Source organism: Pinus tabuliformis, chromosome 3_1 (genome assembly GCF_031772625.1).
Source record: "Pinus tabuliformis cultivar Carrire ecotype Pingquan chromosome 3_1, CPIR1, whole genome shotgun sequence".
NCBI lineage: Eukaryota > Viridiplantae > Streptophyta > Pinopsida > Pinales > Pinaceae > Pinus > Pinus tabuliformis.
The window spans coordinates 872,156,486-872,228,574 of NC_142301.1; positions in this window are offsets into that span (position 1 = coordinate 872,156,486).

Here is a 72,089-nt window from a genome sequence, read left to right on the forward strand (position 1 = left end):
TAAGTAAAGGAATATCTATGTTTATTTCTTAGAGTCATCTACATGCCTATCAATGGACAAAGATTATCAAACGTTGCACTTCAAAGAATTGAAGTCTCCCGGGATAGAATAGTTATTTATATTTTCGTTGATAGATTAGGTTATCCATTCATTATCATTTATTAGAAATCAATCACTCATCCATCCCCTTTTATTCATTATTGGGAAACTGGTCCCATTATATCCAGTCGGAGCCACCATTCCAAACGGAAAAGGAGCTGTATTAAGGTCCGAACCGAGTGGTTATCCCCCAATGTTGATACAACAATTTTCGGGGAATCAACACCTGGGTAACTTCTTCTTCCCCCCTCTCTTCTTCATAGACTTCTTCTAGTGTATTCTGACTTGGAACAAATTGTTTCTCTTCTTCATCTTCATCATTTTTCTCACCAGATGCACTTTCATCATGGCTGGAGTGATTCTCTTCTTCTTCCTCGTCGCATAACTCTTCAGATGCACTCTTATCATGAACAAAGTGCTCTTGTGGCTCTTCCTCAGTGTGGAGGTTTAGTGGGCTGAGAGGTTGAGTATATTCTCCCATGTTGGCCAAAATGTGGGCCAATTCATCCTCTCACAGCGGATTTTGCAACGGGCTTTCCTCACATTGCTATGTTTCTTCTTCAGCCTAACCAAATTGTTCAGTCTCTTCCTCTATTTCTACCTCATCGTTCAATTCTCTTTCATTCTCTTCTCCTTCCAATTGTGGGGGTTTCTCATCCCCTGAATCAACTATTTCCACCAGTTGACTGATGTTCCCTTGGGAATTTTCTAGCCTGCCTCTGGTCCATGCCAATCTGATGGATTTCCTCCGTTTCAATGGTCTATTTGATGTACTTGTAGTATGCTTTCATTTGGGGGCTGGTAAAGCTAATCTCCTGTCTATTGTAAAAATTAGTTGTTCCTAGCTGCTCTGTTGTTGAGCAAGACTGTATCTAACTATCAGTCATATCATCGCATGGTGACTCACTACCAATTCTATGTGTCGTGATTTTTTCATGCTTCGGGCAACATCATGTAGTAAAGAATTTAAAAATGCAGGCAAATTCATAGAGCATTTCTATTTTAATACGGCTAAAAGTTTAAGGTGTCATGGTATTACCACATCTTTCCTGCCTTTACAGGTGATGTAGTTCTAGATGACTCTTGCCAATTCTGCCCATGGTTCTCCCAAGCCTACTGGTAGAACTCCCTTTCCACTTTGAGTCAGGTTTTGACCTTCATCTTGGAAGATTTTGATGGCGTCTCACAGCCTTACTTTCTTTAGAGTCCACACAGATCCAGTGGTTGGCAGTCCCAAAACTTCTGCAATTATGTCTTCGGTGACTACTATCTATCTCCCTCTTACCTTGGAGTGATATTCTTGCAGTTTCTACAAAAATTCAATTGCCATGGTCTCATTGGACTGTTGCAGACAATCGAGATAAACTATCCATCCTGCCCTTGTTATAATTTCCCGTGCGGCACCAGAGACTGTCAACACTTGTGGTTCTCTACAAATTGATCTTCTTCCCATGCTTAGCAAACTGTAAAAACACAAAGACGGCAATGGAACAGCAGGCTGTTCAAGCTGTTAGCAACCACAAAGAAAATGACGGAACAACAAGCTTGTTTAGAGTTCAAATTATTGCTAATTGTTACAGAGCATAACACGGAAATAATTTTAAAACAACAAGCCATGGAAATTGGAAAACGATATACCGTTAAGCCTTACTATTCCCAAGTAAAAGTTCTCCAAATGAAAAACTGACACGTATGCCAGTGAATTATGAGGTCACCTGCTCCCCCCCTGTAATGTGATAGGCCGTCCTCAGCCGTCAAATGAGGGAGTGATGTGCTAGACTGACATGATACAGAGTCAGAAAGGAGCAGCGTATACTGAGATGCCATTTTTACAAGAACGAGCAGATTACCAAATTCGAGGTATATCATAGAATCGCTTAATAAATAAGAGAATACCATGATATGATGCGAGATTTGGAGGATAGGACAGCTAACGTGCACCAAAAGTTCAATGTCGTCACGATCAACTTTTTCCGTCATGATTGATTATAATAGATTTCATGTATTAAAGGTTCGAAAGAATTATGTTCATAATCTTATTTGACCCCTTACAAAGGTAGAAGAAAGGATTCATAAGTACTATTGGTGTATAAAGAATGTGACCTCAATACCATCAACAGAGCTCTGTTGCCGACAGGTGTCCATAACCTTGAAAGAGTTGTTTATTTCACCCATGGAACCATGATCCTTTGTGTATGCTTCGGAAAGTGGTGTGAAATGTCAGAATGGAGGCCATTATGCTGGCTTGGTAACCAAATAAATAATAATGCCATTCACTAGGAAGGAGTGAAAGGTGGGCAGACTGGCTCGTGATGAGACCTCCTATTCCAAGGACTTTTTTTTTTTTTCCTAATGTACCTCTTGGATCATATCCCTAGTGTGGTGGCCATAGTGGGAATGCCACTTCACTTTCTTCCTTATGATCATGGTAGGCTGGCTCCCAATGAGACCCCCTATCCTTCATTGATACACCATGTTAGCAAATTATATAAACATTTTTCTTTTTATTAATTTTTCTTTTTATAGATTACTTTCCTATTTATACACAAAGGGTGGTTCAGCACTCCTTAAGAGTAGGTATGGTGGAAGAAGTCTTAACATCTCAATATAAAAATATGCCCTTCATTCTTATTCTTAATAGTGATCAAAGAGGATTATGAGATTTTAGAAGGAACTATCATGATAAAGATAACCAACCATATCGGTATTAGTAGAACAGTGACAACAAGATAATCAATAGTTGTGTCCTTTCCTCTTTTCTCTTATCAATTCAGAGCAAATTCTTGTAAAGATAGTGACTTTTTATGTAATTTGGTGATTTCAACATCTTCTAGTTCTCATATTCATTGCATAAGTGTATAGCTATGTTTCAGAAGTGATCCAAATGATAGAACACACACAAAAAGAAAAAGATAAAACAAGTGTTATGTACAAAATCGCAAGAAAAAAGGAAGAAAAACTCTTAACTGTTGTGCACTAAGAAGAATATCAGCAAAGAAAACAAGCACAAGTGAAATAATGAAAAAATGTTGTGTTTTTCGAAAAAGGAACAGCGGAAATTGCAAGTGTTGTCCCTCCACAAAAAAGAACAGCAGAAAACAAAACGCGTCGTTCAAAACAAAAATGTTGTTCCTTCGGGAAAAGGAACAGCAAAAAATGAGAATGTTGTTCCTTCGGAAAAAGGAACAGTAGAAAATGAGAATGCTGTTCTTTCGGGAAAAAGGAATAGCAGAAACAAAAATACGTCATTCGTTCGGAAAAAGGAATAGTAGAAACAAAAATGTGCCTTGCAGAACAAAAAAGTTGTTCTTTTGAGAAAAGGAACAACAGAAAACGAGAATGTTGTTCCTTCGGAAAAAGGAACAGTAGAAAATGAGAATGTGTCATTCCTTCAGAAAAGGGAACAGAAAAAACGAAAATGTTGTTCCTTCGGAACAATAATGACAAAAATGTGTTGTTCCTTCGGGAAGAGGAACAGCAGAAACGAAAATGTTGTTCCTTCAGAAAAAGGAACAACAGAAACAAGAATGTGTCGCTCCCTCAGAAAAAGGAACAACAGAGACGAAAATGTTGTTCCTTCAGGAAAAGGAATAGTAGGAAATGAAAATGTTGTTCCTTTGGGAAAAGGAACAACAAAAAAATGCAAGTGTTGTTCCTTCCGAAGAGGAACAGCAAAACGGTGGAAATGTTGTTCCTTTTGAAAGGAATAACAGTAGTGAAAAAGTGTTGTTCCTTAAAAAAGGAACAACAGAATGGTGAAAACACTATTCCTTTCGTAAGGAATAGCAAAGTGCAGAAGTGTCGTTCCTTGAAAAAGGAATAGCAAAATGGTGAAAATGTTGTTCCTTTCGGAAGGAACAACAAAGTGCAAATTTTATACAACTGCAAGAGAAAAAAAATATATATACAAAACAAAAGAATTATGTATAGTGTGTAAGAGTAGTCAAATTACTTAACCAAAGGTGAGGAAGATTTCTCTTCCTTAACCAGAATCTGCATGTCGGAGTCTTCACGGAGTTTCTGGTAGAACGATTCCCAAGTAAGTGGTTTGTGGTATAATCGAACTCGGTGGCCGTTTTCCTTAAAGGTATGTCCAGATCCATCAATGGTGGTTAGAGTAATGGTGCCATTATCATGTACCTTCTGAATTTCATATGGTTCGAACCAGCGAGTCTGAAGTTTCCCAGGAAAATCCTGGAACCCAGAGTCATATAGGAGCACCCAATCTCCTTTGCAGAAAACTTTCTTTTTAATGAGGGTGTCGTGCCATTTGGCTCCTTGTTGTTGTATTAACGCAGTATGTTGAAGGGCAGAGAGCCTGATTTCATCTAGCTCATTGATCCACTGTAATCTATTAGTCTGAGCCTCATCTAAATGTAGACCGACCTCTTGTGCTATTCGTAATGTCTGTATTTCAAATTCTATCGAAAAGATGGGTTCCTTTCCAAATAATAGCTGGTATGGTGAATAACCAGTAGTACTTCTCCATGTTGTTCTGTATGCCCACAATGCTTCTAGCAATCTTGCAGCCCAATCACGTCTGTGTGACGTAATGGTTTTTGTCAGTATTGCTTCTATTATTTTGTTCATGCTTTCTACTTGACCATTTGCCTGTGGGTGGTATGGAGTAGTAATTTTATGCTGGATATGATAGTTTTTTAGTGTTGCAGCAATATTGTTACTGGCAAACTGTGGTCCACCATCTGTAATTATATCTCTTGGGAGGTCATATCGTGCAAATATGTGGAACAGGAACTGAATGACAGAATCCTCTATAGCTCTCGGCAATGCCTCTGCTTCAACCCATTTGGTGACATATTCTGTTGCTACCAGAATGTATGTTTTCTGATTTGATGATGGGTTGATTGGACCAACAAAATCAAGTGCCCATCATTCAAATGGTTCAATAACTAGTTGTGGGTTCAGGGGCATTTCGTCAACCTGTCCAGGGCGTCCTACTCTTTGGCAGCTGTCACAAGCTTGAACGAACTTCTTTGCATCTTTGAAGATCGTGGGCCAATAATACCCTATTTGCAGCACCTTGCGTCCAGTTGTTCGATCGATGAAATGCCCGCCACACGGTCCATCGTGACAAGCTTTCAAAATGTCGAAAATTTCGTCTTTGCGGACGCATCTCTTGATGTGCATATGCCCCTGTATGAAATAGGTAGTCCCCAATCCAAGAAAATCGAGTACTACACTGGACAATCTGCTTTCGTTCATTGGGGGTCAGATGTTTTGGTAATTTTCCTACTGCTAAATAATTTGCAACATCAGCATACCAAGGTGTTTTAACAGTAACAGCGAACAAATGTTGATCTGGGAATTGATCTTCAACCGCTATTGCATCTACTGGTTTTGGCATTCACGAGAGAAAATCAGCTACAGGATTTTCCTTTCTTGGTTGGTCCTTTATTGTGATATCAAACTCATGCAATAAAATCAGCCATCTGGTTACTATACCATTTGTGATTGGTTTATTTGCTAAATATTTTATGGCAGAGTGATCTGTATACAAGATAACAGGATATCCAGTAATGTAATGCTTGAATTTATTGACAGCATGTATTACAACTAAAAATTCATTTTCAGTAACAGTATAGTTCAACTCAGCAGGAGATAAATTCTTGCTAATATAACAAATTGCATATGGTTTTTTATCTTCTTCCTGCCCAAGGACTGCTCCAATAGCTGTATCCGATGTGTCTGATGAAATTTGAAATGGCAGGTCCCAATTTGGACCTCTAAGGACTGGGGTTGTTAAATTCTCAAAATCACAGTCGCATTTTTCTGTCCAAACAATGTCAACATTCCCTGTTAGTGCATATAAAGGTGCAGCAATATGAGAAAATTTTTCTATAAATATTCTATAATAACCAGAGAATCCAAGAAACTTGCGTACCTCTGTCTAAGTGGTAGGAGTGGGTATTAAAAAAATTATTTGAATTTTTTCCAGATCTACCTGTATTCCAGCTGGTGAAATATAATGGCCTAGAATAAGTCCTTCAGTCATCATCATATAGCATTTTTCATGGCTCAGACAAAGCCTAGTGGTAATGCATCACTGCAGCACTTTTTCTACTGTGTCCAACACTGGGTCAAAATCATCCTCGTATGGTGTAAAATCATCCATGTATACTTCGAGCCCTTCATTTATTAAATCTAAAAAGATGTTGAGGATAGCCCTTTGAAATGTGGCAGGGGAATTGCATAGGCCAAAAGGTAAAACTCTGTAGGCAAATGTTCCCCAAGGACAAGTAAAAGTAGTTTTGTCTTGGTCTTCAGGGGCAATCTAAATCTGATTGTATCTACTGAAGCCATCTAAGAAAGAAAAGAATTTCTTTCCTGCCAAAGTGTCTAATACTTGGTCAATGAATGGAAGGGGAAAGTGGTATTTTTGTGTTGCTTTATTTAGCTCTCTATAATCTACACAAATCCTCCACTTTCCATTCTTCTTTGGCACCACAACAAGTGGAGAGACCCATTTACTATCGGAGATAGGGTAGATGAAGTTGACATCTAAAAGTTTTTGAAGTTCAACTTTTACAATGTATTTTAGATGAGGGTTAAGTCTTATTTGTGGTTGGTGAACGGGTCTTGCATCCTTCTCTATGTAAATGTGGTGTGTACATAACTGGGGATCAATTCCTTTCATGTCAAGGATTGTCCCATGCAAATTCTTCTTTGTATTTCTTTAGTACTTGGATCAGCTTCTCTTCTTGTTCAGAAGTCAGGTTGGCATTGATGTTTAAAGTCTTTCCTGGCTCAATTTCTACAATTTTGCTATTTGAGATAGAGGTAGTAGGTATTGTTTGGTCGTGAGTATCTTTAAGAGGATCTTCTTCTAATTCATTATCAAATGCTACTTCTATCATGTGACATTGTATGTGGAATCTGGATTCATCTTGGCTAATGAAATTGTTAATGGCATCATCTTCTATTTTATCTTTAAAATCGAGGGCATATTCTATCGTTAGTGGAGACCTAATATTTTCGGTGAGGTATGATACACGATGTTTGTTAGTTTTTGTTATTGTGACACTTGGCTGGACTGGAGGATATAAAGCTAGATTCTTGATATTAGCCCGCCTAGTTATAGTCATACTGCCTTGTTGGCAGCCAATATAAGCGTCAGCAGTTGCAAGCCAAGGTCTGCCTAAAATCAATGGATGTCCATCAAGTCGGTTATTGCGGTTTATTATTAGAAAGTCGGCAGGATTCTCCCAGGAGTCAATGGATATCATGACATTATGTAATGTACCCTCTGGCCTAACCACGGATCGGTCAACCAGTTCTAATAAAGTGGAAGTCGGTTCTACTGATGTAATGCCCAGTTTTTGACAAGTTGTGGTTGTTGAGATATTAATTGCAGCCCCTAAATCAACTAAGGCATTTGCAAAATTTTGTCCATTGATTTGTACTGTTACTATTGGATTTCCTGGGTCTTCATATTTAACGGGTGTTTCTTTTCCTGATAATAGATCAAATAGGGTACCAACTACTTGGACTGTTGCGTTATTTGCTATTCTGCTCCTTGGCCTTTTATACATAGCTCTTTAATGGTCTTTGCATATATTGGGATGTCTTGGATGGCTTGGAGGAGTGGAATTTTTATGTACATATTTTTAAGTTCTCCCAAAATGTCAAAATCAGGATGTTGTAGAGGTCAAGGTATAGTTAATCACTCTGGGAATGGAGGGGAAGATGTGATTACTTGATTATGAATTTATTGTCTGATCACATCATCTTCTTGTAGTGGTTGTTCTATAGGTAACTGATTTTCAACTTGAGTGGTTTTATCTCTCGTTGTTTCAATGATGCACCCAAATCTTAATTGAAGATCATTACAGTCCCTTAGATCGGTTCCTATCTCTGGTGTTTCAATTATTTGAATAGATTGGACCGATCTATTATTCAGATTAGGGTTGGGTTGGGCTGGGAGTTGCGGTCTTAAATTAGACTGGGGATTTTGTTGCAATGCTAGCAGTGTAGGTTGAGAGAGTGGAATGGTTCCTACTGGTTGATTCATCGGTATTTGCCAGTTTGTCTGCCAGGCTTGACTTTGTGAAGTAGGAGGGGACCATTGTGATGGATATACATTGTTTTGCCAATATGGTGGGGTATAGGGAAAATTTGGCCAATTGGGTTGGCTTGTTTGATTTGGCCATGGTGATGATGAAGGAAATGGTTGTTGTGACCAATTCGAGAAGGGAGGTTGATTCTGCCACATTGTATTATATTGTTGCACATGATATTGTGGAGGCTGAAAAGAACAAGCTGGGTTTGGGAACATACCTAATTGTCGCGACTGCCATTGACGACACTGATTGAGTAGGTACACTGGTTCTGGCTCTTCTTCTGCTTCCTTGTATACTATTTTCAATCCAAGAAGTGAGGGATAGCTCTCTGTAGAATGGTCTTTTGTACAAATGGCGCAAACTTGGACTACATCTAATGGACACTCCTTGTGGTTGTGTTTCTTTCTTCATCTGGGATAGAAGATTGCCAAATTTTGTTCTACCTCTGCTTGCTTTTGTTTGGCCTACATAATATCAAGTTGTGTTGTCAGTGTCCCCAATATGTCAGTTTTAAAATTTTCTAATAAATTTCGAATTTCTACACGAGTTACTCCCTCTACATAGATCTTGTTGTCTCTTGAAAACCTGTCATGTTCTGCTGGTTTTAGTCTTGTGCTGCCTCTCGAGCTCCTGATACATAAATCAATAATGTCAGCAAAATTTTCCTAATAAATATCTCCTTTGCCCATAATATTTAGTGTTTCAATCCATTGTTCCTTCATTCCTCTAATTAATGTTGTTTTTAATACATTATCAGGTAAGGGTAATGATGCATAAGGAGATCTTTAAAGATTATACTGAAAACGCTCAGCATATTCTTCTAATGTTTCATTCGGTCTAGCTACCATATGAAATATTTCATCTTTTAACTCTCTATACCTGCAATAATCCTGATATTTTTTTAGAAAAGACTCTTTCATTTGATCCCAATTATTTATAACACCACCACCCAATCCCATAAACCATCTTAAAGCAACCCCTTTTAATGTAGAGGGGATCAATGGTATAGTCATATACTCTACATAGCACATCAAATTCAAATAGGAATGCATCTGGATCTTCTGATGTAAGGCCATGGAATGTAGGGATATATTGGAGAGGGAATGCTTTCATAGGTGCATTAGCTGTAGTATCCACAATGGGGTATTGCAGTGTAGAGGTTTGGGTGTTTGGCTAGTTCTGGGCCATTTGGTCAAATATATGCTAATAACCTTCTGGGATATCTAGGAGGATATTCCTAGGCTGTCGAGGGGGAATGGATTTAACAGAAATGGCCTTAACAGCACTTCCTTTATCTGGGACGATGAGAGTGCCTAATGTCTGGGGGGGTTCTGGCTCTTGAGGTTCTTCAACTTCATTATGAATGATTTTTGTAGCACTTCCCTTATCTAGGCTACTTAATGGCAGAATTATCCCAAGAGGAGATCTTGGTTCTTTAGTTTCCCCAGTTTCTCCTCTCCCTTCATAGAGCTTCATAGAGGTTGCTAAGGTTCCCTTCTTGCAATGATTTTGGGCTAGAATTCTCAATTTCTTGAAAATATTGCTCTTCGGTGTGACTATGCACCTCAGCAAAGGCTATAGATGGTGATCCTGTGGCCTGAAGGGAACTAGTAGGTTGTCTAGAAGCAACTTTTCTAGGTCCTACTGAAGGCTGAGATTCTGCTTTATTAAGGATTTCGTCTATAAAGGTCGATCGACCAAGGGTCACTGGCCCCTTAGCTTTATTAGGCTTGGGTAGAGGTTTAGGATTTTTTTCAGGATTTTTCTACTTAGTCATGCACACAAATCAATTGCTAATTTCTACCCAAAGAAAACAACAACAAATCTGCAGGAAAGCAGGCAGGGGAGCAGGGCTATTACATACTCCGTACGCAGGTTCTTACCTTTCGTTTTTAAAACCCAATTCTCTCCTAGCAGGTTCTTACATCACTCTGGAAAAGAAACAAATGGCTACACTCTTCCCCGGAAATGGCGCCAAAATGTCGAGCAGTAAAAAGGGTCTTTTTTACCTCTATTTACCCTACATTAATTGTCAATCCAGGAACGATTTGTTATTTCAAAGAGTGTACTCAGTTTGAGGCGGTCATTTGTCAGAGTAATGCTAGTAGTATAGTGCTCTCAATACAAGAGTAAACAGATGCTTGGAATGAAATCTATTTGCAAAAAGAAACCTAGGACTCAAATCATGCATTCAGAAAGCTCCAACAATTTATCAGTCGAGGGTACAGTAATAGTAACTCTTCCCTCTATAAACTGATGCAATCAAAAAGGCACTCAAAGGAAGGATCATCAAACTTGGAACTAGACAGTGTATGCCAATGTTCACTACAGTCTTAGACCTTCTGCACACCAAAGCAATGACAATCTTCAATTGACATGAAATAGAACAGAAAACCCTTAATCTACGAAAATGAATGCAACAATAATTGTAATCTATAGGAATTAAGTAACAGCTTTCGAATTGAACAACAAACAGAAATGGAACAGCAGACTATTAGAAATAAAGTATAGAACAGCAACTCAGATCTGAATGTACAGCAACCCAAGTTAAAAACATGACACACTTAACATCAAAAGGAATAGTAATATGAGCTGTGATACAATACGCATGAATAATAGCTGTAAGGTAACAACAATTATAATGGAACGACAGTTGTAACAGAACAGCAATTCCAAATGAACAGCAGTCACAATTTAAGAACAAATCATACAGTGGTACTGATTTAGGAAAATACAACGCAGTTGAATTGTAATCGAATGGCAATCTGTAAGGAACAACAGTGTTATATCAATTGTCAAAAAGGAACAACAATGTGATACAATGTTAGAATGATAACATAGCATTCATGTTGCAGATAATAATAGTATTTAACCAAGGATATATAACAGAGTTGATATGTAAAACAATAAAGTGCATCAGGTTATTGAACAGAGTAAATGAAAGAAATCAAACCACCCATGAATCAAAAATATGATACAGGAGCGAGTGATCAACCAGGGTCGGGTCCTTAGCCTTCAAGGACACACTGCTTGAGATTACTCCAGAATCAAAGATTGAACGACAACCAGATTTATATTAAAACATCAAAACAGAGTTACAGTGGATTGATCTTCAATGAGAGTCGATGATCAAAGTTTCAAATACAAAGGAGAATTACATAAAAATAACAACCAGTCGTCCCCGGGGCTAGCAATGTTGTCCCTTCTTATAACAGCCGAGCAGTGATACCAACAATACAGAGGATTTTTAAGATAGTGATCCCTCAGAATCGAAGGATCCTGAGGGATTCGCCAAGCTGTTAATTTGTAGCTATCCTTCTGTTCTCTTGCAGCGATTGGAGATTTCCTTTTCCTTTTTTTGGCTATTACGCTCCAATTTGGATCGCCTTGTTTGAACGCAGTTCCCTGCCGAAGGGACAACAGTTAACTTGGTCTTGTTCTTTCTGTAGAAATTTTGAAAAATTTAACACATATTCAACAGAGATTATCCTGATCATGTACTATTGCGGAATACATACACAATACATAAGCTCCTCTACGTTGATCATCAATATAGCAGCATCAATAACAATAAAACATCAAGAGCATTCACACATTAACACAGTATGTAACCCGGGGAAAGCATCTCGCTAAAAACCCCACACTATCTGTATATTAATGATTGAGACCATGTAACATTACAAAGTACAATGCTTATCACAAGCAATCCAGTACCAGCTCCACCTGTTACACACAATACAGCTAAGATCTGATCTCCAAATCTATTCCACTGCTTGCCTGCCTACACTGCTCAATACTTGCTCAAGAATGAATGAGAATGGTCTACCAAACTCGTATTTCACCTCCAAAGAATCACTCACAATGTGTAAGACGTGAGAAGAAGCTACAAACTGGGCAAATACATGAGAAAACTCATTGGCATACTCAATCCCTTGATTGTGCAAGATCTGATGCACAACTATAGTCACAACTGATAGCAATCTGATTCTCTAACACCTGTCCCTACTGAACTGAACATGCACTGACATGCAACTGAGTTAACTGATGTATTCTATAGTTGTATTATGAGTTAATAATTAGTTTAACAACTCATCATTAGTCTATTTGCAGTTAGACTAACTACAACTAGTTTAACCAAGTCAAACTGAACACAACTCCATCAACTCCACAATCAACTCCACCAAACTCAACTGATTGAGTTCTAACTGAAGTCATGCATGCAACAACTCAACTGACTCATAATAAAAGTGTACTTCCTTCTGACAGCTGCATGGGCCATATCTGTAGCTCAAACTGAAGTGCTCCAAGAGAATAAGATCAAGTTTATAGTCCAAATATTATTATGAGACAATAATATTTGACTTTTCTATTTTCAACAGCCAGTCTAAAAATAGACTTTGATCACCCACACTGTGATCACTCACACTGTGGTCACCCACACTGTGATCACTCACACTGTGATCACCCACACTGTGATCACCCACACTATGATCATCCACACTGTGATAAAAAATAGAACTTGCGCCATAATTTGCCTACGGGCCCACTTAGTGAAGGCGACTCTTTTCACTAAGCTCCATCATCTTGTTGCAATCTCAACACTCCCTCTCGACAAGATATGGATTATCAGCAACCCCTATCTTGCCTCGGTGGTACTCAAATTTGCTCCTGGTGAGAGCCTTCATCAGAATATCAGCATCCTGATCCTCCGTTGGAATGTATGAAAGCAACATGATCCTCCGCTGCACACAATCTCTGATATGATGGTACCTGATGTCAATATGCTTAGATCTATCATGAAATACAGGATTAGCCGAGAGTTTAATGCAACTCTAGTTATCACAGTAAATCAAAGTAGGATCCAAATGAGAACCGAACAAACCAACCAAGATCTTCCTCATCCATATAGCCTCGCATGCAGCCAAACTTGCTGACAGTATCAACAGTATCAACATACAGTACAATGATAAGCAACTTACCCTCCACCACAATCTGGTATAGGTTAGGATCCGCCTCACTCTTGGAGAATCCAAGTCCTATGAAATAGCTGTCTATCCGTGTGTACCAAGCACGTGGTGCTTGCTTCAACCCATACAGCGCTCTCTTGAGCCTGCACACATGCGACTCGCTGCTGAAGACCTCAAAGCCTTCGGGCTACTCAATGTACACCTCCTCCTCAATGACTCCATTGAGGAACGCAGTCTTCACATCCATTTGATGAATGTGACATCCCATCTGTGCTGAGAGAGCAAGAATCGTCTGTATGGAAGAATGCCTTGCGACAGGTGCAAAGGTCTCCTCATAATCAATCCCCTCTATCTGTGAAAAGCCTCGGGCAACAAATCTTGCCTTGTACTTCTCCACACTCCCGTCAGCTGCCTGCTTGACCTTGTAGATCCATCTCGAACCCACCACTGATTTCCCTTCCGGTCTAGGAACAATCTCCCATGCACTGTTTCTGACAATAGAATCATACTCTTCCACCATGGCGTCTACCCATACGGGATCCTCCACAGCTTCCTCGAAAGAGGATGGCTCAGTCACAACACACTTGCTCATAAGAGCCATGTATCCAGTGTACCGATCAGGTGACTGTCTCTGCCTGCGTTGGGTTGTAGGTGGTCCTACAACATTCTCTGCATCTTGAGCCAGTCGCTCAGCTTCTGTCAAGTGCTTTCACCCTCTGATGGTTGGCGCTGCATGAGTGGTCTCTTCCACTCCATGAACCTCGTCCTGTGGCTGATCCACGTCCTGAAGCTCATCCTTAGGAACTAATAGCTCCTCATCTGCATGCAAGTGTAGCTCCCTCTCAAGCAAACACTTCATGGCTTTCTCCTCCTGAAATTTTATATCCCGTCGCACAACAGTTTTACCACTGTCTGGAAAATACACACGATAGTTGTGGGGCATATCAGTGTACCCCACAAATATTCCAACCTCTGCTGTCGGCTCCAACTTCTTCCAGGCATCCTTCGTCACATGCATGTAAATGTTAGCACCAAAAATCCTCAAATGAGAAAGATCAGGCTTCTTACCAGAATAAGTCTCCTCAGGTGTACTCATGCTAAGTATCCTATGAGGACAACGGTTCTGCACATAAACTGCTATATTGCATGCTTTCGCCCACAAGTGAAGGGGTAGGCCCTGATCATGCAACATTGCCCGTGCAGCACCCACAATCGTTCTGTTCTTCCACTTAGCTACCCCGTTCTGCTGTGGGTTATGGGGAGCTATGAGCTCTCTACGAATCCCTTCTGCCTTGCAGAAATCCTTGAACTCATCCAAGATGTATTCACCACCATTATCGCTCCTAAGAGCCTTCACCTTCTTCCCTGACTCCTTCTCGACCAGTGCTTTGAATTCACAGAACTTTGAATATGTCTCGCTCTTCTTCTGCATGAAGAAGATCCAGCACTTACGAGAGAAACCATCAACAAAAATCACATAATACCTATGTTTTGCTGTCGAAGCAACTGAGAAAGGTCCACACACGTCTGTGTGAATTCTCTCAAGGATCGTCGTGGCACGACTATCCTTCTCGTGAAAGGTGGCTTTCCCAAACTTCCCCAAAGTACACCCCTTGCACTGATCTAATTGCGCAAGTGTGCCTTTAGGAAGCCCTGTAGTGATCTGCTACAGTATCTTCAAGGCTCCATGGTGAAGGTGACCCAATCTCCTGTGCCACAACTCGCCATCATCCCGGCTCACCAATCCTTCTACCTTGCCCGCCATTGCTGCGCATCCATCTACATGCAACTGATAAAGGTTCCTCACTCGAACCCCTATCTTCCGGGTCTCACCAGTTGTCTTGCTACGCAGGAAAGCCTTTCCCTCGCTGAAAACAACATCATACCCCTTGTCTTCTAACATCGCCACTGAGATGAGATTCTTCGTCAATCCTGGAACATGCATGACTTCCTTCAATACGAAGGGTTTACCAGAATCCCTCTCAAAGGAAATGGTACCGATACCGGTCGCACTGTATCTACCATCATCACCCATCTCGATGTGCACTCCAAGATCTTTGTCCTCCAGATCAGAGAACAAATCTCTATCTCCCGTCATGTGAAAAGACGCACCACTGTCCAAGAACCACACTGATCCCATCACACTTGAAACCAAGCATGTGATCAATGAAAAATCAAGCTCAAACTGTGAGGCTAGAGCCTCTCCAGCAGCCTGCTTGTTCTTCTTCTTCTGCGGACAATTAGTGGCATAGTGTCCGTGCTGGTGACAGTGAAAACACTTCACCTTGAACATATCCTGCTTCTTGCCTTTCGCACCAGACTGAGAAGCTTTCTTTCTCTTCCCTTTCTTTGCTTTGGCAGCCAAAGAACAATTCTCTTCATCAGCTCCCTTTGACGAAGATCCGTCCCTGGTACTCCGCCTGATCTCCTCCTGCACAAGATCTGACCATAGTCTTTCCCATCCTGGCAATTTCTCCCGACCATTGACAGAGTCCTGATAGGAATGCCAAATCTTCGGAAGACCAAGGAGAGCCAAGCTCACCAAGTCCTCATCATTGACAGTAATCTCCACACTTCCCAGCTCATCTCGACACTGAGTGAACTTCGTGAGATACTTGGGAATACTGTCACCCTTCTCGCATTTGATGTTTCTGAGTTTATCTTTGAGCGCCAGCTTCCTTTGATCGCTCTTGCTCTGGAATAATTCTGTTAATGATTTCCACATCAAATATGGAGTAGCCTTTCCATGGAGGCTGGACACAATGTGATCCTTCACGCCCTCCAACAGAATCCTTCGACATTTTGCAGTCTTCTTTTGCCAAACTTCCGCCTCAGCAGCATCAGTAGGCTTTGGGATATCTGTATCTATGAACTCCTTCAGCTCGTTATCATCCAATACTGCCTCCATCCTGTCCTTCCATGCAATAGAGTTTGAGCTGCCCTCCAGGGCATACTCCAATCATAATCCGTTGAAAGACATTGCCACGTTGTCACCAAGAAAACACTGCTGCAAATTCGAATTCCACCAGCAACCAACTCAACCGCCTCGGATCTAAGATTCGTGAGAACACAATATTTCTCGTACAGAGATTGACTGTATGGGCATTCACCGGATATCTCACCTTCCAAAGGAAGGATGAATCCAGAGGCTACCTGGCCCGATTACAGACTCTGCCTGAAGAAATAGAATGTAAACACTTCCTGAATAGTAGATCTGATGATCAACAGCTCTGATACCATGTAGAAACTTTTTCTACAATTATCTAGCTCGCTCTGATACCATGTAGAAATTTTGAATAATTTAACACATATTCAACAGAGATTATCCTGATCATGAACTATTGCAGAATACATACACAATACATAAGCTCCTCTACGTTGATCATCAATATAGCAACATCAATAACAATAAAACATCAAGAGCATTCACACATTAACACAGTATGTAACCCGGGGAAAGCATCTCGCTAAAAACCCCACACTATCTGTATATTAATGATTGAGACCATGTAACATTACAAAGTACAATGCTTATCACAAGAAATCCAGTACCAGCTCCACATATTACACACAATACAGCTAAGATCTGATCTCCAAATCTATTCCACTGCTTGCCTGCCTCCACTGCTCAATACCTGCTCAAGAATGAATGAGAATGGTCTACCAAACTTGTATTTCACCTCCAAAGAATCACTCACAATGTGTAAGACATGAGCAGAAGCTACAAACTGGGCAAATACATGAGAAAACTCATTGGCATACTCAATCCCTTGATTGTGCAAGATCTGATGCACAACTATAGTCACAACTGATAGCAATCTGATTCTCTAACACCTGTCCCTACTGAACTGAACATGCACTGACATGCAACTGAGTTAACTGATGTATTCTATAGTTATATTATGAGTTAATAATTAGTTTAGCAACTCATCATTAGTCTATTTGCAGTTAGACTAACTACAACTAGTTTAACCAAGTCAAACTGAACACAACTCCATCAACTCCACAATCAACTCCACCAAACTCAACTGATTGAGTTCTAACTGAAGTCATGCATGCAACAACTCAACTGACTCATAAGAAAAGCGTACTTCCTTCTGACAGCTGCATGGGACACATCTGTAGCTCAAACTAAAGTGCTCCAAGAGAATAAGATCAAGTTTATAGTCCAAATATTATTATGAGACAATAATATTTGACTTTTCTATTTTTGACAGCCAGTCTAAAAATAGACTTTGATCACCCACACTGTGATCACTCACACTGTGGTCACCCACACTGTGGTCACCCACACTGTGATCACTCACACTGTGATCACCCACACTGTGATCACCCACATTGTGATCATCCACACTGTGATCAAAAATAGAACTTGTGCCATAATTTGCCTGCGGGCCCACTTAGTGAAGGCGACTCTTTTCACTAAGCTCCATCATCTTGTTGCAATCTCAACACTTTCTTTTGGGATGACGGTCTTCTGTTTTCTCCTTTTTTTGCATAGAAAAAGGGTAATTATTCATATTACATATAAATATTCTAGATTCTATCATATTCTTGTGTCATATGCCTAGCTCATGATGTGAAAAGATTGTGAGTTTTGAAGAAAAGATAACAAAGTAAATGAAAATAACATACCTTCTCTAGTGCCCAACAATCATTTAAGTGTCATCGTCATTTTGTACTTAAAACTTTATTTACAATTCTGTATTTAAGCTGGCAGTCAACGATCAACAACTTCTTTTGGTGGAATAGTAAGTGGTTTATGGGATCTTTTGGCATATCATACACCGATATCCCTGTGGCTGAGGATAGAAAGTGGTTTTTCAAGTCAAATGTAGCCATTCAAAGTCTAATTGAGTCATGCTCAGCTGATTCAATATTGATCTTATGGGATATTATATAGCCCGTGATAGTCATCGATCAACAATTTGCTATGTTAAGAGATAGCTAGTTAGACCTAGTATCCATTGGCTACCTTATTAAAGAATTGATGAGTTTGAATTTGTTTTAATGCCGAGTAATGGTGGTGATGTAATATTCCAAACTCGTTGATTTCGAAAACTTATGTTATTTTTTAGAGTCCAGACTATGTATGTCAACATTTAAGCTTTGATCTAATTCAGTTCCAACATTTTTCTATTGTATGTAACTATGGTTGTGTTTTGAATTTCGTTTTTCTGAGTTAATTTAACTTGCTCCAAGCGTGGAAAGGGTCCACCACCTCTGGAACCAAGTTTATAGTTAGTCTATATCTAGGATTAGTTTATTGTGTTAATTTTACATAGTAGATCATGTGATTGTTTAGTTTTTCGAATGGTTTAATTGATTACATACCTAAGTTTTTATTTCAATCCTCTAGATTAAATTGACAAAATAAAATTTCCTGATTAATCCATAGACACTAAGCAACAGCTTAAATTGTTAACTATCTCTTCTGAATAGCCTCATCGTACAGATGCATTATGAATCGTTCTAATTTGAATTATTAATAGAATTTTGAATAGTATTCTGAACCTTATAGTTTGTAACCTGTTGAATTCAATAGTGTACATGGATACTTTGGCATTATGTTTCTCAATATATAATGTTGTATAATGAATATATGATTGTTTACATTGGAATTGCGTGGAGGGTTATGAAATTCCTGTGAGTTTTGTGAGAACAATGGTTCGGTTTCTCGAGCTATGTTCAGTAGTTTTATATCTATCAGATTTGTGTAACAATTTAGTTTCTTGAATTTTTCCAGTAGTCTCAGATTTACGAACTATGTGTGATCTTGTAGAAGTTTTTTTGCAATTTAAGCCTTCGAATTTGGTGTGTATGCAATCATTTTGACTTTGTTTCATTCACAAACAATAGTTAGGTTTCTTAAAATTGTTATCATAGATAGTAGTCAGATTTTCCTTTTAAACAATACTTAGGCTTCTTTCGATTTTGATTGTGAATAAGTAATAAAACTGTAGTCTCAATTAGGAACATAGGTTTTGGTTTGTTTAAATTGTCACTTAGATTTCCTTCGAGTTTGATTAGGGTATTCAATTTGATAAATATCTCAATAGTAGGATTCAGTTTCCTTAAATGTCATTTGTCTAGATTTCTTTGAGTATCATTTCAGTTGCTTTGAGATAGGTAGTCTTTGCATTTGAATGTTGAATGTATTTCTTTGATTGAGTTAAATTAGAGAACTCCGGAGCTTAATTTCAATTTCACATTCACTAGCTTAATTTTGATTTTGCATTCACTAGTTTAATTTAGATTTCGAGTTCATTAGCTTAGTTTAGATTTAATATTCATGCTCTTTGATCTAGTGATTCATGTTTTTTCTTGATCAGCATTAGAATAGTCGAATGAGTGTTTCCCATTAAACGTAATTTGAATTCTGTAATTAGCATTTCATAAGTTAGAGTGATTTTACTGTTAAGAGAAATAGTGTTTGAAATGATTTGTTTGAGTTTTGCATTATAGAAGTAATTTGTAGCAAGCCTGTCTTAGTTGTAATATTCTTGTTTAAACGAGTGACTGAATAGAGTTAAAATAGGAATGGATTCTATAGGATTTAATGAATGAGTTCTTCAATATTTAGTGAGTGAGTTTGTTGAGCATTGAGTCTTTTAAAACAAGTACGATTTCTTTGAAGCTTTGTTAGAAAAACACACTTTATTCATGGTTGAATTCTTTAAGTAGATAGAGGAGTTTGAGTAAATAGGTTTATGTACTTAAAAATTGATTATAAGATAAAATCACCTACTCTGTCATTAGATCTTGAATTTAAACCAATATGCAGTGTAACTCGGCGATTACAATCCCTAGTTGATGATTTAATATTACGATCTTTAAAATCACGAATTAAAACTCTCAACAATATGCATGTCCATGTAATGATTTTCATGGTGGGAAGATGAGAAATAGAAGTGTGATGTTTCAACATATGCTAAAATATGAGCATAGTTTTATAAGCACTTTCCCTCAAAATTGTTATCCAGATAGGATAGAATTGCATAGCATGAGAAATGTATAGGCACTAGACATAGATGAAGAGGCAACAAACAAAAATGAAAAAGTAAGAACCTTTGATGAAGGGATTGAATTTGATAGAATGTTGAATGAGGGTTTCAAGGATGAATGGAAGAAGTTGATGGAGGATGCTTTATAACATTTATATGGTACTTGCAATTTAAGTCACTTAACAACAATCCTTTCAATTCTTAACTTGCAAGTGGTGCATGGTTGTACAAAAATGAGAATTTTGATGATTTATTGACATTTTTACAATGGTTGTTACCACCCAACTCTACATTTACAACAAAACGAAGAGCATGTATAGTGAAAATAACTAAGCTAGGCTTAGGGTATGAAAACATCCACACATGTGTGAATGGTTGTGTATTATTCCACAAAAACCTTGAAAGTGAGACTGAATGTCAAAAATGTAAAGAAGGGAGGTATAGACTAGGGTCGAAATCAAATTCAAAGTCAAGAAGGGTTCTTCATCACCTTCTACTAATCCCACGGTTTCTTCAAATGTACAGATGTTGATACATGGACAAGCTAATGCAATGGCATGCCCAAAATAAGAGCACCGATGGAAAACAATGATTTGTGGTTGATTCTAAGATATGGAAGGAATTTAGCAACAAATCACTTGATTTTTCCCAAGATCGTCACAATATAAGGTTGGATTTAGCTCTAGATGTGGTCAGCGCTTTCTCATATCAGGGCACTAAATGGTCAACTTGGCCACTACTTTTAATAAATTGTAACTTGCCTACACGGTTAGAAACCAAGCCATTTTTCTTGATGTTATCATTGATTATAACAGGGGAAAAAAGTGTGAATTCAGATACAATTGATTTTTATTTAGAGCTATTATTTGATGAGCTAGTGGAATTATGGAAAGGAATTGAAGCAATTCAAATTTTAAGGGATGGTAATTCAATTCAATTCACTTTAAGATCTTCTTTATTGTTTACAATCCACGATATTCCTGCATATGGCACTTTGACTGGTCTCAATGTTCATGAATACCATGGATGTTAAAATTGCATCTTTAAGGGTTTTCTGAGGCACTCAAGTAGTTTGCACAAGTGTATTTATTGTGGACATCATGCTTACCCCAAAAATAAGCATCCATATCATCAACAAAAGTCATGTTTCAATGGCCAAGAAGAGAATTATGAAGCACCACTGGCAATATTAAGTGATTACATTATTAAGAATGGAGAAAAAAGAATGAATTTTATTCAAAATGGTGCCATTTGTGGTAGTAAAAATGATCCACTTAATGATAGTGGTGTAAAAGGAGTGTGCATATTCTATAAATTGTCATACTTTAAGCATATAACCATTAGGCATACTATTGACTTTATGCATACTGAGAAAAACATAGCTTTTTCTATTATAGAAACTCTTTTTGGTGCATATGATATAGTTTCATCACACCTAGACCTTCAATAACTAAAGATTCGTCGAAATATTTGGGTTGAAAAGTATGGTAATGCAAAATACAAAAACCTATTGGTCCTTTTCTATGGACAAAAGATCAACATGCACAATTCTTAAAGTTGATGTATTAGAATCTATTTCCCACTGGATATGTAAGTGGTAATATTAGAAGCCATATCAACAATAATGGCTTAAGAAGCCTCAAGACCCATGATTAGAATGTCATAATTGAGGATATTTTACATATTGCAGTGATATCAAGTTTGGAAAAGGGACCAAGACTAGCAATTATAAGTTTGAGCCTAATATTAAAAAGAATGAGTTTCCATGTGCTAGATCCTTCAAACTTTAATAATTTGAGCAGAGAGGTTGTTGAAGCCCTTAGCTTATTGGAATGAGAATTTCCACCAGCAATATTCAATATTTCTATGCATATTCTTATACATCTAGAACATGAAGTAGAGCATTGTGGCATAATAAGAATGAGATGGATGTATCCTATAGAACGATACATGGAAGTTCTAAAAACTTTTATTTGTAATAAGGAAAAATGAGAAGGTATCATTTATGAGGGATATTTAATGCAAGAGGCCATAGGATGTTGCACTGAATATATGAATGATTTTAGCCATGTCAATTGACGTGTATGGGATGATGATGAGGATCAAAGAGTTGTAGGTGAAGTATTAGAAGGAAATGGATGTTGCTGCAAGATATCAAATGAGGAAAGAATTTCCATACATGCTTATGTTCTTCAAAACACATTATCATTTGATAAGTGGCATAGCGAGAATATTATTTACATGATAATTATTTATTTAATTTCATTTAATGGCTAAATTATTATCACTCTTACTATTCATATTCTATGCACGAATGTAAAGAAGAGATTCAAACATGGATGCATCCATCGTAAAAGCGTAGACTTCAAGACTTGAATATTAGAGATCATTATTTTCCAAAATTTGATGATTGGATTGTTAATGCAATTAATGATGCAAAACAAGAAGGTCAAGATATAACGAATGAGGAAATTGAGCTTTCACTACCTCCAAGTATATGGGCTTCTTCTTTCAGTGGGATGTGGGCCTATGGTACTCATTTAAGAGTGGAAGAAAGGGACACAGGAAAGGAAAATTTTGATTGTATTGTTAGTGTTGAATTTCATCACAACATTGAAAAGAACTTGTATGTTGGATTCATACAAGAAATTATTCAAGTTGATTATGGTGAAACTAGTCCTATATTATTAAAATGTAAATGGATCAAGCCATTTGCAATGCAACGTGATGAGTATTGATTGGTATGTGCAAATAAATGCCAAATTTTACTGAAGACCAATGAGCCATATGTTTCCCCTATTCAAATTAACTAGTCATTTTTAATTGATGATGTAACAAGCGAAGGATGGTCATATGTCATTCAAATAGAGCCTCATTCAAAAAGGAAATTCATGGAATATGTTGATATAATAGTCAATGGGAAATGTAATAGTTTACAAGAAACATTGGAGGAAGAAATTAAAGATGACGATAGAGTATTTGAAGATGAAACTTTGATTCCCAATGAAGAGACAGAGATAGAAAACATAAAGAATGGTCATGAAAATATAATGTATGAGGAAAATGAAGAAAATCAGGCATATGTATACACAAGTGATCAGGATTGTGATATTGATGGCCACGCAAATGATCATGATGATGATTTATCGCCTTGACTTTATGGCATAAATTTTCACTATGCAAATGGATTTTATCCTTTTGGCCATGGGGCTAGCCAAGCAATTGTACTAAACTATGTGTGAAATTCATCATTAATTTTTCACTTTGCATGAATTTTGTCTCATTCCAGTAACTCTATTATAGAATGAAGTAATTCAATTTATCTGAAAGAGGGTTACTAGATCCATCAATGAAATTGCCTACATTAAGTTATGCTAACTTTAATATTTATTCTGTAACTTTTACTGTTGGTTTTTTTCCACAGAAAAAACTCGTAATTTTTTATTTTAAGGTTTGGATTATGAAAGTAAACTTGTAAAAGTAGAAGCTTCTAATTTTATTTTAGCTGTTAAATTGGGGAATGTGTATCTTTTTATTGAGGGATATCTGTTAAACACACATGGGAAACATAAAATAGGAAAGATAAATCATGTGAGTACATTTTTTATTAACATGAGATATACATTTATAGTACAATACGTGACTCTTGGGTTTCAGATCCCAAGGTCTCTTGGACTGCTTTGGTCTATTCGGCTTCCACACTAACCCATTTAGGATTAGGTGTCCAACATTCCCCCCCTTAATCTGAAGGGTTATGTATGAGTCCAAGAAGAGAGCTGTAATACAAAATGTGCAAAAAATGCATGACAGCACTAGGCTAAATGTGCTCTATGAAATGTTGGTATAAAGGGCGGTGGTTTAAGGATGACCACCAACACTGGAATGCTTAGTGCAGTTCCCGGAACTCTTCCAAAACTGGCAAGAAACTGAAGTTTTCTGCTAGAGGAAGTGATCCTATTGTTTTAAAGAGGGAAACCTTCAACCATAAAAGGGAGGTCTCACCCCGCATAAAAGGTAAAACTTCAACCCGAAAAGGGAAGTCTCAACCTGTGATGGTTTATGGATGACCAACAACTCTGGAATGCTTAATGCAATTCCTGGAACTCTTCCAAAATTGGCAAGAAGCTGGTGTCTTCTGCTAGAGGAAGTGTCCTCAATTTTGTTACTGGAATTCTTCCAAAACTGGCTAGAAGCTGAAGTCTTCTGCTAGAGGAAGTGTCCCAGATTGCCAACTGAAGGCATGTTCACGGGCATCTTTGTCTCTGGCTACAACTCTGAAACCGATGTGGCAGGTTGTGGCTCAGGCTCGCTTGATGTGACTTTGAAGCTTGTAGATGACCATCATTTCCCCCCCTGTCAGATACAAGGTGAGATGATGGAGGAAACTCAACTGCAAGATTGTTCAATATTCTGGAACAAGTTCTGACATGTGTTTGGAATATCTTCTTGGCTGTTGATGCCCATTGCCAAGAAGCGATCCATCCAAGATGAATCTTTGTTCTTGCAGGACGTTTGTTTCTGAAGCATATGTGTGAAGAATGGCTGGTTTTATGACAGTGCTCACATGGATGAAGATCAAAACAGTGATCTTTCAGATGGCCAACTCGGTCACAGTGTTGGCATTTTACAATCTGTGGTTATTGTTGTTGCGGTGGAAGAGGAGTAGAATCTGGAACAGCTGAAGCTGAACTGTCATGAGGAGCAGGTGAACTGTCATGAATGAATCCAGCACTCTGAAATTGAATGGGCTTGGCATAGTCTGGAATATGAAAGGACAAGTCCTTGTCATATCCAAGCCAGTTCTGTGCTTGTTGTGGACAAGCTGTTCCCAAGGTCTGATGATGGGCTTGGGAAGTGCAGGATGAGTTTCTGCATCTGCATGGACAACTGCTGCTTTATGGGGTACTAAATCTGAATGAACTGTAATATTATTGTCTTGTTGTTGATGGGTTGTAGTCTCAACGTTCTGAATAGAAACATGTTTAGAATTATGTCTATTTTGATGTAGCTCTTCTTGCTGTAGCTGTGATTCAAGCTGCAAAAAATCAATCTTTTCCTGTGCATTTTGTAGACATGTCTGAATTTTTGAGAGAGATCCTATGCTGATTTGTAATGTGTCATCAATAGTAGATTGTATAAGAGTTTTCATGAACTCTAATACTTCACTGATTCTGGCCATTTTTCTTCAATGTCAGATTTACACCTTAAAAACTGATCACAATTATTACTTTATGCAGAAAAGTAATAGTACACAGCAATATCTTGTATAAATGTGCAGCAAATGAATCAGGGAATCAATATATGTAGACAGACACTATAATGGGTTTTAAATACAATGCCACAATTGGGGCAACAGCAACTGCAAACTTGCTTGGATCCTTCAAGTACTCCTTCACTTTCAAATCAGAAATGATGACTATCAAAACTTCAATAACACCATGTCATGGGCAGGACTTGAATATTCATATGCTTTGACTAGGGTACAAATTAATATTCTCTGATCTTACCACTTTCTAGCAATGAAAAGAAGCAATGAGAGTAAATTCCAGCAAGGACTTTCAGACCCAGAATGTTGCTTCAACAACAAGGAATATAGTCAACAAAATGACAGTCTGTGCCCAGGAAGATAATAATTGTGAGACTGATTTCATAAATCAGATAAAAATATTCCGCCCTCTAATATTATGCAATAATTCAGTCTTGAAAACCATTGTTGTGACAACAATTCAACCTTTGAGTCAAATTAACTCGGCCTTGAGACTACCACATACTATAATTGAACTCGGATCTCGAAATACTCTGCCACAGAGAATATGTCAGATATGGAATCAGCAAATGCCCACTCCTTTGAACTATGATGACCCAAACTAGTGCTCGGCTTTCTCTTTTAAAGACAGATAGCTTAATCTATTATGTGAACCTGTTTAGAAAATAAATGGGATGCTCGACCTTCCTAATGGAAGAAATATATATCAAGAGAAAATCGATGCTGCGAGATGGTGTAGCATGAGGAAAAACTAACGAATCACTTTACAAGGATCTCATTGCAAGAGCGAATCCACATTGTGAGTTGGTGTAGCATGATGGAAAACTAATGAAGCACTCTACAGGGATCTCATTGCAAATGAATTGATGCTCAAATGCACATACCAGATTGATCACGGATGTAAGTTACCATCTCCAAGATGACCATACCCCAGAACTTTAACTAATTCACCTCATATACAATAGATGTCACAGAGAGGTGTGATACTCCAGCTTGTGGTACAGGGATGTGATACTCAGGTCTGAAGCAATCAGTTTGGACTCCAATATAGCCACACGTCCAACCAGCTAGCAGTAACAAGTTCGAACCACCCAGAATAGCCTTCCACAAAATTGTGACCAGCGCAACACACAGTGGTAGGGATGCTCACACAGGTGAAGAGTATTCAGCTACCACCAGTTCGATTCTCCTCCCCAACGATAGTTTCTGCCTTGGAATATACCATACGGTCAGTCAACTGAAGTTGGGTTTGTTGCTGCTGCTGTCTGCTCTACTTTGCGAATTGGCTTCGTGAACCATTTCTGCTATTCGATCTCAGCTTGGATTAAATCTTAATAATCATGGCCGGAGCGGTAGCAGATGCGACTTTGTTCGACGCTCGTCAGTATGATGCCAAGATGAAGGAAATACTTTCAACAGAAGGAGACAAGCTCTTTGCAAGCTACTATGGAGTTCACAAAAGCTTCAATGAAATGGACTTACACGAGAATCGAACATTCAACGCATATCAGATCCATTAAACTCACTACTTTAAAATGGGTCACATCAACTTTGTCTTCAAACATACATGGAACGCTCCAACCTTTAAGCATCGCAATACTGGAAATTTAAACTTCAGGAATTCAAAGTCCCCTTACTGACTAATTTCCTCAGCATCAAAATGAACCCAGACCTCAAAATAATAGTAGTCCAACTCGAAGACATCCAAATACACTCGGCAGAAGCTTCAAATCATCAAAATAAAAGCAAAACTCCGTGATTTGTTCATCTTAAACTGCAGCTTCTTAACCCTCTCAAACTCAAAGTCCTATTGATATCTTAGGCGACTGTCACTAAAATGTCTCCATTGGCAGTCTCTGACAACATCATTGGCGTAGCGAAGACTATTGGCACCTCGTCACCGGCCATGATAACAATCACTTCACCATCCATTTTATCGTTATCAGAGCACGACACAGTCATCGCACCATTCTTCTCTGGATACCCTAATCGATGCAAAGTCGTGTGCAAAGACAGTTGATGTTTTAAATACGGTATTTTCAGCTTTTGGTAGAGTTCAGAAAATTGCAATATTTGAGAAGAATGGAGGATTTCAGGGATTAATACAATATTCGGATATTGCCATCGACCAAAAAGAAGACAACATCGACCAGAGCGAGGACGTACGACGCACAGGTGAGACAAATTGACTCAGGCAATGATGGTATTTGCCTTAGGCAAGGTAAAATCGGTCCAGGCAATACCCATTGACTCAGAATGTCGCCCAGACAACCAACGGTCTCCTTCAAGCAATGAATTGCTCAGTTTCAAGGCTGAGAGTGGAAACTAAGCTAGAAATTTGAAAGGGACTTTTTTCGCAACCTTTAATCTCTTAGACTCCATGAAATGGACAGTTGAAGGGATTTGTCCGTATGAACTAGCAAAATGATGGGTTGGGACATACTTGGTAGAGATAACATCTTATTAATCTGAAATTTATCATAACAATTCTCCAAAACCAGCACATCCAGTCATTAATTTCTATGCGTTACTGTGCATAAGATAGAACAGAGCAGAATGATATGATGTTCTGATGATAGTACTAAAAAGAATTGTTTGGTAACTGGCATGAGGCTTTATGATGGCTACACAGAGCAGAATATGGAGCGTTGCTTACTAGATTCGACTATGCAAATTCATTGGGACAAGCTGCAAACGGTTCAATGGAGCAGAGCAGTGGCAATAATTAATGTCAGCAAATTGGCAGAGCTCAAGTGCGTAGGAGCTTTAAGTTTCCTTAGGAAGATAAAATGCCCAACCCAGAATAGGAATTCTGAGATTTCGTTTTAAATCAAAAACAACATGACATATTAAAATTGCATGAGATGCCAGGCCAGCGTTTTCAATGAGATGTCAGCCGGGACAGCGCTGATATAATGTATAAGGACAGTGTGTCAGAGACCAAAAATAGAGATCAGGCACAAGCGAAAGAGGAAGGTCAGAACTAGTTTCAGATTTGACAACACTGACATGTGCAGAGTGCGCTCAATGAAATGGAACGGCTAAAGGAGTCTATAATCACCATTACGCACAAAACTGAACAAGTAAATGTAGAAAACGAGCTTGATTAGACCATAAAACTCATGGAAGGCCACACATCATAAAACTCATTAAAACATAGAAGCGTTGGTTTACACAGGCCACAAAAACAAGTGCCTTACACACTATTGAGAAGGTTATGAACGTACTGGCTCCGATACCATGTTAAACACACATGGGAAACATAAAATAGGAAAGATAAATCATGTGAGTACATTTTTTATTAACATGAGATATACATTTATAGTACAATACGTGACTCTTGGGTTTCAGATCCCAAGGTCTCTTGGACTGCTTTGGTCTATTCGGCTTCCACACTAACCCATTTAGGATTAGGTGTCCAACAATATCTTATTTTCAGCTTGCAAACATTAAAGCTCAATGTAAGTCTTTTCTCCCTTTTGGATCAAAGTCTTAATATTGTTCGAGAGCTGTTCACCTAAGTTGTACGGTACCGGCACTAGTACACATATAATAGATTCAATAATGTTACAATGGTTGGGACAACCAATCTGCATTCCCAATTGCAATATGCTATGTTTCTATTATGTGATAAATTTATGCAAATGTTACAAAAATTTTTGCATTTAAAAAATAAAAACTATGCATGATTTTAACATTTTCCTATATTTTCGTTGATTATCCATACTTCTAGATAGGGTGTTGATACTGATTGAAGTGTCCCTTCTACCAACATATTAGCAACATAGTTCAAAGGAAATAACCAGAATAAGAATCAACAGAATATGCTCTGGTTCATGTCTTATTTTTCTTTCTATTTCAACTGCCATAGATTAAATTTTTTTTATGAGGGATTACAATCCAAGTTGGGATTAAAATTTAATTTATAAATATTCAAATTCAAGGTTATTTAAGTGGAAATACTAACTTCCATAGTTTAAGAGGGTTCACCATAGATCTGAGGTGCTAGAATTACCTCAATTCATTGTAACAGGTCTCCACTGATGTTATGATAGTAGTAGTGTGTTGAAGAAAGGGTTTTGATAATATAATAGGAACAACTCCCATTTTGGTTAGTTTTTGAAGTTACCATGATGTTGATTCATTCTCATTATCAGTTTTTGAAGTTATTAGTTTAAGGTTAATTCATTCTCATTGATCATAATACATGATCGTAGAATAGATATATTTTATAGTCGTTGTTTAACCATGCACTAATATTTTTTCTATAAATGTGAAATCTATGACATAAATACTATGAAGAAGTGGTTTAAATGTAAAAATGATCTCAACAATGATGAAAATATGATAGAATACAAGCGTGTTCGTAAAGAGCACATCACAAAAATGAAGAATATTTGTCATCTCTTGGTTTGGAAAATAAGTAAGTAGTTAGCCCTCGTCACTTTTCACTTCTATGCATATTAATTAACGCTGTATATAATCTATTTGATGATGTAGTCCATATATGCTTTCAACTATAATTTGGTAAGTCCTTTTTTTACAGAGGAAACTTGGATTCCACAGAAAATGAGAAGAAACAAAAATCAAGCAAAGACATATGGTTTCCAACTCGTAGAAGAAAATGCCTTGGTAGTTCAATACATGGAGATGAAGCTGATGATACTAATGATCAACTTCCTGATATATCAAATGACCATGTCCAAGGTGTTCGTGAAAAATTGGCATATTCTGGAGAAGCAGAGTTGCAAGAAGATTATTTAAAATTAAAACAAATATTTGGAGGCACATCTGAGGAGATTTAAGTGCTACCTAGTGCCACACCTATTGTGGACAAGGAGCAACCAGTTCAACCTTCTACCATAGAATGCACACGAATTACATCTCTTCAAGAAGGTCCTAGGAACTACTGCACCTTGTTTATCCAAAGGTATGAGTAGTTTTTCATCACCTAGTACTGCTTTTAATATGTATCGACTTTAGTCAAAAGACAAAGAATTATTCAAGACCTGTATAGGTCCACAAAAAGGGAAGCCAAAGAAATAAAATTAGAAGGGGAGAAGGCTTACTTGATTGAGGTAAAATATGGTGACCCTACCACAAAGTTGGGCATAAGAATAAGGTCTCATTTGGATGTTACTAAACCCAACTTTACATATTAAGATCCAAGAAATGTTGATCAAAGGATCCAAAAAATGGAAAAAAAATTTGAAACTATTGGTCGAAGTATTTCCATTAAATATTACAAGAACATAATGAGAATTTTGATGAATAAATTTAGGCATAAATGCAAAAAATTAATCTTGGATGGAAAAGATAGGGAGAGTAGCTTGACTCCCAAAAAGTGGGAAGATTTGAAGGAAAGTATGCATGCTGAAGAGTATTTGGAAAAGAGTATAAGAGCGAAGAAATCAAGAGAGCATGTGAAGGCTCGATATTTTTTGGGTCGGGGTGGGTTGCGAGCCAAACAACACATATTTGTAAGTATACATTTTTTTTGTTGAATATTGTACATTGTGTTATGTATTTTTATTTTTCTGAATATCCAACTAATTGTGCATTGAAAATGATTTGTAGGTTGAAGGAACTAATAGAGAACTAGTGGTGAGTGAAATGGCTCAGTATATGGTAGACTTAGAAAATTCCAAACATAATTATATGTCAAAAAATCCAATAGAAAGTTCTTTTCCATCTATTGAAGTCAAGAGTAGACAAAGAGGAGCTTCATCTATTGTTGAAAACCATAGTGAGGATTATAATCATGCAATGAAATGTATAACTAGTTTGGCAAAGACAATGTCAACCATAGCCTCCTCCATTGAACCTCTTGTTGTTGCATGGAAAAAGAAGGAATTTAACATTGATTTAGATGAGGTAAGCTAATTATAATTCCCTTGAAACCAGTGCTTCACTTGAATTTGTAATATGTTAATGTTTTGGTTCCATTTCCCTTCACTCATGAAGCCTTCTTTTATTGGCAATGCCTGTCAATCATAGGAAGAAAATGTAAATCTGGGTGGTGCAAGAATGCTAAATGACTCAAACAAGGGCCATGAACATGTGAAGGTATGTACTAATTCAATAGAATTTTTTGTAGATATCTACAAGACCTATATGCTTCTATTTTAGTGTTATTCAGATTTTAATGTTTTAATATTATATTTATTATTTTCTGCTATGTTATTGTGTTTTAATGTAATATTTGATTTGTGCATAATGAAATCACATATAGGATGTTAAAGGAAAAATTGTTACCTCAAGAGTTCTAAAATATGACAAAATTGATGCACCTGAACATTCCCAATCGGTGCCAAATCCTGCTGGTATTTCAGATATTGACTAAGTGAGTGTACATTATTTTGTTAATTCAATATCTATGTATGTTTTTGCAATTTAATTGTAATTATTTTTTTCCTAATATCTATGTATACTTTTTGTTTTTGACAGTGCCCATTAACTCCAGTAGGGCATGACCTACTCTAAGTAGGTGAAAAATTGAACATATTAGATCCATATGATGGTGTTATTGCTGGAATTGGATGAATTAAGTCACATTTTGGCATTCATGGAGTGCTACTTGATCCTGAATATGCAAATGTCAATGTCATTAATATCATAAGTAACACCCCCCTTCCATATGAAGATAAAATAGATGGATGTGTTCATATGAAGAAGGAAAAGAGTTTCACTTAGTGATTGAAGAGGTATTTGGAAAATTCATCAATCTATACGATCTTCGTGTTCTTGTCATAAACATGTTGTCGATGTTGTTGTTGGCTAGTGCTGGATTGTTGTCATGAAATTGCATTGGATCAGTGACCATTTTTAAGAATTTTTTAATAATCAGTTGAAAATATAATTATATATTTTAGTACATGAATTTTTATATATTTTAGTTCTTGATATATTGACTTGATGTACTTTTCCTTTATAACATAGAACTTCATTGATATTTTATTTATGCTTTTAGTAAAAAATTCATTAAAAATGAACATGATTAAGCTACCTATGGTTGTACTTTTGCTTTACAGGAATTTTCATTTTTGATATTTTATCATTTATTTAAAAAATCTATTCAAAATGGATGCTAAGATATTACCTTTGCCATGCTCAAATTTCCTTTTGATGATGGACATCTTCATAGTTATCTTTTGAAATGTGAATAGATTATCTAGTACCTGGTTTAAACTACAGGAATATTTCTTTGTAATGAAACAAAATACTTAGAATATTTTGTTTCCCAGATCATGACAGACTATGCTTCTACAAGAAAAAATAGTTTTAAAGTACTCAAGTAAATAAGTTATTTGTTTTATTATATAATTTAATGAGTGTTGGCTTATTGGGGCCTGGACCAGGTTCAAAGGTGATTTAGCCAAACAAATCCTGGTACTACTGGCCCTTTTGGCAACAGTCTGCGGAGCGCAGACTGAGGTCTCACCCAAAGTAGTATGGGAGGGTGCTAGAACAAAGTTTTCACACCCTGGAGATGTCTAATGAGGTCAAGTGGTCTGTGGTTTGACCCTGTGCACACATTGCTACGCGCACTTACCCGTACTTCGCACCCTGAGATGTTGCCTTCGCCCAACCCTACTCGGGGTCTGAACACTGTTATTACCCAAGTCTTTACTAGTATTCCACTATTAGTTGGTAAGTTATACTTAGAAATATAAATCATTCATAAAAGTGCACGTAGTAAATAAATAGTATAATTGCCATTTATATCAAACAGGTAATAACCCAAGAACAGATACACAGAATTAAGATAAAACTTCTCTTTATTATTATCTTCCTTGGTTATAGACTCAACTCCACCCTGCGCACTCAGCTGTAGACTACTAGCGCTTTGCGCACTCAGCTGCAGACTACTAGCCCTTTGCGCACTCAGCTGCAGATCCTTCTCCTACTCTACGACCCAAAGACACACTTAGGCAGTTAGACTCTTACTCTTCACTTCCACTTCACTTATTAGTTTTCTTTTACACTTAGAGCCTTGCTCTATTTATACAATCCCATGGTCCGTGGATCATGGATAGGCCGACATTACATTACAAGACTAGGGCGGACAAACCTGTGACTCTATCATACATTTCGCGCTCCACGCCCGCAATTTGCAGAGTTTTTACATCAATATTAAGTCAAAACTTGGGCATTGAGCCCCAAAACGTGCCTTGGGGGGATTCCATGCCCAACAGGCCCCCAACACAAACATCGTGACTCACCCTCAAGTCACTCAATTGGCGCGATGATCTTGACGCGGAGTCCCTCCAACTGTTCTCGGACCCTACTAAGATCCGTAGTGCAGTGAACTGCTGCCTGCTGTATCTACTGCATCTGCTATTCTGAGACCAGGATTGGAGCAGAGGCCAATTTCCCCGTTAGGACATCCAGGCTCTTCATGCAATCATCATTCCAGCAAAATGTGACATCCTTTTTCAGTAGTTTCTCTATCAACGTGTTTATTTGGGCATAGCTTTTAATGAATTTCCTATAGTACCCTATGTGTCCCAAGGTAGCGCGTAGCTGCTTAACACTTTGTGGTGCTTCCAAATTTAGAGTCACTGCAATCTTCGCAGGCTCCACCATCAGTCCGTGTTTGTAGACCACATGTCCCAACAGGTTCCCAAAGGGAACGAGGAATGTGTACTTCTAAAGGTTCAGCGCAATCTGGTGTCATTGGCAAGTATCCAGCATCAAGCGTAAGCTTGCTACGTGGTGCTTAACCAATTCGAAGATAGTCCAATCATCTAGACATACCTCCAGGAACTTATGGATGTATTCTTTAATTGTGGCAACAATGATGCACGAAAATATGGTTGGCACGTTCTTCAACTCAAATGGCATAACAATGTATTGAAAGTAGCCCCATTCCATTGTGAAGGTCATATTGCTCCTGTCTTCCAACGCGATTTTGATCTGGTGGTACCCTGAGAACCCATCTGTGAACGAGTACGCTTCTTGTTTGCCAACATTTTCCAATACTTCATCTATGAATGGTGTTAGGAATGGGTCGTGTACACAAGCATCATTCAGCTTCCTGAGTTCCACGCATATTCTTATCTTGCCCTTCTTCTTTTTCTCCTGTACTACCATAGGGCTCACCTAGTCAGATTCTTCCACTGACTCAATAATTCCTACTATGAGCATCTTGTCTAGTTCTACGTAGACCTTTTCCTTATACTTTGGATTCAAGTGGTAAGGCCTCTCCTTAACCAGCTTCACGTCAAGTTTTATGGTGATCTTCATCATCCCTAAGTCACCAATAATCCCTTTTAAATCTGTAATTTTTGTCAGGAATACGTCTTGGTATTCACGAAGTAACTCAACGACCTTATCCACTATTGCATCATCCCAATAATCACCGAGCATTGCATACTTTGGTTCAGCCTCCATCCCAATGTTGACCTGTTTTGTTTTTAGTGGCGCGGTGATGTCAGGATCTTCAATCAATGGTCCTCAAACCTCGCGATAGCCTTTAGTTTCTGGAATGTTAATTTTCTATGGATCCTCATCATCCTCCTCAATATTTACATTGTAACACTCCAGCGCGCAGCTCAGATAGGTCGCCCATTCTGGCTGAACCACTTCCATTGGTTCCTGGGGTATTTGAAGATAGCTACCTTTATTGCTTGTAGCGCATCATCAACAATATCCCACCAACGATCTTCAAACATGAAGGTTAACAAGAATCCTTCATGCAAGATATCCCATTTGCTCGTGCCATGGCAAAGCTCTATCTTAGTATACCAATTCATGGGTATGACATCCAGGGTATGATAGAACAAATGCACCCATTCAGGTTGCAGCTCTTCCCCATAGACCTTGGTCCATTTCGCAAGGTGTGCATGTGGATCATCCCAACCGTCATACTTATCTATTAGCCACATTTGTGGTTTCCCAAAGCGTAGGCGCATCATCCTTGTACATCCCCACCAGTCCTTAATATTACACTAGTGTGTACTCCACCACCTTGCAGGCGTAACGCACAGTGCCCATTTCAGAGCATCGAACCGCTGTTGTTCTGGCACCTCTCTTTCAAATTTGTTCAAAAAATCATCCATCACTGTCAACTCGTCATACATAGGCAGATCTCTTACCTATGTTTTCATGCAACGCAGTGTCCTCACTATCATGTTGCAATTGAGCATGGTTACCTCGTGTAACTGGTTCTGCCATCATTGTATTTCCTCATCTAAATCTAAGGTGCAGGACCTTTCGCGCTCCCACGGAATCCTACCATCTGTTGTTGGATTCACCCAGTCCTACTCTCACACGGTTATCTTCTAGATACAGTCTAGATCATCGTCACTCTCGTTGTCATGCACTAGTTTTGTGTAACGCGATCCTTCCATAGGGTCTAAAAGTACCACTATGCGTAGTGACTTTTTCTCAAAAATCATCTTGCGTTTGTTTAGATTTATCACTCCATTCATGTCAGTGGCCCAATCTATTCGTAGTAGTGCAGGATAGGGATTGCTATCATCGACAATCTTTATCACTTCGAAATCTACAAGCACACTTGCACCTTCGATATCTACCATTATTCCCTGCAATCTTCCCATTGGTAGGATCTTTTGTTGGTTCACCATTCGTAATTGAATAGGAGACCATTGCAATGTGGGCCTGCCCATGCGCTCCCATGTCTACTTTGGTAGGACATTCACATCCAATCCTAGATCCAGAATCACTTGATCCATTTCATATTCCCCAATTTGCACAGTAAATCTCATCTCCCTTCCTATTCGCATTGTGTGCTTCTTGAGATTTTGGACTATGCTCCATTCTCTTGACCCAGCACGCCTAGTGATAAGTTCTTGTAGTCCCTTCACAGCCTTGATGTCACGCAGTAGCTTCATGCATGTCTCCAGAAAGGTAGTGAGCATTGATGGGTCCATCTCTGGTTCTAGTTTGTCTTTACTACCTGAAGTGGAGGCCTCCATGAAGCTCTTCTTACCTTCCATGAATGTTTCCTTGCGTGCTCCAAATCGAACTCTGGTTCCTTTGTTGGAGCCTTGCGAACCTAGGCACTCTCTTCGGACTACTTGCACTTGTCATCTCCTGTCGTGATACCACTTCGGCGCATGATGTTTACATTCAAGTCCTCTTACGTGGCTCAGACCTCATCATTTGCAGGTTCTGAGTCGGTGGGGGTTGGAGTGTTCCTTTATCATGCAACCTTGCTATTAGCGTGGGGCAGTCCTTTGTCTCATGATCAAATTGGGTACAATATAAGCATTATTCTCTCGTCGGATTTGTACAATCGAGGGCATAATGCCCTGGTCCTCCACAATTGTAACAAATTAGCTATCTGCGATCCCTTCCTGGTCCCATTCCACCTCGACCTCATTCGTGCCCCTGAAATCCAGTCCATACCATCCCTACTTTTTGATCGAGGGCTTGCGTTTTGGCCTGAAGTCTGTAGGTAGGGGTCTGATCCATCATTAGTTCATAACTTCTACAAGTGCACTCATCATGGCCTATTGATCGGCAGAAATTACAGAACAACTGTTGGGACATCTGCATATACTTCTGTAATAGACGGCAGTTATCTGTAGCATGTTTTCCTCCTATCTAACAAATCATGCACCATATTTCACGCACCGCGCTCGGTCCTACTTGTGCCTCTGGTCTCAATGGCATTGGTCCTCCTCCTGCCAGATAGTTCACGAAGACTGGACAATGGTCCTTGTCATGTCCCTCGCTTTTGCACTTTATGCACCATACCTCCTCACGCACCTCTGGGCGAGTTCTCCTGTCTTGTTTCAAACTCTACATCTCCAGACACAAGTTTTTCAATTACATGTGGATCTATTGGACTCCCAGACTAGAATCTTGTATTGGGGTCTCATGCAGTCTCATTGCAATCTCCAAGGCTTCGGCTTGGGTGGATATCTTCTGCTGTGACAACGTGGTCCTTAGATGTGGCATTAGTGACGCTACTAACCATGTGTAGTGTTGCCAATATGTCAAGGTAATGTTGGCTTCGCGAATCATACCCTTCCGTCTTTGATCCAGCTCCCAAGGGGTCTCCCCTGGAAGCATCGTGATTTCCTTAAACCCGATAATCGACTATGTCTCCAATTTTGGTCTGCTAAATTCCCTGTTTAGCACAGCTTGGATATCCATGATCCCTGCATTTGGATTATCATTGGAATGCTTAATGTACCACGTCAGTGAGTGATCCTGCAATGCACTTACCAGCGTTGCCTTCTTTATGTAGTCATCTGTGACTCCTTGCACTTCCGAAACAACCTTTACCACGAACCAAAATTGGTCTGGGTCTTCGTTCCCTACTCCTTTGAACATCGACAACTTTATTGCACTCGCTATTGCTATACGATAAAATGCATGGTGTATGGAGAATGAAGATACCCTCAAAGGTCTTCCCAGGACCTTCAGCAAACTGTAAGATTATCTACAACCGTCACAAAGTTACATGCATGTTCATAAACATTAAATAACTATCAAAGCAAAATAGAAGGATTACCTCAAGCCTCCATGTAGATTTGCTAGAGAGCACAATGCAGCTAGGTGGAAGTCCTTCGAGCCAGCTCCAGATCAAGTCCTGTACATAGAAGAGATAAGCACAATCACGACATACAACTCTGATAACTAATACATGAATACATAAAAGAACATCTAGTTACATATAACTAAGCTACTCATGCTACAAGGTATTGGAAAAACAAGCAAATGAATGATAGTACCAACACCACGGAGTAGACAGTACAACTGCAGTTCTATATTAATGTTGGAAGAGTGATTACAACCATCTGTTGTATCAGCCTTCCTTTACCCCTCCAGCTTCTCTCTCTCTCTCCCTTCTTACCAACTTCTTAAGATTTGAGACAATGCTCAACAATCAAGTATGCTATCCTTTCAAATGCTCTGACCTCCATCACCATAGCCCTAGCTTTTCTTATGTAGCAATTGAGTTAGGGTTGCAAAGCTCCTCCTTGAGTTCCCTACGATAAAAGCAATGAACTTTCCATGCTTTTCAGCTCTTTCCCATTTGCCTCCTTCATTAGGATGAGAAATCCTCCAAATAGGTCGAATCTGGATGTATCCTTGATTTTTTTATTTATTTTAGGAACAAATATCTAGATATTTATGATTCAATTCATTCCTTTGACCCTTAGAACTTCATTAGGATCCACTAATGCTATTCTCGAACTAGAAAATTGAGTTAGTTGGGTCACTAACACACCCTTAGGCTTGCATAGAAGCTTTATAAAGCAAGTTGTCAGTGCATACCCAGCGTTAGTGTGGAAACAAGGCATGTGATCTTGGTCTTTGCTTCGGCTATCATGTCTTTCCCCTCTGAGTTGATGAGGAGGTCAATTTGTTGTATAAAAGATGCCCCCTAAAGTATGAGATCAGAGGCTGCGACGATGGCTGAAATACTTTACTTAACTGCAGTTTCCCTTCAAAAAAGAGAGAGAGGATCAGAGCTTCGGGTGGTACGGGAAACCTGATACAACACATATATATATAACTACTAAAATCATGCCCTGAGTCAGGCATTCCCATTCTCAGTAGCTATGTCAGAGTTTCTCATAAAAGAGATATAACGATGTTGGCCGCTGATAAGCACAATGTGGATCTGGTGTCATAATAGGATCATTTCGATGAGCTGTCTCCAAAAAATAATATACGCAACTTGTGAGAGGAAACAAGGCTGATTGATGCAAGCCTCTACCCAAAGTCTTGATTTCCGCTTCACCGAACATCATAGATCGATACATGTGAATATATGCGTTGATGTCGAACATGCATGAAATCATCTGATTACCAATCCATAATGGAGACCGTTAACAGACGTGAGGAAGGCCACTAATAATGGTGATGGTCTCCAATATGCACAGTACAATCTAATGAGTGTGAAAGATGTTTTGTCGTCAAACACCTGTAGAAGTCGATAGGAAGATACCTGTCGAAAGGTAGGCAATAATGTGTCCTATGTCAATCGACACGAAACGGGACAAGAATGATTTGTTTTTTGAGGAATATTTGAGCATTGGGTCTAAAAAACGGAGGGCATGATGAAAGGATATGCTTGATGGGTTGATGGAGGAAACAAAGGTTAACCCTTGAACAATAGAAGGCACGATAATGGTTTTAACCATGTAGCACTAGATTCATGAACACCAAAGAGTGTTAGGATATATAGATGCAAGAACATCAGGGTATTTAAGCTAAACTCATAGGATGGTAGGATTCATATTGAGAGGTCGTCACAAGGAAGGTTTATCTAAGGGACTGCCATGTTCAAGGGAATCACTGCTACCAAACCACGCTTTCTAATACTGAATGCAGTTGTATTCTCTACTTTCCCCGTCTTATTAGTTTAGTGAGTCCAGATGGGTAAACTCATCGATCTTTTCATGTTTTAAGAGTCTGGAAAGGACCGCAAAAAGAACAACTCTATACCTATCTGATTAGTTTAATGAGTCCAAACAAGCAAACTCGTCGATATTTTCATGTTTTGAGAGTCTAAAAAGGATCATAAAAAGAGAGACTCTATATCTTGTCTGTGTAGTTTAATGAGTCCAAACTAGACAACTTGGTGGTCTTTTGATATTTAGAGAGTCTGAAAAGATCATAAAGAGCAACTCCATGGTGGTCCCTTTGTCATAGTTGTTAACTGGGTGCGACAAAAGGTTAATAGTATACCTGGATCAATTACTTTTCCATAAGTTAATCTATTGAATCCGAATAAAGAGAAACCTATGTTCAATAGATGCCAATCTCATTTTGTTACGAGTATGAGGAGACAAACTAAACTCATTTTTCGTCGTGAATTTTTAATGAGTCATGCGACGACAAACTCAATACCTTCATCAAATTTTAACAAGTGAGATGAAGAAAACTCAAGGTATCTTTTTCAGTTTAGTGAGCAAGAAAAAAGAGGTAAAATAACGGCTCATTCCAGCTCCGTAGATTTAGCGAGCCCGAAGGAGGGGAAAAACTGGGGGATTTTTCGATTTAAGAGTGAGAAATGGTCCCAAAAAAGCAAGTGCTCTGGTTGCTGCTGTATATTTTTAACGAGCCTGGTGACAAAAAATCAGGATTTTTTAGTTTAACGAGCAAAGAAAGTACCTAAAAGAATGCTCAGGTCATCTTTATAAATGCTTAACAAGACTAAAGACAAAACTCAGGGTTTTTTCAGTTTAATGAGCTAGAAAAAAAGTGCCTAAAAAGAATTCTCTAATGGTCTTTTTCAGTTTAGTGAGCTAGAAAAAGAGCGAAAAGGAGTTGCTCAGACCATCGTCGTATATGTTTAACGAACCCAACGATGACAAACTCGAGGATCTCATATCTTCTTTGTAGTAGTTTAATGAGCCGAAAGAAGGAGACTCGAGGTTTTTTGGATTAACATGCAAGAAAAATACCATAAAAAGAATGCTCAGTCTTCTTTGTGGTAGTCTAATGAGCCCGAAGAAGGAGACTCGAGGTTTTTTCGGATTAACGAGTAAGAAAAATACCATAAAAAGAATGCTTGATCTTTCTTGATCTCATATTGGACAATAGAAGGGTCTATGCCATGCATTTCCTCATAAGACCAAGGAAAAACATCACGAAAGTCCTTAAAAGGGTAGGTGAAGCTTAGAATTTCCTCGGGATTGCGATTGGCTCCAATCTGTATGTTTTCCACGATGCCTGTCATGACAGAAATATCGATGAGCAATGTTTTTGAAATATTGCCCCTGTTTCCTTTCAAGTCCAAAGTTTGGATAGTCGTATATGGTGAGGAAAGGATTTCATGTGCATCAGGTGAAAGGATTTGAAGAGGCATCATGTCCAAATCATATATTGAAACATAATGGTGTGAGTACTCCCAAGGTCTCTCTTCTAAACTCATGATCTCTCTAATAGTTTTGTCCTTAGGTAGGACTTTATTGAGGGGATCGAAAGAAGGAGTGGTTATGGGAGGGGCAGTGGTACCATTGGCCATAACCAAAGTGACCGGAGATTTAGATGTAGATTGAATGGCTTGGTAGGCCAATTCAGCTGGTGATAGCAACATTTTTTCTCTATAAGTGTGAATGTCTGAAGGAGCTGGTAGGATCCATGGATCGGTATATTCATGAGGAATAGATGAAAGCTTATTGACCATCTGTGAAACCTGGGGCAGCTGAAGAGGGAAACAACCCATTAGGGAAGAAGCCTTCAGTAGATCGGTACCGATACTGACATAAGAGTCAGGTACACCACCCACTAAGGGTGCAAAGCTGCTAGGTAACGAGGAGTAATCTGGGGTGCAAAACGATAGCTGGTCCACTGTGACTATCTTTCCATCTAATGGAAATAGGATGATACAGAAGATCAAAGACACAATGGCATTCATGGCATAAGTCCAATTGTGGCCCAAAAGTAGATTATAGTCGAGTTTATGATCCATGACTTCAATATCCACTGTTACCATTTTCCCACTCAAGGTGATGGGATAGCTAGCTAGGTAACCTTTTGGGATGAAAGTGTGGTAGTCAAAAGCTTTAAGGGACTTCGACGGTAGAGATAGGGTTGGAGAACCCAGGGCAAGCCAACATGAAACTATCATGACGCAGGTAGAAGCACCTTCATCGATGACAGTTCTGTGTATACATTTACCTTTCGAAAAAATTTGCACTTGAAATGCAAGCTGGTGGAAAAGGGGAGGTTTACACTTTTCCATGTCAAAAACTACGAGCATGGAATCTTATGGGTCGGTACCACTAATAGCCAAAAGCAAAGCTTTCCTTTGTGGTGGACATGTTTGTAATACTTCGAGCACCGACATAGCCGATGGTGCTTATGCCAAGTCTTCTACAAAGATGTAGTTTTGGGCGGCACGTGCAGATGTATTGTGCGTTGTGCGTCGAAGTGCCCCTTTGGGGGGGGCGAATGACAAGGTCAGCAACTGGCCTTTCGATATGCAAATTGTTGGGCGGCGATGGGTTTTGACTTGAGGAAGGTTCCTCTACATGAGCGACAGGATCTCCATAAGATTTGGCTCTTGTTTGTAGATCTATCATTTCAAAGGTGTAAATGGTAGAAGATCCTTCACCAGCTGAAGGATGTTGTGAACCACTGTTGCCCCCTTGTGGGGGTTGGGGTTGGTTTGTAATAAGGTTATTACTGCTGCTGAGTAGGGAAAGGATTATTCAGGATAGAGGTGGTCCTACCAGTATCTTTTTGAGAAATGAAATCTGTGCATTCCTGCAGACACGGACACATATATGTCATGTGGTCTTCAGCACAGATTTTACAAGGGAATCTAGCAGGTTTATCCTTTCCATCGTTAGGAGGTGCAACAGCCTTTTGTTTTTGGTTTTGCTACTTTGTTGACTGTTCCTCAGAAGGAGTAGTCTTTTTCTTATTCTTCTTGTTCTTACCACTGGGATGTTGCATAGACTGCACAGAGTTTATCGCAGTGGTAGGAAGAGTAGTCGATTTGGTAGTAGTGGAAGCATTGGAGTTGCAAGGGGCATTGGGGATTACATCGTAACGAGTGCCAGACTATGAATATATCAAAGCTAAGTGCTCGGCATGATGTATGGATTGGTCTTCTATGACCGCACCACCTGAGGTAACATCCTTAGCAATTTGGGGGAGTAGGGACTTGTAGAGCCAGTCCGCTAAGAGATAGTCTGGGAGGGGAGATTTAACTAACCTCCACCTATGTCTCCATTCATGTATATGATTAGAGATGTGGGTGGTGGTATCCTGATGTAATGAAGTGAGGATTTTTGTCCTAGTCTCATAGCAGATGGGTAGCTGGAAGTGGTTTAAGAATTCCATCGCTAGAGCGTCAAAGGTATTTACTGACATGCGTGGTAACTCAATGTACCACTTAGTTCCATTGCTAGTAAGGGTGTGGGGAAAAAGATGTAACCAAACACTATCATCCACCATGGTGTTAGAAACACTCCAAATATGGTAGGTGGTGATATGAGTGCCTGGATCCTCCCCTTGTTTCCCATCGAACTTGGGGAAGTCTGTTGGTATTTTATGCGGGATGGGTGACCATTATAAGTTATGATAGATGGGGTTGTTTGTAAGTTTTTACAAGTCGGGCATATCCAACGTTGCCAAGAAAGGTAGATTGTGTGGTGCCCCCGACTTAGACCAAGGCGATGACATATGACTTGAGAAGCCTTGTGGTCCTCCCATCATTTGAGTCCCAATATTATACATAGGCTGCATGGTATAGTAGTTTCCTTGGGGTATGGCGTTGTAGTGTGGATTTCCATGGGGATTTTGATACTAGGGTATAGAATAGCCCCCCAGGATAAGTGGTGCCCCCTTGACTCATTTGAATGTATAAGTAGCATGCCCCCATGGATTGGTATGAGTAGGGTGCCCCCATGGATTGGTTAGGACCTTTTTGAGGATTCCCGCCTGCCACAAAACTAACCATATGTCCTTGATTGACATAAGGAACGCCTATGTCAATCAGTGACTGACCATGCATGCCTGAGAATGGAGGGGGAACTATTACGTTCCCTACCGGTATGTGCATATTGGGAATTCCCCCAGATACTTGAATCTGGGGGTTTGAACTGTACAATGGTGGCTGACCATATTGTTGGTGGATGGGAACCGTGCCAATAGTGCTATATTGAGCATTATAGGGAGCGTTGTATGTAGCCCTTCTCGAAGATATGTAGTTTGACACTAAAGGGGTGGAACCTATCATTGGATGGGTTCCACTTGTAGAGGGTGTCATGTGAGTGGTTGTACCTAGAACAAATGGGATAGTGGGGTTCATCATCGACGGTGTTGTGGTGACTGTCGACTGTGGAAGTGGTGGAGGACCAAAAGTGTCCGCAAAGTTCCACAACCTGTTAGTTGTTGATGGGATGGATGGAAATGTTCCAACTATAGAAGTAAGAAGTATAGGTACCACGAGAGCCAAGATTGGTTCCAACAGATTCGTGAGCAGAGGGTTAAAGGGAGGAAGGAATCCTTAGGTAAAGAAATCCTCCGGTAAACTTGAATCGTAATTTTTCCAAATAGATCCCGTGTGAGATCTAAGAGACTGATTCCCTGAAGATGGGGAATCCTGTTTACTGGAGCTTAACAGATCTTCCACAATGAGTGGAGGAAGTCCTAGCAATCCTCTAGATTGACGATGAGGGCCAGATGTAGTCACAGTGACCATTAGTTTTTATCAATAAATTTTATCGTGATATTTGTTAGTCTTAAATGATAACACTCGGGTACCTAAAAAATATAAAAAATACAAAAAGTTGATCAATCAGCAAACAGAGGGAAATGACCCTGTGTAATAAGCACTGATCATCAGAGATGAAACCCAGTATCACAGTGAATAACAGAGAGGGCTGGCCAAATTTACAATTACGATTACTCTTGAGCTTCGCCTGAACCTCAAATTGAGGGGCCAAGTACTCTCGTGAAGATGAGCACCCTTCCAAAAACTGAAGACAGAGTAGGTCCATCTATGTTAGGTACTAGGGCAACCCACCCCAGTCACCTTGTGTAAGTCCCTAAAAGCTTGGCCACTAAGGATACCTCAAATCACAGACACTACCGAAGGGGACATAGTCACAGACAGTACACTGTGTGGGCAGGATACCTGAGTCCTAGACTCAGCTCTGCAATCCCTAAATGGATCCCCAATACACATAATACCCAAAGGAGTTGCAAGCGAAGGCGGGCTACCCTCATTTACAGTCTAATGTTGTCTCGTATTTTGCTCCGCTTTTACTGGAGTGGTCCCGGTAGTATGAGTGTAGCAGGAATTTTCTCTCTTTTAATGACACTAGTTTGCGTTTTCAATCTTGGGCAATTTACTCACACTGCCTATCCCAAGATCTTAGCCTAAACTAATGTTTGTTTGCTCAATAAAGAGTTACTAATTGATTTTAGGTAAATTTTATGTGTACTTTTTTATTGTCTTTGGTAGGGGAGTTGTCGTATGAAATGTGATGAGACTCCGACTCAATAAATCATGCACAAGACAATGCTTTAAAAAAAGTTCAATTCAATGAAAAAAAGTTGTATTCTACAGGTAAGAGTCTTTCACATATTCATATTCTTTCCATGCATCCTAGTCATTTATCACATGCATAACCAATGGAAATATTTCCAATTTTTTCTTAACAACTACTTGAAACCAAAAATAAAGCAGCTTTTAACCAGCTAAACAGAAGAATGAGTAAAAAATGTGGATCTTTCTTTCGTAAAAAAAATGCTTCTAAGAAAGAAAAACAAAACTTTTTTGCTAAAAAAAAACTTTTAGGACACCTATTTTGATAACAAAATGCGGTAACAGATCCTCTTTCAGTCCATGAGTAGGCTTCCTATCCCTTTTGGTTTGCAGATACAGCTGGAAATCAAGGTTTTGGGAGACTAACGCTCTGTAGCAATGGCCACAGAGAGTTAATAGGTCCACTAACGCTTTCTGTGAGCAGACAAAGTGCTTTATAAAGAACTATGTAGTCTGCTAACTTGTGTTAGTATGGGGAAACAGACAAAAATAGGGCTTCTTAGATTAGATTCAATGATGAATACATGTAGGAAAGATGCAGCAAGGTTTTTGGTGGGTCAGAAAGGGAATGCAGAAGTATAGGGAGGTCTTAGAAGGAGGAGAAAACTGAGATCTGTCCGGGTAAACTGGAACTAGATGTATGGTCCCCAGCGGAGTCGCCAATTCTGTTATAGGATAAAATGCACGGTGTATGGAGAATGAAGATACCCTCAAAGGTCTTCCCAAGACCTTCAGCAAACTATAAGATTATATGAAACCATCACAAAGTTACATGCATGTTCATAAACATTAACTAACTATCAAAGAAAAATAAAAGGATTACCTCAAGCCTCCCTGTAGATTTTCTGGAGAGCACAATGGAGCTAGGTGGAAGTCCTCCGAGCTAGCTCCAGATCAAGTCCTACACATAGAAGAGATAAGCGCAATCACGGCATATAACTCTGATAACTAATACATGAATATATAAAAGAACATCTAGTTACATATAACTAAGCTACTCATGCTACAAGGTATTGGACAAACAAGCGAATGAATGATAGTACCAACACCACGGAGTAGACAGTACAACTGCAGTTTTATATTAATGTTGGAAGAGTGATTACAACCATCTATTGTATCAGCCTTCCTTTACCCCTCCAGCTTCTCTCTCTCTCTCCCTTCTTACCAACTTCTTAAGATTTGAGACAATGCTCAATAATCAAGTATGCTATCCTTTCAAATGCTCTGACCTCCATCACCATAGCCCTAGCTTTGCTTATGTAGCAATTGAGTTAGGGTTTCCAAGTTCCTCCTTGAGTTCCCTAGGGTAAAAGAAATGAACTTGTCATGCTTTTCAGCTCTTTCCCATTTGCCTCCTTCATTAGGATTATAAATCCTCCAAATAGGTCGAATCTAGATGTTTCCTTGCTTTTCTTGAGTGATTTTAGGAACAAATATCTAGATATTTAAGAGTCAATTTGTTCCTTTGACCCTTAGAACTTCACTAGGATCCACTAACGCAATTCCCAAACTAGAAACTTGAGTTAGTTGGGTCACTAACGCACCCTTAGGCTTGCAGAGAAGCTTTATAAAGTAGGTTGTCAGTGCATAGCCAGCATTAGTGTGGAAACAAGGCATGCAATCTTGATCTTTGCTTCAGCTATAATGTCTTTCCCCTCTGAGTTGATGAGGAAGTCAATTTGTTGTATAACAGTTATATTGAACTATCGTGGTGGCGGAGGTGGTGTGGGCGGAGATGCGGGTGAAGATGGTGAAACTAGTGGTGACATAGGTGGGGGTGGTATGCACAAAATTCACTGCCTTATCAGACTGATCACACTTCTTGGTGAAACTTTTGTGAGCTCTTCCTCACTTTCTCACCGAGGTGAAATTAAGTTTCTATTTTTGCGCTAACTTCGTTTCTATAGATCCTCCCACTTCGCGTAGCCCCAAACATCAATTTATTCAGATAACTCTCTTTTCACATAGTAGCATTTTAATCCAAGTGTTCAAATATTTAACATACTTACCTCGTGGTCCTTTGAGGAAGCATCATTCTACCTTGCTATAGCTGGCTAAAGTATCTACCGCGAACTCGGTGATAAACCCTCCTTTAATTCAATCGAGCTAATCATCCACAGAATCCGCGATCTTATCTTCCATTGCCTCTAGTCTGTGCACCAACTTTGGAGTCCACACAATCAGTTTGTCAAGCCTACACCTTCCTTGACTGTCTTCTAGCGTCGTGATCCACTCGTACAACTCAGAGGGGAAGGATGCAAAGAAAATTTCATGAATTTCCATATATAAGTAGCACTCTAACCATTGTTCCTTCAATACTTGCATATTCCTATTTTCCTGCGATGTGAACTCATGAATCTTTTTTTCTAGCCACTCTTCAATTTATTTCTTTGTTAGATTCCAGTGACACGACATCAGACATCTCTTATACAGATCCTGGTCCCAACAATGGTACCATTTTTTGGCTTGTTGGGGCATGACCCAAGTTAATAGGTGATTTAGCCAAACTAATCTTGGTACCACTGGCCCTTTCGGCAATAGTCTGCGGAGCACGGACTAAGGTCTCACCCGAAGTAGTATGGGAGGGTGCTAGAACCAAGTTTCCGCACCCTAGAGATGTCTGATGAGGTTAAGTGGTCCGTGGTTCGACCCTAAGTGCACGTCGCTACGCGCACTTATCCGTACCTTGTAGCCTGAGATGTTTCCTTCGTGCAGCCCTACTCGGGGGCTAAACGTTGTTATTACCCAAGTCCTTACTAGTATTACACTGTTAATTGTTAAGTTATGCTTAGCAATATAAATCATTCATTAAAATGCATGCAATATGTTGGGCATGGAATCCCCCCACAGTAGGTTTTTGGGGCTCAAAGCCCAAGTTTTGGTCAGAGATGTTGAAAACTCCACGAATTGCGGGAACAGAGTGCAAAGTGTACAATTGAGTCATAGGGTTGTCCACCCTAAGCATTATATTGTAAATTATTGGAAAGTCAGCCTACACATGGTTCGTGGACCATGGGATTGTATAAATAGAGTGAGGCTCTAAGTTGTAAAGGGAGTTAAGAAGTGATGAATAGATGAATAGAAAAAGAATGGTTCAAGCTTAGAGTAGAGTTCTAAGTGTCTTGGGTTGTAGTAGTAGGAAGAGGCTCTGCAGCTGAGTGTGCAGAGGCCTAGTAGAGTCCGTAGCTGAGTGCATGGACCCTTGCAGCTAAGTTCACAGGGCGGTGTCGAGTTTGTAAGCAAGATTGAAGATCAATAAAAGAGAAGTTGATTCATATTCATGTGTATTTGTTGTGCAATATCTACTTTATGGTTGTATTTGTTTATATATTGCGCACACTGTTATAGTTGATGAATATGCTGTAATCACCATAAATCTTAAACACACAATTTAAGTAATTGGTTAATTAACAAGGATCTTGGGTATTATACGTGTCACGCCCCGAGTAGGGCTGCGTGGAAGCTGCACCGTAGGTCATGAAGGGATTACAAGTATGCGTAGCGATAGGTCAGACCGCGGACCTCCAAAAGCCCATCAGACATCCCTAGGGTGCGAAAACCTGGTTCTAGCACCCTCCCATACTACTTCAGGTGAGACCTTAGTTTGTGCTCCATGGACTATTGCCGAAAGGGCCAGTAGTACCGGGATTTGCTTGGCTAAATCACCTCTGAACCTGGGTCAGGCCCCACTAAGCCAACAAATGGTTCCGTTGCTGGGATCAGGATCTGCATAAAGGATGTCTGATGTCGTGCCACTAGAACCCTACAAAGAAAGAAATTGAAGAGTGGTTGGACAAGAAGATTCACGAGTTTGCGGCACAGGAAAATAGAAATCCACGAGTATCTAAGGAGCAGTGGTTGGATCGCTACTTGTACACTGAAATCCATGAAATATTCTTTGCATCTTTTCCATTTGAGCTGTATGAGTGGATTGCAAAGTTAGAAGACAACCAAGGAAGGTATAGGCTTGACAAACCAATAGTGTGGACTCCAGAACTAGTGCACAGACTAGAAGCCTCAGAAGATAAGATAGTGCGAGATGTGGACCACTGGCTCGACCGAATAATACGAGGATTTATCACTAAGTTTGCAGTATACACGACCGTCAGCTACAGCAAGGCAGAGCGACATTTTCTCAAGGGACCGTGAGGTAAGTACGTTAAATCTTTGAACACTTGGATTAAGATGCTATTGTGTGAAAAGCGGGTTATGCGAATAAAGTAATGTTTGGGACTACGCGAAGCAGAAAGATCTACAGAAGCGGAAGTAGTGAATAATTAGAAAATAGTCCCTTAATTTCACCCTTGTGGGAGAGCGAGGAAGAGCTCACGAAGGTTTCTCTGAGAAGTACAGTCAGTTTGATAAGACAACGAATTCTGCATTTATCACCTCCACCCACACCGCCACCCGTTTCACCCCCCTCACCTCCATCTCCACCCACTCTACCTCTGCCACCTCCGCAGTTCAGTATGGCAAGTGCAATCAAACTACCAGTGTTCAGAGGAGTAGGAAATGAAGACCCGGACCAATTCTGGTTCGTGGTAAGAGCAGTATGGGAAGCACAAGGCATTGTTGATGATAATATTAAGAAGGCTACACTGGTGAGCATGCTACAGGATCATGCATTAACGTGGTATATCAAGAATTCTAGTTACCACCCGAACGCAGGAATTGCAGAGATCCAGACTGCGTTGAACAAAGTCAGAGACGCAATCAATCATCAGGTTTAAAGATATCACGATGCTCCTAGGTGAGACCCCCTGGGATCTGGACCAAAGGCTGAAGAGCACAATCCGCGAAACCAATATGACATTAATGGATGCACAGCATCATGCATGGTTTGTGGCCTCACTTACGCCACACTTAAGGGCGGCGCTTTCACAGCAAAAACTTTCCACCCCGGCCGAAGCATTAGAGATGGAAATGGGTTGCATGAGACCCCTATACAAGATCCTGGATTGGGAGTCCAACAGATCCACACACAGCTACAGAATCTATGTCTACAAATGCAAAGTTTGAAACAGGATAGGACACCTCAGCTAGAGGCATGCAAGGAAGTATGGTGCATAAAATGCAAAGGCCAGAGCCACGACAAAGATCACTCTCCACTGTTTGCGAACTACTTGGCAGGACGAGGGCCAATGCCATTAAGATAGGAGGCACAGGCAAGGGTGAGTGTGGCATTTGCATTATGGTGAACAATTTTCCAAATAGGAGGAAAACTTACCACGGAAAATTGTCATCTGTTGCAGAAGTATACGCGGACGTCCCAGTAGTTGTTTTGTAATTTCTATAGGTCGGTAGGCCATGACGAATGCACCTGCCGAAGCTATGAACTAATGATGGATCGAACTCCTACCTACAAGATGCATGCCGAAACACGAGCCCTCAACCCAAATGTAGAGATGGCACGTGTTGGGTTTTAGAGGCGCAGTCGGGGTCGAGGTGGAATGGGATCAAGAAGGGGTTGCAGACGAATAATATATTACAATTGCGAAGGACCAAGCATTATGCCTGCAACTGTACGAACCCAAATAGGATATCATGTTGGTACTGTAATCAATTTGATCATGAGGTGGAAGATTGTCCTTCGCTGATAGCAAAGATGCGTGAAAGGGGGGTACTCCAGCCCCCTCCTACCCAGAATTTACAAATTATGACATTTGAACCGCACGAAGAGGACCAAATGTAAACATGATGCTCAAGAGCGGTATGACAATGAGAGATGATAAAGGAAAGTATCCAGAAGAAAGTGCGTGGGTTTGTAAGGCTCCTATAAAGGAACTTCAGTTTGATTTAGAACACACGAAGGAGACATTCATGGAAGCTAAGAAGTTCTTCACAGAGGCCTCCACTTCAGGTAGTAAGGATCAACTAGAACCAAGGATGGATCCTTCCATGCTCACTACCTTTCTGGGGACATGCATGAAACTATTGCATGACAACAAGGCAGTTAAAGGGCTACAGGAACTTATCACTAGGTGCGCGGGGCCAGGAGAATCGCGCATGGTCCAAAAACTGGGAAAGCATGCATTGCGCACAGGAAGGGAGATGAGGTTGACTGCACAAATAGGTGAGTACAAAATGGATCACGTAATCCTAGACCTAGGTTCCGACGTGAATGTACTATCAAAGCAGACATGGGAATGCATGGGCAAACCTGTGCTACAGTGGTCCCCTATTTAGTTACGAATGGCGAACCAACAGAAGATTTTGCCCATGGGAAGATTGTAAGGGGTGACAGTCGATATTGAAGGCGCAAGCGTGCAAGCAGATTTTGAACTGATAGAGATTGTCGATGACAACAATCCCTATCCCGTGCTACTAGGGATAGACTGGGCTACAAATATGAACAGAGTCATAAATCTGAAGAAGCGCAAAATGATCTTTGAGAAAAAGTCACTACGCATAGTAGTACCACTGGATCTAGCTGAAGGAACATGATACACTGAGCCGGTGCATGACGATGATAGTGATGACGATCTTGACTGTATCTACAAGATAACTACACAAGGAGAGCATTGGGTGAATCCAACTACAGGTGGAAGGATTTCGTGGGAGCGCAAAAGCTCCTGCACTTCGGAATTAGACAAACAGATAGAGCGATGGCAGAATCGGCTGCTCGAAGTAACAACGCTGAACTGCAACATGATGATCAGATTACTGTGTTGTGTAACAACAAAGGCAAGGGAGTTGTCATCATATGATGGATTATCAGCGGTGGATGAATTTTTGAACATGTTTGAAAGTGCAGTACTAGAGCCGCAGCAGTTTGAGGCACTGAAATGGGCACTGCGAGCAACACCCACACAATGGTGGGGTATGCATCAAGGATCTTTTGAAGACTGGCATGGATGAAAAAGGATGATGCGCCTGTGGTTTGGAAAACCCCAAGTACAACTAGTAGACAAATATGACAGACGAGATGATCTGCGCACGCACCTTGCAAAATAGACCAAGGTCTACGGGGAAGAGCCACAACTTGAATTGGTGCATCTATTCTACCATACCCTAAACATCATACCCATGAATTGGTATACGGAGACAGAGCTATGCCATGGTATGGGTGAATGGGATGTCTTGTGCGAGGGATTCTTGTTAACAATCACATTTGAAGATCGTTGGTCCGATACGGTGGATGACGTGCTACAAGTACTGAAAGCCACTATCTTTAAAGTACCAAAGGAGCCAATGGAAGTACTTCAGCCAAAATGGGCAGTACAATTAAGTAGCGCACTAGAGTTTTATAACGTGAATGTTGAGGAGGATTATGAGGATCTGCAGAACATTAACATTTCAGAAATAGAAGGCTCTCGCAAGATTTGTGGACCATCACTTGAAGACCCCGACATCACCGTGCTGCTAAAAACGAACATTGGAATGGAGGCAGAACCAAAATACACAATGCTTGGGGACTATTGGGATGATGCCATAGTCGATAAGGTCACTGAGTTACTCCACGAATACGAAGACGTGTTCCCGACGAAAATTACGAACTTAAAGGGGATCATGAGATGATGAAGATCACCCTGAAACCCGACGCGAAGCCAGTTAAGGAGCAGCCCTACCGCTTGAATCCAAAGTATAAAGAAAAGGTCTGCGACGAAATAGACAAAATGCTCGCAGTCGGAATTATTGAACTAGTGGAAGAATCTGACTGGGTGAGTCCTATGGTGGTACAAGAGAAAAAACATAACGGTGAAATAAGAATATGCGTAGAGCTCAGGAAGTTGAACGATGCCTATGTACATGATCCATTCCCAACACCATTCACAGATGAGGTAATAGAGAACGTTGGTAGTCAAGAAGCATACTCATTCACAGATGGGTTCTCAGGGTACCACCAGATCAAGATCACGCTAGAAGAGAAGAGCAAGATGACCTTCACAATAGAATGGGGATGCCTTCAATACACCGTGATGTTGTTTGGACTAAAGAATGCACCAGCTATATTTTCGGGCATTGTGGTATCCGCATTCAAAGAATACATCCACAAATTTTTGGAATTCTATCTAGATGATTTTATTGTTTTGGATTAGTTAAGCACCATGTAGCAAGCTTACAGTTGATGCTGGATACATGCCACCAACACCAGATTATGCTCAACCTGAAGAAGTGCACATTTCTCATTTCCTTTGGAAATCTGCTGGGACATATGGTCTGCAAACAAGGACTGATGGTGGACCCTGCGAATATTGTTGTTATCCTCAATTTGGAAGCACCGTGAAGTGTTAAACAATTGCGCACTACCTTGGGACACACTGGATATTATAGGAAGTTTGTCAAAAGTTATGCCCAAATAACCATGCCAACGGAAAAGCTATTGAAAATGATGTTACATATTGTTGGTATGATGATTGCATGAAAAGTTTGGATGTCCTAAAGGGGAAACTGGCCTCCACACCAATTTTGGTCTTCCTGAAATGGGACGTGGAATTTCATGTACATGTTGATGCGTTGTGCATCACATTGAGAGCCGTACTCACATAGGAGGGCATGGAAGGTGTGGATCACCTTATCACATTTACGAGTCAAAGACTGTCCAAAGCAGGAAAGAACTACTCTACCATCGAACGCAAGGGGTTGGCAATGGTGTACGCACTCCAGAAATACCGACACTATTTACTTGGCGGACATTTCAAGATGTATACCGACCATTCTGCATTGAAATACTTGGTGAACAAGCCCGTGTTGGGGGGGCACATATGCAAATGGCTTATACTATTTCAAGAATATGATTTTGAGGTCATAGTCAAGCTGGGATGCTTAAACGCAGGACCAGACCAATTGTCACGCATTGAGACGGGCGAGGAACCAGCAAATTTGGAGGAGGGACTACCTGATGCATAGCTCTTTGCAGTACGTGTCATGGACAGAAACTTCGAAGACATAATCCATTTTCTAACAATAGGGACTGTGTCGAAGGAGTACTCAATCCAACAGAAGAAGGAATTGGTGGTGTGCACGGTGGAATTTTCTGTCATCACAGTGCACCTCTATAAGATGGGCAACGATGAGGTATTGCGAAGATACATACCTGAATTTGAATGAGGTTAGATCCTCGCAAAAGCACATGGGGGTGTTGTAGGAGGACACTATGCAGGATGCGCGACCACACAAAAGATTCTTCACATAGAGTTATTGTGGCCGACCCTGCACCAGGATTCAAAAACGCATTGTAAGGCCTGCAATATATGTCAAAGGATGGGAAAACCATCACAAAGGGACCAGATGCCACTAAATCCTCAAATGACATTGCAGCCAATCGAGAAATGGGAAATCGACTTTGTGGGACAAATCAAACCTCAGGGAAAGACAGGTGCGTGCTATATCATCACCTCGATGGAGTACTTGGCACGATGGACAGAAGCACAACTGGTCAAGGACTACACAGCCGCTACGACTCCAAAGTTCTTGTTCGAAAACGTGTTGACATGATTTGGCTACCCGAAAATCTTAATGAGCGATCACGGAACACATTTCTTGAATGAAACCATCAGCGCGCTCACAGAAGAGTTCTAGGTTTATCACCAGAAAAGTACACCATACCACCCACAGGCCAATGGAATAGTAGAAGCATTCAATAAAATACTAGAGACTGTGCTAACCAAAGTATGTAATGTGTAGCGGGACAACTGGGACCTATGCGTAGCCGCTGTGTTATGGGTTTATAGGACAACATGCAAGAAATTGACGGGACAGACACCAGTCTGGTTTGTCTATGGTACGGAAGTAATCATGCCAATGGAATACATCGTCCCTAGTTTGCGAATAGCAACACTCAGAGGCATGATGGACTGCGAAGCTCTAGAAGAAAGGCTCGCGCAATTAGAAGAGCTCAAGGAAGAATGATTTCTGACCGGATTTCACTAGCAGGTACAAAAGCAGCATGAAAATCTTGGCACGATCACCATATCAAGTTGTGCACCTTCAAGGTAAATGACTTAGTGCTACTGTATGACATCAAGTTTGAAAAATTTCTGGGAAAGTTCAGAATGCACTGGTCAGGACCATATGTGGTAAAACAGGTCACAAACGGAGGCGCGGTCCAGGTAATCAAACTTAATGGAGAACCCTTCCCAAGAAAAGTAAACGGAAGTCGCCTGAAACCCTACATGAGTGGGCCGACTATTTGACTAGCAGACCGAAGAATAGTCTTCAAGACTCGAGGAGCCAGACAAGGGAGCTAGACTATAAACACAAGTACCAACAATCAGTACGAAAGAAAGGACACGAGTCAGACACGGATGATGCAGAAGCAATAAAAGAGTGCATTCAGCAGACTGCAGATTAGTGCGTTACGGACCTCCGAGAAGCGAAGGAACTGTTGGAGGGGCTCCGTGCCAAGATCACCGCACTAGTAGAGTGACTCGAGTGAGTCGCGATGATTGTGTTGGGGACCTGTTGGGCATGGAATCCCCCCACAATAGGTTTTTGGGGCTCCAAGCCCAAGTTTTGGTCAGAGATGTTGTAAAACTCCATGAATTACAGGTGCGGAGCATGAAGTGTGCAATTGAGTCATAGGATTGTTCGCTCTAAGCATTGTATTATAAATTAGTGGAAATTCGTCCTACCCATGGTTCATGAACCATGGGATTTCATAAATAGAGCAAGGCTCTAAGTTGTAAAGGGAGTTAAGAAGTGATGAATAGATGAATAGCGAAAGAATGGTTCAAGCGTAGAGTAGAGTTCTAAGTGTCTTAGGTTGTAGTAATAGGAAGAGGCTCTGCAGCTGAGTGTGCAAAGGCCTAGTAGAGTCCGTAGCTGAGTGCATGGACCCCTGCAGCTGAGTGCGTAGGGCGGTGTCGAGTTTGTAAGCAAGATTGAAGATTAATAAAAGAGAAGTTTATTCATATTCATGTGTATTTGTTGTGCAATATTTGCTTTATGGTTGTATTTGTTTATGTATTGCGTGCACTGTTATAGTTGATGAATATGTTGTAATCACCATAAATCTTACACACACAAGTTAAGTAATCGGTTAATTAACAAGGATCTTGGGTATTATACAGGTCGCGCCCTGAGTAGGGTTGCGCAGAAGTCACACTGTAGGTCATGAAGGAATCACAAGTGCGCGTAGTGACATGTTAGACTGTGGACCTCCAGAAGCCCATCAGACATCCCTAGGGTGCAGGAACCTAGTTCTAGCACCCTCCCATACTACTTCGGATGAGACCTCAGTCTACACTCCATGGACTGTTGCCAAAAAGGCCAGTCATACCAGGATTTGCTTGGCTAAATCACCTCTGAGCCTGGGTCAGGCCCCACTAAGCCAACAATGCCTGAACAAGCCCCCCTTTATTAGCTTACCAAAATGGATGCTGCAAATGATACCAGGGTCCCAAATGTGTCACTGAGTCATCCTTGTCCCCAACATTATTGTGTCATGAAGGAGTCCCTCAATACTAGGACTCTAAGTCATCTTGGTCAACCTGAAGCACCCGTTGCTCCACTCACTGCCCAACCTGGTATAGGCACCTGAAGCCCTCTACATACCATCAGTAAAGAAAGAAACATGATCATATAAATCCATGTCTATCTCCCCATTCAATTGCTCTGATGAGTCATCCATCTCATGTGTAAGCACCCAAAGATACAATCCAACTACTTTGGAGATAAATCCTTGCTCACACGAGCTTCCCCTGAACACCCCCTATTGGTCATCTCTCCATGCTGGTGTATTTCCCCATGCCAACAAAGAATAACTAAAATCCAATGGAAGGTCAAAATGATCTCCCCCTGTCAAACCCAGCTCACCTCCAAAGGTAGATGAACTTTCAAGTATTGTGATGCCAGGATCCTAATCCCATCACAGGAAGAAATTTTCCCATAGACCCTATAACACTCTAGTCATGACTAATTGTCTAACATGATAATACCATACCCTCATCTCCTGCAACTCTCGAACATAATATATGTGATCATTGAAGTTATGTCTGACCTACCAAGAGGACTTGGAAAGGCTTGCGCCTATCACTCCATGGTTGGCTCCCATCCTGAACACCCACCTACCTCACCATATGATGAAGACCTTGGTGATCCCCCATGTTTCAACCTAATAATGAACCCGATCACCAACTATCCTGACTGTACTCACTAATTAATGGAGTGTCCCCCACATCAACTAGATCCATGGTTCCCATAACCATACTAGAGGTCTAGAACTCCCACACCTCATGGGATGCCACTGCATAGCACTACTACCTACTAGAACCCATCTGATCCTCATCTCTGACCCCTATATCTATACCATAGATGGACGCCAAGTATCACGAATCTATCCCAAGAATGCCAATCTTCCCTGCTTCTACTAGACCATGTAGTGAAATCATCTATCCCATCTCCTAATGAACTTGGACATTGCTCAGAGTCTTGGTATTCTCTTGTAGATGAAGTCTGCCACCCACTATCTCTCAGGCTCCTATAACACCTCAGACTACCTTGCTAGAAGTGTATCATGCAACTCCCTCGCAATCGACTCCCCAAGTGTGAGCCAAGAAATAGAACCTATGCTACCTCCGTAATAAACCACACCATCCCTATGTCTATATTTGTCAACTCATGTCTCTACCAAATGTCTCAACTGGAGAGTCTCCTCCCCAACCATGACACGCGTTTCCTCATCCAACTGCCTAAGGAGGACCTCCCATGTCTTGTTTCCTAAACGGAAAGCAACAAGGGGCAGCAACTAAATGCTCTGTGACCATAAGAAACATTGGATGGTGATTGGTGGGTAGGTCCCCAAGGGTATGATCAATATTGTGTAGGGATACCAAAGAGTAATTCTATGGATGTACCTCTCTCTACCTTAGAACTGTTGATAACCAAATCGAAAAACTTTCACAGTTGAACATGGAATTCCTAGAAGCTTAATCAGATCCTCATCAATCTGGGGTGAGCTGCACCCAACGGTACACCTAATGTCCTTGTCCATAAGTCTCCTTACAGGTAACGTTCCAAGAGCACACTGTGCCACACCATATTCCATTGCATAGCACCAAGTATCCTCGTACTCCATGACATGCCATTATACCCTGCGACCTATATTTGTACACCACTGGATACCCCATGCTACTTTTGGACCATCCTATATCGTTGTGTGTCCTGCCTATGTCACTATACCTAGAACTCCTCATGTGTACTCAGTGTGATTGGAATCACTCCTCCTACTCCATAACGCACACCAACATGCTACAACAAAACCATGCATCTTTGTGCTCCTCTTTGGGCCACTATTTATCACTGTATGCTCCTACACATTCCTAGATTTCATGGCCTAAATCTGTGACAATACATTTCGGACCGCACCCGACTATCATCATCATCTCTACCATCACATCATGATACCCTTCGATGAATGGTTATTCCCTCCAAATCCTCCTAGAGGGATTCGAGAAGTGAATCTCCCTAGGTACCAGTAGAAATGCCACCACTGCTCTTCTCCTTCATGTCCTATGTGCCTCACATAACTATGGAGAATCCCCATCCCCATACAAGGCACTTTCTAGTGGCCTTCCAATGCCACCTCCTCTGACAATCTCCTGCCAGAGTTTGCTAATTATCTTGTTACCCCATCCATAACCATCATCACCCGATGACCCATGGAGTTCCCTCACACACTGACTGGCCAGTGGTGTTGACTAAAATTTTCCTAGAAAATATGTGTGCTCTATTGTTAAGCAACTATAATACCAATTCCATAGGCAATCTATATATCTAGAAAATGGGAGGTAGTCCCACCTAGATCCCAATGCCAACCTGGGTCTCCAGTATCCCTAATGCCTGAACATGCATGATGACCCTCACTCTAGCCTATAATTGACTCCATATGCCTAACCCACTCCACTAGTACCAAATCAGAACCTCTCACCATACGAACCCAAGGAAATGATCAAAAGCACAAACTCCCATACATTGAACTATCCCTCCAACATGTGAACAATGCACACTACGCACTCAGTTGCCTCATCTCACCAGGCTGGTCAACACATATAATATGTCTAGGTAAATCCACATCTCTATCTCCCCTATATAGAGGTAGCCTAGCAATACTGCAAATCCCATCTATATAGGACTGAAGAGAGATATTGTGTGGAATTACTACAACTATGTTGATGGTCTGTGCATCTACCTGGTATAAATCAATGACTAGACAAAAAGATGATTGCTCGTCCTCATCCACCATGGGCTCTACATGGGCCATAACCTTCCCCTACATGACTAGCTCACATCCCTCTATGTTTTCTCCATGCTACTGTAGGTGGCTATTGCAAGGGAACTCAGTCATGGCTCCCAATACCTCTATGTCTCCTTGCACCTCACCTAGGGACAACACCTCATCAACAAATGTCTCTAGGGGTCTAGTATCTACTCTCTCCACCAACATGTCAATTAGTACGATAAAAGAAGTCTCTAACAATGGTGACTATTGTGCCACGCTAGGTATATCAATGTGTCGCTTCACCATCCTGCATGTCCTCATGCTGAAATTCCTCCTAAGGCTCCTGATATCTAAAGCCTGGTCTCCAGTAGAAAAAGCACCCCATGTTCTCACCCTCTAATTCCCTCCTCTACAGGATGATCTCATCCTTGACCCATGCTTCTCCTTTGGCTCATCCAAAAAATGAGTCATAGTAGGGCAACCAAATTGGCCATACGTATGGGTGTTGCACTATTGGGTTGTGCGTGCATGCACATGGATTCTCTACTGGGTATGACTCAACATCCCCACCATTTGTTGCATCCTCTCTCAGACCTGTTCATTTTTCCTCCTCAACTGTTAGTTCTGCCTCATCAACTCCTCCATGATCCCTTGTGTACTATTCCCTTTCTATGTCATTGGAGTGCACATAACTTCACCAGTCACTATGCATGCATGGCCAAAACCTTCATGATCTTAATAGCTCCCCCATATGTGGCCAAGATCATTCTCTAATACCACTATAATGTTCCAAATAGAAATTTTATAATGATGATCCTAAGACATGCACAGAAATAACAGCACAACAAATTTCAGAAAACACCCATAAATAGAAAAATGCTCCAGAACACCAAAATGACCAATTTTATTATATGTAAACTGCTAGAGTACAATAAAAATTTGAAGGAGTGCAACTAGGATTTCTCAAGGCAAGATACAAGTCCCAGGTGATCAATATCTCAATGTACAACTACTGCAATAGTTTGTCACTACATAAATCTACGTTGGCCCAATTTTTTCTTTACTACTCACTAAATTGGCCCCCCTAATTTAGCCCCTCAAAGCTACCCAAAAAATTCTGTAAATTTAGGGTTGTGATCCTTATCTAAAACCCAGAACGAGTTTGCTTTGGTTTTGACCCTCAAAATTTGGCCCCAAATAGTTTGGCCCTTCTCCATAACCAAAAATTATCGCATGTAATAGAGCATAGTGTTTTCTAATCCAAAAATGCAAGGAAACTCTCCCCTAATGATCCTCCAACCAAAATCTGAGCAACTCAACTCCTCAATCCTCTTCCCAATGCTCCACCCACTTGACCCCCACAAATGACCATGCAAACTTGGAGGTGATGTCGTAGTCTCTACACCTAGAAATTCCATCATGTGTGAGGGACTCACTCTCCACTTGCAAATCCTCCTCCTTAACTTAGAATTTTTCCAAAAAACATACCAACAACAATACAACCTCTACCTTCGGCACCAATCTCCCTCTATGACTGCGTGGCTCTCCCTTCAGTGTCCTAGCTGAACCAGAATGGCGTAGTGTTGTGTGATTCCTCTCTCCCCGCCTCCATATAAGATTGAAATCCTTCCTGGGGTGGGACTCAATGTTTGTTGAAGCGAAGGTTGAGCTTCACTCCGTGGAAATCTCTTGTGCTAAGAAACACTTGTAACTCAACTGAAAAACTAGAGTAACAATGGATAATCAAATTTCAAAAATCCCCTAAAATGAGAGCCTCACCTCCAATTTATAGCTAGCCATCCCTCATGCTCCTTGTGGGATCCACCCGTCAAATTCCCTCTCTCACTCAATTCGAATTCCTCCAAGGGGTGTGGATTCCCTTGGAGCGGCCCCCACTCTCTATTTCCCATTGAATTTCTTTGCTTTTCTAATGTTTGGGGGTGGAACCTTTATAAATTTTTGTTTTTCACCCACTTTTCCTAATTTTATTTGCCAAATATTTATTAATTGCCAAAAATTGCAAAATTTAAAATTCCCTTAGCAAAATTATTAATTGGAGACATGGCATTCCTCCATTAGTTGGAACTAGTTTAACTGACTTTAACTCAGTTAAATTGAATTAATTAATTACAACACAAATTAAACTCTACCACGACTCCTATAATGTAGGAGACACTCTACATGACTCTAGTAGACCCTCAACTCGAATTAACTAACCCAACTATGTCAATTTAACTTAGTTAAATCGTACAACTTGTTTTGTGATGTGGAATTACAATTTTATTCCTAATTTGATTCTACGACAAAATTAAATTAGGATTTTCTTGTTGCATTTTCAACACCCCCTCTCAAAAAGAAAGGGATTATCAGATACACCATTCCTACCTCTACGAAACTTAAGTTTTCCTCTTGACAATGCCTTAGTCAATATGCATGCACCATGTCCCTCTGTAGGAATGTACCCCGGCAACATGATTCTCCTCTACACACAATCTCATATATGGTGATACCAAAAGTCAATATGGTTGGATCAATAATCATATACTGGATTCTCAGATATTTGCATACAACTCTGATTGCCACAGTATATCACTGTAGGATCCATCTACTGACCAAATAACCCAACAAGGATATTCCTCATCCATATAACCTCACAAGTTGCTTGACTAGCAGCCATGTACTCTTCTTTTACCAAACTTAGTGCAATTGATCTATGCTTCTTGTTATACCAAGAAACTGTTTTTGACCCAATACTGAATATTCCCCCTGATGTGTTTTTCCTATTGAATGGGCTCCCTACCAAATCTATATTTGTGAAGCCTTGAAGCTTCACTCCCTCTATTCGTATGTATGAAAGACCAAATTTAGTGGTGCCTCTAAGGTATCTCAACAAATTTTTAGCTACCTTCCAATAGAGTTTGGTTGGCTTAACCATTACTTGACTAAGTTGGTTAACTAAAAAACATATGTTTGGTCATGTGTTCAACAAATAAATAATTGAACCCATAAGATGCCTATAAATAGTAGCCTCCACTACTTCATCTGAAGTAGCATCTTCCTTCCTCCAATTCCCTATTAGAGGAGTCTCAATGGGTTTGCTATTGTCCATGTGGAACTTCTTCAGTATCTTATTGGCATACTTTCCCTCAAAGACAAATAGTTCCTCATCTCCTTTCCATACTTCCATACCAAGGAAATAATGCATTAGCCCGAAGTCCTTCATCTCAAATTCTCTTGCAATATCCTCTTTACAAGATTTGACCAACTTCTCATCACCTGTTAGAATTAAATCATCGACATATAATACTATAATCAATAATTTACCTTCAACTACAATATGGTAAAGGTTCGCATCTGCTTCACTATTGGTAAAGCCGAACATAGTGAAATAGTTGTCAATCCCGGTGTACCAAGAGTGGGGTGCTTGTTTCAATCCATACAATTTTCACTTGAGTTTTCACACATGCGACTCTCTGTTGAAGGTCTCAAATACTTCCAATTGCTCAATATATACCTCTTCGTCAATCACTCCATTGGGGAATTTTATTTGCACATGCATTTGATGTATCTTCCATCCCATCTGTGTTGAAAGTTCTAGAATAGATCTTATTGAAGAGTACCTTGCTATTGGAGTAAAGATCTCCTCATAATCTATTCCCTCCACCTGAGAGAACCCTTTGGCCAAAAATGTGGCCTTGTGTTTCTCCACACTCTGATTTGTTGCTTGCTTCACCTTATAAAGCCATTTAGAACTCACCACTCACTTATCTGCTGGCCTTGCGACCACTTCCCAAACATTGTTTCTGATAATGGAGTCATACTCCTCTACCATGGCATCAACCCATAATGGTTTTTTCGATGCTTCCTCGAATGAGGATGTCCCAATCTATACACTCTCACTCATCAGAGCCATGCAACTAGTGTACCAATTTGGTGACCTCCTCTGCCTGCACTCTGATGTGGGTGCTACTACATTCTCTCTAGCATCATGCATCAACCCTTAAACCTCTCTAGTGCCCTTCCTTCCATCACTGGGAGCCTCTGCATGATTGGGTGATTCCACTCTCTACTCCTTTGTATGTGGTTGCTCCACATCATCCCAAGGTTCTTTCTTTGGAGCTAAAGTCTCCTCATCTCCATGCAATTAAATATCCCTGTCAATTGAACATCTCATAGCCTTCTCTTCATCAAACTTCACATTTCTACAAACCATTCTTATCTTGTTATATGACATGTACACCTGATAGTTGTGAGGTGTATTAGTGTACCCCACAAATATTCCCAAGTCAGCTGTCGGTTCTAGATTTGTCCTTGCATCATTGGTACATGACAATAAAATGATGAACCGAAGATCCTAAAGTGTGCCACATCTGGTTTATTACCTAAAAAGGCTTCTTCGGGTGTACTCATCCCAAGAATCTGACGAGGACTCCTATTTTGTACACATATAGTTATGTTGCATGCTTCAACCCACAAGTGCAATGGTAGGCCCTGATCATGTAACATTACCCATGCATCTCCCACAATACTTTTGTTCTTCCTTTTAGCCACTGCATTTTGTTGTGGGTTGTGGGGTGCTATTAATTCCCATCAAATTCCTTCAGATGAACAGAAGTTCTTGAATTCGTTTGACACATATTCTCCATCATTATCACTCCTAAGAGCCTTCACTTTCCTGCCAATGTATTTCTCAACAAGTTCTTTAAATTCACAAAATTTAGAGAACCTCTGATCTTTCTTCTACATGAAGAAAATCAAGCACGTACTTGAGAAATCATCTACATATATCACATAATACCTGTGCTTATCCTTGAAGGCTATCGAGAATAGTCCACACACATATGAGTGAACTCTTTCGTGAATTGCTTGTGCTTGACTGTCCTTATCATGAAAGGTGGATTTGGTGTACTTCCCAATGTACACCCTTTATATGTGTCTCTCTGCTCCAGTGCACCCTTAGGAAGTCCTATACAAATATGATGCATGTTCTTCAAGACTCCATGGTGCAAGTAGCCCAATCTTCTATTCCATAATTCAGTAATGTCTCGACTTTGCACCTTGTTTTCTTGTGTGCTCAAAGAAACACAATCTTCTACATCCAATTTGTAGAGGTTCTTAACTAGAACCCCGATCCGCTTCACTTGTCTTAAGGCTATGTGATGAAGGAAATCCTTTCCTTTTTTAAATATCACATCGCAGCCACGGTCCTCCAACATAGAAATTGAAACCAAATTCCTCTTTATACCCAGAACATACATGACATCTTTTAATGTGAGAGGAGAACCATGCTCCTGAAAAGTAACAATACCGATGTCGGTCGCGCTATACCTTCCATCATCTCCAATTTCGATGTGCATATAGAGGCCCTTCTCCTCCAAGTCACTGAAGAATTACTTATTTTTGGTCATATGGAATGAGGCTCCACTATCCAAATACCACACATTACCCATCCTTGATTTCACCATACAAGCAATGAGGGTGAAATATAGCTCAAATTTTGAAGCAAGAGCTTCACCTTCCGCTCCTCTTGAGGGCTTCTTACCAGCCTTCTTGTTCAAACACTTCTTAGCATGGTGTCCCATCTCATGACAGTGAAAACATTTAATCTTCAACAAGTCCTTCTTCTTGCATGCCTGACGAGAATCTCATTTGGAATATGATGACTTCCCTTTCCCTTTCTTTGATTTTCCAGCAAAGGAATAATTCTACTCATCACCATGGTTCAATGAGGATCCATCTCTGGTGTTCTGTTGAATCCATTCTTTCACTGAGTCAGACCACAAACGCTCCCACTCTGGTACCTTCTCCCTCCCATTTACCGAATCCTAGTAGTTGTACCAGCTCTCGGGAAGGCCTAGAAGTTCTAGGCTGACCAGATCATCTTCAACAACTGTAACACCAACACTTCCAAGCTCATCCTAACATTGGGTGAACTTGGTCAATCACTTTGGTATTGTGTCGCCCTTCTCCATCTTGATTTTCTTGAGCTTGTCCTTCAGTGCCAACATCCTGTGATCACTATTGTTCTGAAACAAATCTGACAAGGCCTTCCACATTTCATATGGAGTCTCCTTCCCTTGGAGGTTCAATACAATATTATCTTGAACTCCTTCTAGTATGATCCTTCTTGCCTTTACAACACATTTAATCCACTCTGCCAAATCTTGAGCATCAGTTGTTGGAGACTTAGGAATATATTTGTATATGAATTCCTTCATCCCATTGTGTTCCAACATTTCCTCCATCTTTTCCTTCTAAGAAATATAGTTTGAACTAACCTCAAGGCCATATTTGAGTCTCAACTTGTAGAATGACATTCTCCTCGCTCTGAATAATGATACTCCAAATTCGATTTCACTTGCAAAAGGAAAACTCATATACTCCTCTTTTAAAGCGATTTCTTCTCTAATACCATGTAGAAATTCCTTATAGATTCAAGCTTATAATTGTAATTTACTAAAACAATAGACTTGAATCTACACTACTCATCAACATAAACAATTAAACGATCGCGAAATCATGAAGCATACACGAGAAAGAATTCCATCAACACATCACACAATGATTTCCTGGGAAAGCCACAACTAAAACCCCTTGCTATATATATATATATATATATATATATATATATATATATATATATGTATATATAGATATTGCATTAGTATAAAAATATGAGAATATACTAATTCTTTTCTCAAGCTCAGGAAACCTTTGCACTATCTCTATTTGTCTCATAGCTTCCTAGACAATCCCAGGCCAATACTTAACCAAATTCTCAGTTACCCAAGTCCTTATTTCCTTGTGTTGTTTTTTTTGGAATTAACCCTTATTAATTAGGGAAATTCTTCAATTGGAATTGTGCAATCCTCATAGACCTTTCTCTCACTGCATGCACCACTTGTACAATTCAGATGATTATACAATTGATAGCACAATGTCCCTAAACTCCAACCTCAATTGGGTAACTCTTAGATATGACATCCATGAGTTATTTATGAGTGAATTACCAATTAAATGGTTGAACAATTGAAACAACGCCCCACTGTCTAACCTCTTACTAGTTCCTCCATTAGTTGGAGCTAGTTTAACTCACTTTAACTCAGTTAAACTAAATTAATTAATTACAACTCAAAATAAACTCAATTAAGGGTCCTATAACGTAGGAGACACCCTCAACTCGAATTAAATGATCCAACTAAGTCAATTTAACATAATTAACTCATACAAGTCCTCTTGTGATGTGGAATTACAATTTTATTCCTAATTTAATTTAAGAATAAAATTAAATTAGGATTTTATTGTTGCATTTTCAACACCAACTCAACTTAGCATGAGTTTTTTTTATCCATCATGGTTTTTATTTTTCACAATATATCCCACTTTCACCTTGCAAAAGGTATCCCCAACTCAACTAGCACAAGGTTTTTTGATCTATCACATTTTTTACAACACACTCAACCTAGCAAAGATGCGAGCATATTTGGTATCCTACATCTCCGAATCAATCAAATATGTAGGAACAATAACCACGACATTATTTATTGTGACACAAAGGTAAACCTATGCAATATCCCTCATCTTCATCAACATTGGATGAGGTCTCTTCTGCCCTCACCCTTCAAATTAACAACACTCATGTCAGCCAACAACCACATGCCGACAGTAAAAGGGGGAAGATGGAAAAAATATGCCACATGGGGCAGGGGTAGATGGTAGCAGTACACTCCTCGGCAATGGTATGCTCCAAGTATTTCACATTTCACATAAAAATTAAGAATTAATGCTATCCTTTAGACTAACATTAATCATCCTCGCTCGTCCTCCAATTTTCATCTATTCCTAAGAATATTAGCATTTCAAATATATATATATATATATATATATATATATATATATATATATATATAGATATATCAGAAATGAATATTTACATCAGCATCTCATGTCATTTATCCATCTTAAATTTTCAACCATAGTTTTAATGTAAAATTCATAAAGTAAATTTTTAGGGGTATTTCATCTCCCCTTCACTTAAAAGGGAACACAATCCTTGGTGTTTTCAGGCTTCCACCATCCTTGGAACAACATAGGAAATGTTTCCTTCATCTTATATTCCATTTCATGGGTGGCCATTTCAAACCCAAAGTGCTTACATTCCACTTCAACCTAGGTGATGGCTCGATTCTAGAGTATAATATCCCTCCAATCCAAAATTTGTAGAGGTTAAACCTAGAACTCTCCTTCCATTTTGACCTGTACAACATTCCAATCAATTATATGAGTATGATCATTTATATAATTCTTCAAAAGAGACACATGAAACACATTATGAATTTTAATTTAGGCTTGTAGTTCTAGTTGGTAGGCCACTAGCGCTACCCTGGCTAATATATGAAATGAATCACAAAATTGAGGGGCCAATTTAGAACAACTCCCTAATTTCAATGTACTCTTTTTGGGTCATTCTTTAATATAAACATGCTCACCTACTTAAAGGTCTTTAATTTTCCTTTTCAAGTCAGTGTAATTCTCATGTCTATTATGTGCTGCTTTCAAATTTTGTTTAATCATTTTCTCCATATGTTCCATCTTCTGTAACAAATCTAGCCCTAACATAATCCTATCCTTAGGTACACTCCAACTTAAAGGAACATGACACTTCATTCCATAGAAAACTTTAAAGGGACTCATCTTGAGTGATGCCTAAACACTATTGTTATTACCAAATGTAGATAGCCCCCCCATTTTGTGTGTTAGTTCATTACATACATGCGTGGCATGTATTTAAGGACCTGGTTAACCCTTTCTATTTTCCCATCATTATGTGCAGGGTATGTAGTGCTAAAGTTTAGCTATGTATCCATCCTAGTGAACAAGGCTTTCCAAAAATTTGAGGTGAACTTTGCGTCCCTATCTGATTTAACTGTCTTTTCCACACCATGAATTCGAAATATTTCTTTCATAAATATTTTTTCTACCTGTGTAAATCTATAGGTATAATGAACATGAATGAAATGGGCAACTTTTGACAACTTATCTACAACTATCGTAATAGAGTTATGTTGCCTCATTGTCCTAGGTAGTCCATTAATAGAATATAATGACATTTCTTCCCACTTTCAATATGGTTTAGGTTTGGGTTTCAGTAATCCAATTGGGTGTTGGTGCTATGCCTTCACTAGATGACATTCTTGGTACCTTACAAAGTATTCAAAAACTTCTTTGTTCATTCCTAACAGGAAAAAAACTTTTTTAAGAGAAGAAATGATTTTAGGATTTCCTAGATTTGTTGCATATGGTATTTTGTTGTATTCATCAAATATTAATCTTTTAATTTTACCCACATTTGAAACATAAATTTTTTCTTTGTACACTAACAATCCTTTTTCATTATTTTTATAATGATGCTATTTCCTTTGATCAACTTAATGCCTTAGATTTTCATGAATCTAATTATAATCCCAGTCTTCTATTGTTTCCTCTTCAACTTTTTTAGTAAAATTTGTTTCAGTTTTTCTCACTACCACCTCACATATTTGTTTTAGACTTCTACTCATTGCATCTGCCACCTTTTTTTCTTTCAATTTTATGTGTTTAGTGTTGAAATTGTATTCTCTCAGGAAGGCCATCCACCTAGCCTTCCTGGAATTCATGTTAGATTGGCTAAAGAGTATCTTATATGATCTATAACTAAATTTAACTTCTCAATCAAGTAATGTATCCACATATTAAGGGCATGGATGACTCCTGCCAACTCAAGGTCATAGACTGCATAATTTATTTCATGTTCTTTTAGTTGACAAGACTCAAAGACCACCATGCGTCCTTCTTACATGAATACACTTCCAAGGCCTTCCAACAAAGCTTCATTACATATTACAAAATCCTTATCAAGATCTACTATATTCAACATAGGGACACTAGTAAGTATATGTTTCAATTTCTCAAAACTTTCCTAACACTTTTCTGTCCACATGAATTTCACTCCTTTCTTTTGAAAGGAGGTTATAGGATATGCTATCTTGGAAAATACTTCTGTAGATCTACTATAATACCCAGTAATTCTGATAAATGACCTTATGTCTACCACATATTTTGGAACTGGACAATCAATGATTTCCTTTAATTTTTTGATATCCACTGTTATCCCCTCTTTTGAAATTACATGCCCAAGATATTGTATGTTGTCTTGGTATAATTCACATTTGCTAAATTTAGCAGATAGTTGGTATTCTCTTAATGTTTGTAGCACTATTCCTATGTGTCTTTATTCTCTTCTAGAGTCTTTGAACATATGAAACTATCATCTATAAAAATTAATATCAACTTGTCTAAAATTTGGTTGAATACATTTTTCATCAAACACATGAATGTAGGAGGTGCATTTGTAAGTCCAAAAGGTGATAGTGCAAAATTGTAATGTCTATGTTAGCTTGAGAAGGTTTTCTTTTGTATATCTTCCTCTTTAATTATTAGCTGGTGATAGCGAGACATAAGATCTATTTTAGAGAAAACAATAACTCCTTTGACATGGTCAAAGAAGTCATCTATTCTAGGTAAAGAATACATATTTTTTATAGTCAAATTATTCAACTAAAGGTAATCAATACAAAACCTAAATGTTCCATCCTTTTTCATGAAAAAAGTGACTCGAACACCCCATGGTGACACATCAGGTCCGATGTACCCTTTAAGGCCTAGTAATTTCCGCAACTGCATCTTCAACTCCATCAATTTTGATACACTCATTCAATAAGGAGCCTTCAATACTAATGCTACCCCTAGTATCGGTTCTATGAAAAATATATTTCCCTCTTGGGTGGTAAGCCAAAAATTTCATCAGGAAACACATCATGATAATCTTGGACATCTTCCAATTCATTCACAGACTTAGTTGATTTGTTCAATACGTTTTCCTCCACCTTAATAGAAAAAATATGGCATCCCTTCCTAGTAACCCTCTTTAACTGTAGTGTAGATATTTGACACACATAAATGTGCCTAGGTATGCCCCTTATAATATAGGTTTCTCCATTTTCTGATGTGCAAGTAACAATTTTATGAAGGAAATTAACAACTGCTTAATGCCCTTCCAGCCAATCCATCCCCTCCAAAATGTCATATGAGCTTAATGGTAATATATTCAAATTCATTGTAATCTTATTGCCATTTAATATAACTAGACATGCCTTTAACCAATTAGTACCCTTTCTTTTCATTCTAGTAGCCAATTGGACTAGCCATAAGTTTTTGTATTTTTCATACTTTTAATTAAAAAAATTGCAACCTCTGAGCTAACATACCTCAAGCTAGAAGTAAGGTTTATTAATACATTAAAAATTTGTTAAAAATAGTACTCTCTATTTCCACCATGGTGGATTAACGATCTGCTTGGCATCCTTCAAAGGTTGTATTGATGCGTTGTATATTTTTGTCCATATCATTAACAGTGAAGACCTTTTGAATGTTTTGCATGTTTTACACAGATCTGGTGTTATAGGGGTAGTTCTGAAAAACATGGGGTTCTCTACAACCCCAACATTTTAAGGGTTCCCTATCTTTTCCATTAACCCACTTATTGTTGTTTTCTATTTGTTTAGACCCAATTTGGTATTGGGTCTATTTTCTCTGAGTTTATTGTTGTTTTTGTTAAAGTTCTAGTTCTTACCACCTTTACTAGGATGTTTAATGTCCCATATTTTGCACCCTTTCCACTCTGTGATATTATGGAGTTCTTCTTATTAGACCAAGATTTTCAATTTTCATTTCTCTGCTTGGCCTATTGGTAGCATATTCTAGTCTTCCTAATGAATTAGTGCATATTTTTTGGATTAGTATACTTGATTCACTCATTAAATGAGAGTGGAAGGAAGTTTATACAGTGTTGCCTTTTTATTTTTATTCTTTTATGTTTGACACATATCATAAAATGTGAGTGAACTTGTTTACTAATTCTTCCATCGACATCCAACTATGTTTTAGATCATGGAATTCTTTAGCCTTTTCATCAAAATAATGCTCAGTCAAATATTTTTATTTAAACAACTATTGGACTTCCTCCCAATTGACTCCTTTATCTTCTAAATTATGAACTGTTCTAACTTCCTCTCACCACAGGAAGGCTTTTCCTTGCAACTCGTAGGTAGTCAATTTTACCTTTAATATTGTAGAGTAGTCATATGCTAGAATGTATTTGTTAATATTGAGTTGCAATGTCTCAGTTACTTCTTCCATATCTCTATCATAAGTTGGGGGTCTCATCTTTTTGAACTCTCTGTGGAGTTCCACTTTGGGATTATTCCTCATTTTTGCATGAATTTTTGTTGAGCTATGCTCTTTTCCTTCTTCAAATTTGTCCTCCTTACTTTTCGCCATATCTTCAACAATTTTCCACATAGAAGTTTCCCCTCTGTTCTCCTCATCCCTCAATGTTTGTACAATTTTGGGATTGGATTTATGAGCCGAATCCTTAATAAGTTTCTCTTTTTCAGTGCTAGATTTTATAATTTGTTCATGTA